The sequence below is a fragment of the Saccopteryx leptura genome, chromosome 4, assembly GCF_036850995.1.
Source record: "Saccopteryx leptura isolate mSacLep1 chromosome 4, mSacLep1_pri_phased_curated, whole genome shotgun sequence".
Taxonomy (NCBI): Eukaryota; Metazoa; Chordata; class Mammalia; order Chiroptera; family Emballonuridae; genus Saccopteryx; species Saccopteryx leptura.
Window position 1 is genome coordinate 8,659,753 of NC_089506.1, and position 72,089 is coordinate 8,731,841.

Genomic DNA, 72,089 nt, shown 5'->3' on the forward strand with positions numbered 1-72,089 from the left:
TAGGAAAAATGGGGAGATCTTGGGGGGGGGGAGCACTTCCCAGAAGAGGACTGGTAAATTCCAACGACAAGGAAAAGGTGCACTGCCTAGTTAGCAGGAAAATGTCAAAGACAACAACTAACAATGATATCTCAATGCAGAAATTAATTTTCTAAAGTCAGTAAACACCAATTTGAGGTGAGAACATGAAGTAACTGGAACTCTGACACACTGCTGACAGGGGTGAACATTTGGAGAATTGATTGACAGTGTTCAGAGAAGCCGGAGACACACAAGCTCCTGCCTCCGCGCCCTGAGCTGCGGGGGACTGTTGGCGTCATTCTGATGGCTGACTCTACCCTTGGGACCTCTTCCTTCCTCTCCGCTCCTATACTTACTTAGTATACTTTTGATTATTCCTTCAGAAACACTGTTCTAATATTCTCAACTGAAGTGTTTAAGACAGGGCTGAGGTCTTGGGCATTAATTATAAAAAACCTTCATATAAAAATAAATGAGAGAAAAAAGATACTATTTTAACATTGGAGATTTAACAGAAAAAGTGCACTAGATAAGAAGATAGGGAGAGCACGCACACTATTTGGGAGAAAAAAGCATCAGAGTCAGACCCTTTTGAGAACAAATCTTGATTCTAATATGTTCTGATTAAGCGTATTTGGGAAAATTATTTAATCTACCAGGGGGATCTTCATTGGTGCATGCAGGCAAGTCGGGAACACACTTAGAAGAGTAAGTTTTATGTTTTGATGTGAGTAATACACGTATATTTGTATTGTGAAATACATACATCTGCACAATTCTGCTTTTGTACTTCCTATAATAGACGTTTATGTGAAATAAAAAATAATTGTGTTTCTCGGCCTCAGGAGCTCATGGATTTTTATTATGTTCACTGCAATGAACTTCAGCTTTGTGGCATTTCTCCGTGTTCAGCCCAAGTTTAAACATCTAGGAAAGAGAATTTGATCAATTGTTCACAATTTGGAGTAATTCGGTTTTCAATTCCAATTTCCCAGTGTGAGGGGCAGGACCAATACCATTAGCTACACAACTAGAATCTTCTAATGGGTGCATGTAGAATAGTTCCCAAAGTTGTCTGGGATGGTAACGTCGCCAAGAATGAATGGTAAGCATGCTAGGTGCTTGAAAAACAAGATTCTCACAACCCTAAATGCTCATCAACAGACAATAGGTAAATCAATTGTTTTTTATACACAATCTAATTTATTATATTTAACACGTAGTATGTCTAGCACACCATGACAAACAAACTCACCAAAATCCAGGGAAGATGAAATATAAATTTTATGGGGATACTAACAGGCAGAAGGGTGAATGGGACTCATAACTCTCTTATGTCTCAGCCTTCCTTCAGAATAGTAAACAGATACCACGATGGAAAGTACTTCAAAAAGAAAAAAAAGGACATAACCTCCCTACTGCTGTAGAAATTTATAGGAAGCTTGGAAGCAAACAGTGGGACTCCCAATTGAGTAGTTGGTTATGTAACAAAGGTATATCCCTAGACAGAGATCTGTACTTGTTAATCCAGAGGTTATTAAAGAGGTCTGGGTTCTTCCACTGAGCTCATTCTGCAGATGTACTGAGTCAGAGATCTGTACTTGTTAATCCAGAGGTTATTAAAGAGGTCTGGGTTCTTCCACTGAGCTCGTTCTGCAGATGTACTGAGTCAGAGATCTGTACTTGTTAATCCAGAGGTTATTAAAGAGGTCTGGGTTCTTCCACTGAGCTCGTTCTGCAGATGTACTGAGTCAGAGATCTGTACTTGTTAATCCAGAGGTTATTAAAGAGGTCTGGGTTCTTCCACTGAGCTCGTTCTGCAGATGTACTGAGTTAGACAAGAGGAGAGAAAGCCAGTCTCTGGGAGTTTCCAGACTTCCATCCCCTCGAACCATTGCCTGTGCCTCAGAGACCCACAAGCAACAGAGACCTTGGAATAATGTTTTTCAACTTTTTTCTTATTCTTGGATATGCATTTTATACCTTTTTATTTAGTCATGAATTTTTCTTTATCTTTTTATATTTAATTCTAATTTAACATCAAAGTGCTATATATAATATTTGTATATATTTTATATATTGCATAATCTGTCTCATATGCCATCCAAAAAATGAGTAAAAGCTTTTACTGCATCTCAAATAGATTTAGCTTTTACCAAAAAATAAAAATAAAGAAGTGTTGTAATTACTTTTGAAGTATTGAAGAACTTTCTCTTTTGATATTTTTACAATAGTTTTCATGGCCAAAGTATATAACTCAGTATTGAAAATGTGTATGCAATGTATGTGTGTGTGTATGTATTACATACACATTTCTTCTGTATATAGATATGTATATATAGAATTTAAAAAATTTTTGCATTGCTTAAAAGCTCACTAAGTCTTACATGCGATTAACAAATGTGATATTTAAAATAGTGTATTTAAAATGCTTGAATCATCTACATTGTAATTTTCAGGTGCCTTTTAGCATTTCTGCTTAACATAAAATATAATAACCAATACTAAAAACAGAGCAGACAGAAACCGAATGTTTGTGTCTTCCCCAAATTCCTATGTTGAAATCTGATCCCGGATGTGAAGGTCTTTGAAGGCAGGGCCCTCAGGAGGTGATCTGGTCTTGAGGAGAAGCCTCCATTAATGCGATTGGTGCCCTTGTGAGACCCAGGAAGCTCCCTCACCTCTTCTGCCAGGTGAAGATGCTGTGAGAAGAGGATCCTACCCGGACCAGGAAGTGGACTCTCACCAGACACCCCATCTCCCACACCTTGATCCTGAGCTTCCTGCCTCCAGAACTGGGAGAACTCAATACTTCTTGTTTAAAGCCACTCACTCTATGGGTTACAATCTATTTTGTTACAGAAACCTGAACAGACGAAGACAAGGCCAAGTTTTGAGAATTTTAGTTGAACTTCTCATTTAATCTCCAAAATACTTACCTGAACATTATTATTTTGACAGTTTAAGGACGAACAAAGAACAGAAATACTAAGAGATCAATCTTTTTCAAGTTTATTCATCAGAATATATAGAACCAGAATTTGACCAAAAGATGCTTGAATCTTATGTATTGGTCCTTAAGTAATATGTACGCTAACTCCCTCATGATCTTAATCAGCACAGTTTTTTTCTGCTAAGAGGCCTCACTAAGACTTCATTGAGTCTGAGAAGGGGAGGAGTGAGCAGAGATGTGGGGTTCCCAGGGTAGAGGCTAAGCCGGCCAACGTGGGCCATTATAGAAACATCAAAGAGAAACAAGGAAAAGGGCTCATGAACCCGAGAAGTTCACTGCTTGGCAACTTCCTCTGTTCCGGAATTAGCCTCTGGGCTGGTCTGATTTTCACATCAATAGAAAAATGAGCAATAAAGAGAATTCTTTCTAACAGTTTAAAAAAAAAAAGACCAATAGGAATATTGTATTTTAGTAGAACTGGAATAAAGAGAGTTAAAAGAAAACAAGGCAAAGAAAATGCCAACTCTAAGAGTTGAAACGCGTCAGCGCCGGAGGGGAAACAGGGTCCCTGGAGACCAGCGGGCAGAATGCATGGCAAAGAGAGCGGAGAGAGGGCTGGGGGCAGGAGAGCTGGCCTCCCTTTGAAGACTAAAGAGAATAACAAACAGAGGAATTAGTGCCTGATGTGAATTAAAAAAGGTCAGCAAAGGAAAAGAAAAAACGGTATAACCAGAGTTCTGAACGATGACAGTAAGAGAGGGTGATGGATTTGAAGATCCAAATGAAAGCATCTTTAAGTAGTAAAAATAGAATCATAAGTAATTTGCTAACAAAATTTGAAATAATTTTACCAGCTAATTTAATGCTGTCGTCTTGTTTTGTTTTGTTTTCTGATGACCTTTATAAGGCGGAGGGCCAGCAGTCGCAGCCATGTGGCCACACACATGGAGGTTCTCCCTGGTTTCAGGCAGATGGTAAAGAAACAGTGGAGCCAAATCTGGGGGGCCATCCCTTTATTCAAGTCTCATAGCAGCTGGTGAGCAAACACACAGGGGAAACACTTCTTTCCGGTTCCACAACCAGGAGAATCTTCTCCAGTTTCTCCCAGAATCAAAGGCCCACCAGTGTCAGCAGAGCTCTCAAAGGCCCTCAGCTTTGGTTCCCCATCTGCACCCTTTCCCCTTCTCTGCCAACATGGCTTCTTCTTCAGCACTCTGCTTTCTCTCTACTCTCACTCTGCAAACATGACTTCTCTCTCCCTCTTCTCCTTTTCCTCCTTCTCTCTCTTTTCAAAACTTTCTGGCAGGAAAACCTCTCCTCCAGCAAACATTAGCAAAACAATGGCCCTACTCAAGCAGAAAAGTAATTTGCAATTTCACAGACCAGGTACACCTGGTGCTGCCCAGTCTCCAATGCAAACTGTGAGCTAGCAAACATAAAAATCACACTTTACAAACTTATTTGACCAACACCCATGCTTTAGAGAAATTTAAGATTCGCTATTATTTAAAATTAATATTTAAAAAAAATGAACAGCTTTGGTAAAAATTGCTTCTGGGCTATATCAAGACTTACCTGACACAACATTACATACATCTTTGTCAATCAGTGAATTATTTGAAATAGCCAAACAATAGTAGCAACAATGAAATTGCTGGAACATTTGGCCCCATCAAGTCTTTAGGAATTTTATGGGCATTATTGTGGAATTTAAATCCAATAGCATAAATATAAACAGCATAGTGATTTTCTCTATAAATGGGACTTTTCTGCCTATCAAAAGAACTAATCATTTCTAGAACTTTAGTAATGCTCACTTTCGCTCAGGATTACCTATACACTTAGAATAAGATTTAATGTTAACACTTCATGGTGCTTTTTAAAAAGTAAAATATGAAAATTCATCTGCATAAGCAGATATTTTTTGTTGATATTTATTCACCAGAAGAGTAACATTTAACTCTAGAAAATTATGTATTGATATATGGTATGAATGCTGCTTATTTACGATATCTTACATTATCGGTGAGAAGCAAACATAAACAGTAAACATCACAATCCTCATTGTTGTGTACTGTGCCAATTGTGTTAGGAAAATATAGGTAACAGAAATCACCTAACATTTCTCTCCTAAGAACTTGAATCTCTGTTCTCTCCTTAAATTTGTAAGTTTATAGAACTCCCTCAGTTTAACAATTCTACTTAGTGAAAGTACATTTAGAAGACATTTACATGTCTTGGAAAATAAAGCAGGATGAGAAATTATCATGTACCATGAGCATAAACAAGAAATTACAGTCAGAGTAAGAAGCTGTACTATTAAGTACAGCTTTATACTTTATAATTTGATATTATGTTATTTGATATTTTATATTATGTTAATATCAAAATTAATGCACTGTGTCTAAAAGGAAATGAGTGTCACTGCTAGCTCAGCAACATGTAAAAAGAAAGCAGGAAACATTTTTACAAAACAGAATATGGACATGTTATTTTCCACTTGTATAACTGATAAAGAACAGGGCTAACCTGTTACTAGTACAATGCAGAAGCAGATTCCAGATCAGTGCGAAGGGCTCGCTGTGTCAAGCCATGAGGATCTGTGAGTGCTCAGTTCTACCTGGGCAAACTGCAGCTATTCCTGCAAAGTCTTACAAGCTGCATTTTAAAATAAAATCTAAACATGCATTAAAAAACAGTATTTGGGGGATTTCCAGGGTTATGTGATGTTAACCGCTAAAGTTCAAAATGAGATATCGAACTTCTTGGTAGTTATACACAATTTTATAGCAAAAATTTTGAAAATAGGCACAAATATGTCAAATGTATGTTCTATAATTGTAAGAAAGGACAGACTTTACATGTATTTCATGCTTTTTATGACAGTATAATAGACGTCCAGGAAAGTGCACGAGTATATGTTCCTAAATAATTCTGGGTCTTAAAAATAACAAAATTCCTATGGTTCATAAAGTTTTGGAAAATGTTATGCTATACTCTGTGAATCTATTCATCCTTGTAAAAAATTATTTTCTTGAAAAATTTATCTGGATATAACATAAAAGCAGATGGAAGTAATACGATTTGAATTTTTCAGTTTTTTCCACACAAATTGATCCCCATTGTGCAGGCGAACTCACACCAGATGTTTTGTGTGTGTGTCTTTGCTTATGTGTGTGCGTATGTATCTGGGTGTGTCTGTGTAGATGATTGGCAGGATCCTTCCAAGTTTCTTTTGCTTTTTGAAAATTTTTTATTGCTTTTTACAGCTGTCAAGACACCTGTATCCTCCAGCACACAGTCTGGATTTATAAGTTCTGCGGCTACACAATTTCACTCTTACTTCAAATGGCATAATCATCATTAATACTCCTGTAAGAAGATATTCTAATTCACTATTCTTCCAGAAAACATATGTTCTCATGCATATTTTATAAAACAACTTACTTTATTGAACTTCAGTGTGGGTTTTACCAAGAAAATTTTAATTTAAAATTATGCTGTCACGCTGGAAAATCTTTGTGGGGTACAGCTGGTGTTCATGTAACAACTGCACTCTGACAAGTATTTGTAGTTCCTGTTAAATACAGAGTTGTGTATGTTTATTTAACACTGTACTACTAAACTATTTCTACAACACAATAGAAGAACATTTTAACATTTGCAAAAATGATACTTCTTTCAATCCATTTAAATATTACTATACATGACATTTTAAAGAATAAAGAAAACAGACATTTGAAACTCTTCTTTCTTATTATTTTTTTCTTATTCTTACAGTAGTTACAACTGAAGGTCACAAGAAAAATGTAAAAGCTCTTAATTAAAATGTTATCTCTCTAAAAGTATCAACTATTTATCTGGAATAAACTGGCATATGTGCATTTTTTATTATTGGATATACTCCATATATACTCCATTATATAAAAAGTTATGGCCAAAAAAAAATTCTGTGTAATAACTATACCTGATAAGATTAGGATACATTTCAAGTTTAAAAATTAGTATATATAATTGACATGATGAATATTATATCGAAAAATTAATGTTTTATTGTTTAAAATACATTTTGATTTTCAATCTTACTTTTCTTGTATACTTACTACCTTAAATATTAGTAATTAATATTATCCACTAGCACTTCTATAATAGAAATAGTATTAATATTATAATTTTAATTCAAACTTAATGTTATATCAATTATAAGGATGTGCTACAACCACCTAATATTTGTTTATAAACACAAAGAACATATGGTATATATCATTAATTTTAATATATCATTCTCATGCTTTGCACATGATCAATCCATGCATCATGTACATGTACTTTCAGTTTATTCTGACTTGTCACAGGACTCAGTAACTTAACTGTTTGCCTACAACTCACTATAATTAAAACCTGTGTCAATAAATAAAACAATGAATTGTGTGTAGAAAATTAAATGCATATAGTATTTTTCATTTATTCTTTCTACATACTGTTCGTCTTTGCTTTTGTTAATTTTTGACTAAACTGAAAGCTAATATGTCTGAATATATATTTGATGAATCTTAATTCATAAGGGGTTGATGAGCTATTAACTGTATGGAATAGTAAAAAGAATAAAATTTGTACTTATTGAATAACTACTATATCTTTGGTGCTATATTAGACAATTTATTCTCATTGTGTCAACTAGTATTCATTATAATACAATGAGTTTTGTATTACCATAGTAGGGAGCTGATATTCACAAAGACCATGTAACTTGCCAAGGCTTCTAAGTACCATTACACCTTACAGCCTGATCACAAGGAGTAGTAGTGAAATCTCCTACAAAACAATCTTAGAAGGTGGAACCAGTACATGCATATGGAGAGGTAATTTTGAGAAGAATAGACATTGTGAACAACCCCATACAGTGAGCTGAAGTAAATCCATTTCAAACAGAAACAATGTAACACCTTATGCAATGAGGCCAAACACTGCTTAAGTGAGAAATAAGTGTTCACACTATTGTGTAAGTGGCCATGAGAAATAAATTTTCTTATTTTGTGTAGAGGTTTAGGACTAAGCCTCAAGGGCAAAATGAAAAGTGAAGACAGGGGACCACTAATTTGCTATCATCCTTTGTATATAAAAAATTGATAGAATTTGACACACTACTTCGGCATTTCTATTTGAGTGTAAGTACTTACCAATAAATAAATTGCTATTTACCTATATAGAATTATAATTAGAAAGACTCTGTGTAAAAATATATATATATATACTTCTAGACATTGAAGAAATGATCACTCACTTGAATATAACTAGATTTTTTTTTAGTGATGACTGCAGTTTCATAAATTGAGAAATTCACCACATTATTATTTAAAACAACAGAGTAACCAAAATGCAGTTTATGCATATTTCTTACTGAGAAAGAACTTGAGTGAGAAAACACTCACAGGATAATCCTATAGATTTCTTTTAGGAAAACTGAATACATGGTAATATATTTTCTTTAAAAAGCTATTAGATATCTAAAATTGTGGTTAAACTAAAAAAAAAGATTAGTAAAAATGTTGATGGGAAATTCATATATTTTGGAAAAACAGCACTTTAAGGAGCATGACAGCTGGTCAAAAGACTAACTACTTATGAAGTTCATTATCCAATTTTACTAAACTAGAAATGGTGAATATGAGAATTAAGGTATTCAATTAATCAGGCATCGCTTCACCTTTTGCCATAATTTATACTCTAAAATGTATCCAGCACTTGAGCAAATTCATTTTGGAGTGCCTACCTATAAAATTCGATTCGGCTTTTTTTCTATATACTGAGACTGAACCATTGATTTATACATATTAAGATGATAAAATATCAAAATAAGTAAATATTATTTATAATATATATGACCTAGAGTCATCTATAAGACTAAACCTTACAATGAAATTTTCTTTACAAAAATTCATCAGGCAATAAATAATCACTGAAGACGCTGGAAATTTTTTTCTGGTAAGACTGGGGCAGGGGAAAAGCATTTGTATGTAAAGACAGAAGAAGAAAGGTGATTTTCAGGTAAGACAGTTAATTACATACAAAAATATTTTAAAAACTTGCCATCTTATTTGTATTATAAGGCACTGGCATGAAAAAAGGATCACTGTGCTATTAACTTGCAGAATTTAAGTGATTTTTTAATAAAGCAATATTAGAAATAGCTAAGAAATACTATCAGCCTTGTCAGTGTTGACGTTACTATTTTTTAACCTCAATTATGTCCATAGGTTGTATAGATAAAGTTTATACCATGTATACTTTTAAATATTTTATATTTTCTCTTGAACATATTGATTTCAATATACTCTGAACAATGTACTTTACTTGCACGCCAAGACTACTACTTAAAGATTTCATATTTGCCTTGTCCTGATGGCTTGGTTGGTTAGAACATGATTTTGAAGCACTGAGGTAACTAGTTCAATGCCCAGTCATGACACATACAGGAACAGATTGATGAACCTGTCTCTCTCTCTCTCTCTCTCTCTCTCACTTCCTCTCTTGCTAAAATTAATAAATAAAATATTTTAAAATAAAGACAATATTTTCTGCTTGTGTCTGTTAAATGCAGTGTATTTGTGCAAATATGAAAAATCTGATAATTTTGGGCACATGTTCCTAACAAAAGCTCATCTGTGTACTCATTTAACAATGTTTAATTGTAGAAAATAAGTTCAAAACCTTTATTTGAATTATTTCTAGAACTGTAAAAGAAAAAAATAGCTTTATTTAAAATTATGAGTGAGCTAAATTCTAAATTTTTTAGCATTTTTAGCTATTCTGTGATTAAATAATATTAACTACATTAGTTTCTAAGTATGTATAAATATCTTTAATGCTTTTATTTTTATATTGTTATATTTAGAAAATGTATTATTTTCATAAACAATGCTCAGTAAACAAATATTTATTGACCACCTATACTATATTAGATATTTTTCTGGGTAGAGAAGTTATAGCAATAAACAAGGTAAGTCTTGCTATCTTTATATGTTTTAAGAAATTTTTAATATTTAATACTTTGGTACATACCTTTATTGTTTGGTATAGCAATATCATCAAAAACCTCCAAATTAAACTAATGTCTTCATGCATAAATTTCTAATATTTTTATTTTAACATATTTGTTTCCCTTTAAGTAGATTATCTCTTATGACATATCTTTTAAAAACATACATAAAATAAACATAGTTTTTCACACCAAGAAAAGAAGACTCTCATTGCATACACCTACAAAAATTAATAGTGGTGCAAAATTTATGCACAGCTAGCAAAACTAGCAAAATTAATGTGCTGATTCTAACCAGATTTGCAAAAATGCAAATACTGCAGTTTTTATCTCACCCAGTTTAAAGAGCTAAATTTCAAGAGAAGAGTAATATGTTTTTCTTTATAAAAGTAACAGTAAGCTTAAATAGTTCTTGATGCCAAAATATTTATTACAGCAAAATATGAAGAAACTATTTGTTGGAGATTTTGTACTTCTTTGAAGAAGATATACATTTTCCAAATATCTCTGACATAAACATACATATTATATTGATCTATTTATAGGACTATTATTGTTCACATTATTTAAAAATACTACTGACTATAAATAGGAAGCATATAGTTCTCTACAACACATTTTACAATTTAATTACTTAATGTTTATTAATGTACTTTTGTTTGTGTAGGAGATGGGAAATCTGATGTTAGATTTGATAAAAAAAAAACAACAAAGGAAGGCTGGTAGAGGAAAGGGGATGAGAGGAGGGGATCAAAGAAAGGAAAGACATTAGTGAAAGTATATAAACATAACACTGAGAGAAAGAGGGCAGGATAGTAAATCATGGAGGGAAGGAAGAAGGCGGTGAGGGAGGGGGCAAAGGGGGTGCCACGGAGAACACCAGAGGAGGGAGATATATTCGGGGTATACTTATAACTATGTAAACACAACAAATTAAAATAAAACAAACAAAACATTTGGATACAACTCAGATTCTAAGGTAGTGATATATTAAACATACTATAAAGATATTTTAAAGGAAGCCTCTTCTATACAACAAAACAATAACTCACACATCAAGGTAAGGTTTCATGTTTGGTAATATAAGAAGAGGTGCTGGGTTATGATACAAAATGCAGATGTCATTTTAACTATAAGAAAAATGAAAAGAAATTATCTGCTTTAAAATTTATAGTCATCTGGGAAAGGTACTTGCTTTTATGTTTATAGTCTTAAAAAATGTTTTTTCTCAGCTACCTATGTAATGTTGTACATGAAGGAAAATTCAAAATATGAATGGTAAACTGGCAGAGATCAAAACAAGATTAATATTTTAAGAAAAAATTTTTAGAAGTGGAAGAGCAATAACATGAAATACCAAAAGGTAAATCTCTTTCCTGCTCTGCAAATATAATTTGTGAGATCCGTGATATAAAACGTATGACTTGAAAAGGGTCTATTCAAAAAGTAAAAGAAAACAAAATGACAGAATATCAAATAAAAGTAATACAATTCAAAAATCTTTAAGTAAATATAGGCTAAAATAAAATTCATTTTAACATATAGAAATTAAAAATTAAGAATAGAGATTATAAAAGTTTCTAGCAGGTGGGTAGTAGCTACATTTATACATGAAAGCCACAGAAAGATTTTCTGCCTAGAGTCATATCACATTGAGACTGTATAAATGTAGAGATTGTTTAACATATGACTATGTCTACATCTAGAACTACGTCTATGTATATATCTAAATCTGGACGGATGGATGAATGGATGGGTGGATGAATAGATGGACAGATTAGGTAGATAGATAGATAGATAGATAGATAGATAGATAGATAGATAGATAGATAGATAGATAGATAGATGATAGATAGATAGGTAGATAGATAGATGTAAAAGAAAACAAACATATGTGAGTAATAAGATATGATGGCATGATAAGAACCAATTATTTGTGGTCCAATTAGAGGCATTAGGACAGAGTCAAAAGATTAGGCTGATAAATAATAAGAAACATTCTCTAGAATAAAAAAGAAAGTGTGGAGTAAAAATAAAGATACCTCAGGATAAAAATTAAAAAATAATAATTTACAGTCAGTGGGTTTTTCTCTTTCATTGAGCTAGATCATCTATTGCAAATAAGATGTACAGCAATGAGGAACTAAAGTTGAGCAGAGTTGTAAAGCTTCCGAGAAAAATTTAAAATTTGTGACTAAAGCAAGACTGATGTTTATTTTGTAGTTGGCACTTGAAATATTTTCTTTCATAAGAACATGGTAATGGCTATAAATATTACATAGAATTAGGAGACTTTTGCCCTGGCTGGATAGCTCTGTTGGTTACAGCATTATCCGGAAGTATACAGTTCGATTCCCTGGTCAGGGCACATACAGAAACAGTTTGATGTTTCTTTCTCTCTCTTCCTCTCTCTCTCTCTCTCTCTCTCTCTCTTTCTTTCTCTCATCCTCCCTCACTTCCTCTCTTTCTAAAACTAATTAATCAATCAAAAAAAAAGAATGAGGAGACTTTTTAAATATTTAATATCAAGAACTATTATATACAAGCAGGATTTTTTTTAATACTGTGGTTTAGAAATAATATCAGTTCAAATGTTCAAATTAGATTTTTTTTTCTTCTTAAAGAAATAGTCAAACTAGACATTCTTATTCTGGAATGCACACCGAAACTCCTCACTCGCTGAGTGCACCTATAAAATCTCAATAAAATATGTTAAACAATGATTGTAGGTATCTCTAACATAAATATCAATAGGCAGGTCAGATAAAAGCATCAAAATCCAAAGGACAAAAGAAATAGCAGTAAATTTTACATTTTTTCCCCTCAAGTATTCACTTCTCTGACACTGAAAATTGCCAAAATAAGTCCTCGAGAAACAGTCTAGTTCTACCATGAGTAATGGAAAAGGAAACCCCTAAGCTCAGAGGAGTAGAACACATCCCCTATATCCCTCCTCTGTGTATCCACTTGCATCCCGTCATGGTGGGAGTGACCGGGGCAGAAAGCAGCTAGCTGCAGGGGCAGAAACTCCAGCAGAGTTGAACTTCTTCCTAGTTAAATGGCGCCATGGCTTTAGGAAAGTGGAATCAAACACACTGCTCTTCTTCCTTCCCTGCGTCTTCCAGGCTCTGCAGTGCTCCTCCAGAAGGAGAGTGAGAGGCTGGGGGATCTCACGCGGAGGGCCCACCAAACCACAGTCCTGAGGAGAGAGCAGAGAGAAGGCCTGTGGAAAGTAGGTCTGTTTATGAGTCCCTGAGCTGCACACAGCCTGCCCATGTGTGGACATGTCCCTAGTCAAGATGTGAAAGACTGAAAACGGAGCTCACGGATAGACCTCCATGCAGGGGTGTGGCTGAGCACTGGGCGGCACTTCCGGCGGGGTAGGATCAACGGCACTGCCTGCACACTGAACACACACTGGAACCATGTTTCATGGACTAGAGGTTGGACCTTGCTGCCAGAAACAAATAAGGTCAAGTGATTAAAAAAACAGACCAATATTCTTTATAAAACTGAAAAAGATACAGCCTCATGAGGTAATATTCCAAATGCTCAGATCCAATTAAAAATTTTATGCATACAAAGGGCCATGAAAATCTCAAATTGTAGATACAGATGTTGGCATTATCTAACACATACTGTAAAGCAGCTTTTACAAAAAATGTTCAATCAAGCAACTGTGAGAACAAATGTTATAAAATACCAGTATGAAAATAAAGTATAAAAGATCAAAGAAATGGAAGTTTTGAAACTGAAAAAAATACAAGAACAGTTTAAATCCCAAAAATGTGCATGCTGACACATCACAATCAAATTGGTGAAAACTTGAAACAAAACAAAACAAGAAAAGCCCCCTAAAATCCAGCCAGATGGCAACGGGATATTGGCCATGTGGGATCAACGATAAATTGCTGTGGACCGCTGTGGACTGGTCATTAGACAGTATGTTGGCCAGGAGAATGGGTATTTTTTTTTTTTTTTTTTTGGCAGAGACAGAGAGTCAGAGAGAGGGACAGATAAGGACAGAAAGACAGGAAGGGAGAGAGATGAGAAGCATCAATTCTTTGTTGCGGCACCTTAGTTGTTCGTAGATTGATTTCTCATATGTGCCTTGACCAGGGGGCTACAGCAGACCGAGTAACCCCTTGCTCAAGCCAGAGACCTTGGGTCCAAGCTGGTGAGCCTTGCTCAAACCAGATGAACCCGCACTCAAGCCGGCGACCTCGGGGTTGTGAACCTGGGTCCTCTGTGTCCCAGTCCGATGCTCTATCCACTGTGCCATCGCCTAGTCAGGCGAGAATGGGTATTTTTTAAAGTCCTGAAAGAACAGAACTCTTAAACCATAGTTCTAATATCCAGAAAAAAATTCTTTAAGGGATAAAGATTAGTTACAACATTCACCACAGAAAGAAAACAATTGCCTAGGAAGTTCTCCAGAGAGAAGTTACACAACTCCTGAAGGAATCCTGAGCATTAGGAATAAAAGAAGAACAGCAACAAATAATAAAAATCACAGCAAATATAATTGGCTATTATTCTTGAGTATTTTAAGTATGTTTTTGCAGTTGATACTAAAAAAATGTAACATTATTTGAGAAAATTTTTCATGTGTATAGATGCACTATATAATGTTTCTATGTAATATATAGATAACATAAAGGTCAGAGACTTAGAAAACCTATATGATAGTAAGGCTTCATAAGTTTTACTAAAGTGATAAAATATTGGCTCTAAATAGATTGATAGAAAGTGAATGTATATTTTATAATGCTTTAGGGCAGTCATAAATATAAAAAGAGATATAGCCAAAATTATAGTAGATCATTTGTGGTAAACTGCTAAAATATGTTTAAATTAACCAAAAGAAAACAGGCAAAAGAAAACAGAGAAGAAAAATACAAAGGGGATATACAGAAAACAGTGAGTTGGCACAATTATGTTGGACTGGCTTATTTACTTAGCATGTTGTCCTCAAGGCTCATCCATACTGTAGCACGTTAGACTTCTCTTCCTTTTTAAGGCCGAATAAAATTATATTCCATTGTATGAAAAAAAATAATAGAAATCAAATACTAAAAGGGTAGAACTAAACCAAAACATATCAATGATAGTGCAAACATTACATTAATTGCATTAATTATAAATGGTAAAATGTACATAAATATATAAATATATGTATAGTCAAAATAATAAATACTAATGGCCTAAACACATCAATGAAAAATATGGAAACTAACAGAATAGATTTAGATAGACTACAATGACCCAACAATATGCTTTTAATTTTATAAAAATTTCACTTCAAATAAAATGAATAGAAAACAACATGACAATATCCTTCATCAACTTAGATTAAAAGTAAAAGTTAGAACTTTTTACCGGGCACATGCCATTCAAGAGAAAGGTGAAATGGTTATATTGATATTATATAAAGTAAATTTCTGAGAAAGTGAATTATCAGGGGCACAGATGAACATTGCACATCGATAAAATGAGCAACTCCCCAAGAGGACATAGAAATAATGAGGCACTAAAACTACATAACTTCAAAATATATGAAGCCAGAATAAGAGAACTGAAAGAAAAAAGTACAAAATCTAAAAGTACCGATAGATATTTCAACAGGTTCTTAATAGTAGAATTAGTTGAGAAAAGTAGCAAATATATTGAAGTGAGCACCATCAACCAAGTGGATCTAACTGACATTTATAGAATCTGCACTTAACAAATAACCATTTTTTTCAAGTGCACATGGGATAGTAACTAAGATAGATCAAATTCCAGGTTTTACATCAAAACACAGATGAATTAGAAAAAAAGACAATCATAGAAACTATGTTCACAGATCATATATAACTAAACTAGAAATCAATACAAAGAATGAATATTCACCAGGTACATAAAATTAAACAACATATCTCTAAGCAATGTGTGTGTCAGGGTAAGATTCTCAAACATATTTAGAAAATACCTTGAACTCAACAAAAATTTAGCATATTTAGCTCTGAACTATATAGCTAAAATAATTTCTTAGAAGGAATTTGTGTGTGTATGTGTTTGTGTGACAGAGACAGCGAGAGACAGAGAGAGGGACAGATAGGGACAGACAGACAAGAAGGGAGAGAGATAAGAAACATCAATTCTTCATTGCAGCAACTTAGTTGTTTGTTGATTGCTTTCTCATATGTACCTTGACCGGGGGAGGGGGCTACAGTAGACCGAGTCAGTGACCCCTTCGGCTCAAGCTGGTGAGCCTTGTTCAAACCAGATGAACCTTTGCTCAAGCTGGCAACCTCGGGGTCTTGAACCTGGGTCCTCTGCATTGCAGCTCAACACTCTATCCACTACGCTACTGCCTGGTCAGGCTTAGAAGGAAATTTATATTTTATATTTATAATAGAAAGAAAAGGTCTCAAAATAATGTACTTTCCACTTAACAAACTTGAAAAGAGCAATGTTACCCCAAATGCAGCCAAATAATTCAATAAAAATTAAAATGTCAATGACATTGATTAGAGAATAGAAAAATAAAAATTTTTATTAAAAAGATTAATAAAATTTATAAACTATTTAGGAAAACTGATAAAGTATAAAACCCCCACAAATTATGAAAATCAGGAATAAAAAAGTAGTCTCATTAGAGACCCTGCAACTATTAAATAAATATTAATGTGATGCTAATTTACATCTATAAATAACAACACACTATCAAAATCAAAATGCAGTCAAATGAAATAGTTATTAGAAAATAAATATTAGTTAAACCAAATTTATAGTTTAAAAACATACAAAAGAATCTCTTGGCAATATTTGGATTAGAATATCATCAATTATTTTAAGAACATATTGATATATTCAAATTCTACACAATCTCTTCTAGAAAGATAAAAAGAATACCTCAATTCATTTAATCCTAAAACTTTATAAAGATGAAACCAAGGGGGCAAACTACACATCAATATCTCTCATAAATTTAGACACACAAAATGTCCTTAACAAGTATTTTAAAAAGTCAAATTCATAATATATAAAAGGACAAATACAGCATAACCTAGTGGGATTTATGCTTGAAAGTCAAGACCTGTTCATTATTTAGGCATTAATCAGTGTAACCCACCATAGTAACAGTTTAAAGAAGAAAGAAACCCATAGTCATCTGTACATCTAACATCAAACTTATTGGGGAAATGAATTAAAATTTTTTCACTAATATAAATAAAGAAAAAGGCAAAGATATTCACTCTTGACACTCCTACTCAACCTAGTGAGGAAAATCCTAGCAAGTGTAATAAGGCAATGAAAGGTAAGATAAGCATTCAGATTGTACAGGAAGAAATAAAACAGTTTCTATTACAGACAACATGATTGCCTATGTTGAAAATCCAAAGGAAGCTATAGAAAAGCTCCTACAGCTAATGAATGAGTTTAACAAGCTTGCAACATATAAAATTAACACACAAAAATGAATTCTATTTCTCTATGACACCAATGTACAATTGGAAATATGAACTTTAAGAAATTGTATTTATATTAACCCCAGCAAAAATTTAACACTTTGGCATGGGTCTATAACACATAATGTGCAAATTTGTATAGCGAAAAAGAAAATCAAAGATCTAAATAAAGAGACACGCTACGTTCCTATATTGTAAGACTCATCGTTGCAGAGATGTTAATTCTCCTCAAAGGGATGTACAGATTTAATATAACACAAAATTCTAATAAAATATTCAGCATTTCTTTATTTTGTCCTTTTTTTGCTAATTCCTCCACCTCTCACTTCCACCCCTCCCCCACCTCTGGACCGTGGTCAGCTTGCTCTCTATAAAGTTTGTCTTTATTTTGCTAGCTAGTTCATTTTGTTCATTAGATTCCACATAGGAGTGAAATCATACGGTACTTGTCTTTTTTTGGGGGGGGGGCTTATTTAAAAGAAAGAGAGAGTAGACAAATCATGGACACAGACAACAGTGTAGTAATTGCCAAGGGACGGGGTCTATAGAGGTGATAATTAGTGATGGATGGAGCTTTGACTCGGTGGGAGTGAACACACAATACAGTGTACGGAAGATGTGTTGTAGAAAGGTGTATCTGAAGCCTGTATAATTTTGTTAACCAGTTTCACCCAAATAAATTTAATTTTTAAAAAAGCATATATAGAGGGGAAAAATATAGTAAAAAATATTTGAAAAAAAATAGATATTTAGGCAAAGTTGACCTACAACAATCAAGGCACTGTGGTACTGGGGAAGAGATAGACACATAGATCAATGAAGCAGAATTAAGAGTTCAAAAATAAGTCATGTAGGTATGTCATGTGGTTTTTAATGAAGATATAAAGAGAATGTAACAGAAGAATAGCCCTTTTATTAAGTGGTATTAAAGCAATTGGTAAAGAGAAAATCATCATCAGCCTCATACCTTAGTCATATATTAACTCAAAATGAATCAAAGATCTAAATTTTAAAAGTAAAGTTATAAAACTGGTAGAGAAAAGAAATCAGAGAAAATCCTTATAACTAAAGTTATTTGAAAAGTTTTAAAATGATGCCAAGAGAACTTCCATTTTGGTAAAGCACAAGGTAATTTTACTCCATCAAAATACTACTAAAAGCAACAACTTTTGGTCTCTCAAAGTCACTGTTAAAAGATGAAAAGACCAGCTCCCCACTGGGACAAAATATTTGCTAATAGTATGTCTGACAAAGGACTTGAACACAGAATACACAGAGCTTGGCACTGTTATTGAATGTCCTTTAGTAAAGGAATGGAGATAATCACTATGATTAGATTTACAAATTTACATAATTTGCTTATGCTATGCAAATGAATCTGCAGACAATTCCAAATGCCATAGTAACTCAAGAAAATATTATTTCAGAAAAGATATAATTTAATATGTCTTGAGACCTCTCCTGAGATATTTCTAAAATTAAATTTTAAAATAGGACATGCATTAAAATGCATTCACAAAATGGCAAATAATTTTATACAGTTTATTTACCAATCTTATTTGACAACTCTCTTTTCTCCTTACTTCTCGTGGAGGACAACCCTAGATTTAGGCAAGATTGAGCACTAGGATACTTGTAAAATATACAGTTTTTTTTTCTTAGAAATGAAGACACTCTTTCCTTTCACCCAGCACCTGCTTTGTTCCTTTACTGCGATCTTTGTTCTTTCTTTAGTCTGAGACTGTGGGTTCTTTTCTTGTGCTGAAAGGAGAGGTTAATCACACTCCTACCCTCTGATTAGGAGTGTCAATGACATCTTGAGAAATTCCACTTATGAGAGGTGTTTCTATGGCTATACAATAATTCCCTAAAGATGTTAGAAAAAAATCATGCAAAAATCATGTCTTTATCCTCTAATTTTTTTTAAAGAGATGAATCAAAGCCATAGTTTTGTTGTTGTTGTTGTTTTGTTTTGTTTTTCGGGGAAAAGAATCTCATGGATGTGGAAAATCCTGCTATTTTACAGTGCAATAAGTAATTTGTTCTAAATGCAGAGATTTTTACTTTTTTTTCCGGAAGGTCAACATGCTAGGGCAGATTTAACAACATACATTTTATTAAAAATAATGTTTTGGCCATTATTTTTGCCAGAATCATTTTTTCCTTTAACAACTGCTATATAATTTTTATTTTTGTTTTGAAATAATACTTGTAACAGGATCTGTAGTCATTAGATATTGGGGAGAAAAATGTTATTACTCCCAATATTTTCAAAGTGTTACTCAATTTTATGACATTTGCCTTTTATATATGCACTATTTCTCCATGTTATTAAAGCAAAAACCCCATCCTTACTTCCTAGCTACATGAAACATTGATTTAGTGTCTTGTAAATAATATATAACTAGTGCAGATAAGGTTGTAGGATGACTAATGATATTGCTATAACATTATCTTGTTTTTACTGGCAAAATTTTTTCACTTCACACATTCAGAGGCAGCTAGCCAATGTTTCTTTGTTGTTTCTTGTACAGTCTTGACAGTTAAAAACATTGATAACATTATTGTATTTTGTATTCTTCACTGCTTTTGAGAACTAAGGTACTTATGAACACTTTCCATGTATGTGATCAGAAAGCAGAAACACTGTTGTGTTTGAGGTAGCATGTAGGGCAACATAGTCTGTGGATGTTTTTATAATACTTTTCTTGGAGATTTGATTTGCCATAATTACATTTTTTTCTGAAGTAGTTAAACTCTGTGTACGTGTTTGTAAAATTAAATATTTTTAAGAAATTAATATGAATTTTTATTATTCTATTTATACACTGAGTATTTTTAAGGCTGTTCTGAGGTGAAATGGGCTGTCAATGTTACCATGTGAGTCAGCATTTTCAACTTTCAAAAGAAAAAGTAAATCCTTCTTTTCCAGTGCTACAGTTATATTTGGGCCTAAGACCTTTACATGAAAATAGGTAGGTTTTCAGTAGATTATGACACAGTGTAGTTTTAAACTTTAAATGAACTTACTTATCAACCGCGATATGGCTAGGGGCGAATGTATGAACTCCCGATAATTTGAGAATGGAGCAAAGTGTCACAGAACCACGACAATGAAAGAAAAAAGATCTTTCATGAAACCTATGCTAAGATATTACTTAGTTCCTAGAGGGAAGCAATTGTGAAAAGCCTTTGTGAGAAATAAACAAACAAAAACCAGTTATTTTTTATGCTATTTTATAAAGAGATAATAAGATGCCGGAAGAGCTATAAGTAAATCTAAAATTGTGTGACAAGCACAACACGTACCCTGTGTACACGTAAACTCTTCAAAAGCAATCATTATTTCCCGTCATCATGCAACATAAAATTGACTGGCATTGTGGATATGTAATTCTAACTCAATGGTTAGACATCTAAATAATCATGAATTCCCCGTTTTTTATTCATTTGTATCCTTCTTCTGCTGTCAAACTCCATAATATCATTGATACGGATTTATACAACAGGATTATTTCAGAGTCAGCGCTAGCATCCAGTAGATGAGCAAAATACTTCTACCATTAGGGGACTTGGATAAAAATCCATTCAACTTATCTTTTATATTTTTCAAACTCAGCTGAGTCTATTCCCATGATAACTTATTCAGAGATAATAAGCCTGAATCTCCAATTCTTACCATCTTTTCATAGAAGAAATCAAGTAGAAATTGAAGAGTGTAATGCAGTTATATTTGCATTTTCTACATAATTCAGGTTAGCATTATCCTAAATGATGCTCTTATGAGACAAGTTCTTGTACCTTGAGCTATAAAAATGAATCATACATAGTAATAAACGCTATAATCCTGGTCAAGTTCTTTATGGTGTTCAAATCCTGTGTATCTTTGAGTTCACCTTGGCATACTCTAGCACGTAAACAACAGAATTCTTGCTTTTCTTTGGTCACTAACACACACATACATACACACACACACATGGAGATAACTGTATTTATATTTAGTTTTGATTAAGCATTTTATATGGCCTTTCATAGTTATCATGATCATAATCAGTAAGAAAAATAATATTTTTAATATGTGATAAATGTATTAATAAAAATATTACATTCACAACTTTCTTTGCTATTGAATGCTCACTCCTTAAAGCTCTCTCTATATTTTTAATTTATCAGTTTTTTCCTGTTTTCCCTTCCTAATCAACTCAGGATCTGACTCAATTTCATCCATACTTCAATCCTCATACCTCATGGTAGGACAATCCCATGATGTATACAATCTCTTACTGAATCAAGCCAATCATTTCACTCTATGCTTGTATGTCCATAATACTCAAAGCTGTGAAAGAAAAAACAAAAACACAGCAGCACAGATTTTTATGCCCGGGCACACAGTTCTTCAAAATCAATTATAATCTAAAAGGTAGTTACAAATCAATTCGTTGAATCACCACTTTGTTCCAAGGGTCACTCTTCAGGACTACACAATATTACCACCACTTTCTTCTCAAAAAAATACCCACAGTGTCTGCTCTCCTGAGCCATTCACAGCCAGTTCCTACACATCCCACGGCATCCATCCACACAGCTAAAAGTGGATTTAAAGGGTCATTAATTCTATCCACTTTTTCTTTTAGTTTTCTAGAAAAATATTTAGCTCTCTTCCTTTATGTCAAAATTTCATGACACAGCTGTCTGTATTAGATCTCTCCACTCCCCAGTTTTTATGTTCTCATTTTGGAAGTGACCTGACCTGATGAACTCATCAACTCTATCGCGGATGTTAGAGCATTCTGCCCAGCTCCCTGCAGAACCAAAGAACTAATTCTCCCTGCTGTCGCCTGACTCCTGCTGACTCCTCACAGTTGAGTGCCTTCTTGAGACTAGCCCTCTGACAGCGGTCCTGCCTTTCCTATTGTTAAACCCTGCTGGAAGAGGCTTATTATCCAACTGACTAATTGTTGCAACTACTCATGCTACTGACTTTCTTGCATCAGCTTAAGACAACTGTGAAGGACCATCTCAGCTGTAAAGTGGCTCGTGGTTTGAGGTCTTTGATGATGATATGTTAAGCAAGTGGATCTGAGCATCCGAAGGAACGAGCTGTGAGAAATTCCATAGCTCTCCTTGGAGATCTCCATCCCGACATCGCTTGTTAAAGAAAGAGGCTCTCATTCCCCAGCCAGAAACTATTGGTTAACTATTTCTCTTATAGGTTCTCTGAGCTTTTAGTACATTTCATAACTTCTGCCTCCTCACGGTGCTAATGTTAGCATTTTTTTTCACATTTCCCCCACTAGATTCATGTTTCTCAAATGCACTATGTGTATTAACTGTGTGTGCACTGTGCCTTCAACACACTCCTTCAGATATCAAAGAGAATCAGCACCTAGCAGATGAATGAATCAGAAATAAAAACTTTATCACATGCGTACTGCTAATCCGTGTGATTTATTTTGTGTTAATTCACTTCAAAGGCATGTATATAAAATAGGCAGTATGCTCTGGTCCCTGTATTAGAACTTAGGGATACAAAGAAAAATAATTTGCTTTCTGTGCTTCAAATGAGTTTCTATTTATATTGTGATAGTAAATCTAATCTATTTTTTTAATTAATTTTAATGGGGTGACATTGATAAATCAGGGTACATAGGTTCAGAGAAAACATCTCCAGGTTATTTTGACATTTGATTATGTTGCATACCCATCACCCAAAGTCAAATTGTCTTCCCTCACCTTCTGTCTGGTTTTCTTTGTGCCCTTTTCTGCCCTCACTCTTTCCCTCCCCCCTCCCCGGTAACCCTACACTCTTGTCCCTGTCCCTGAGTCTCATTTCTATGTCCCACCTATGTATGGAATCATACAGTTCTTATTTTCAATGTATTAAGTACTATTAGGATGCAAGCATGCATCTGGTAAATAGTCACACTTGGGAGAGAAATGACTGGATAATGATTTAGAAAATTATTTCTGTGTCAGTATAGAGTAATTGTAAGATTCAGGGAAGAAAGTGTATTGTAAAATATGTGGCTGCAGTTCAGTCAAGAAAAGTTGATAGCTGCAATAAAATACTGGTTATAAAGATGGAGATCACGGGGGTGAGTTAGATGGGAAAAAATGAAGATTGGATAAATAATATTTGGAACAATGAAAACAGAGGTAAAGCAAAATGGGGAAACGAGGGTGAGCTTCAGGAAGTGATTGCAGCTTTAGAAAAGTGAAAAGATAATTGGTGGTGTTGTTTCCTGTATCTTAAAGAGGGAATTGGTCTTTGAGTAAAATACAAATACTGTTATAACTATTAATTGGCATAAATAACCTTTACGCCCTGGTCAGATAACTCCATTTGTTAGAGCATTGGCCCAAAGAACAGAGGTTGCCAGTTCGATCCCCGATCAGGGTACAATACAGGAATGGATTGATGTTTCTGACTTTCTCTCTCTCTCTTCCTTTCTGGCTAAAATCAATAAATAAAAATTTAAAAAAAATAACATTTATAATTGATTAGCAATTAAATAAGTATAAGTTCACCAACTATATGTACAGGGTTTGGCAAAAGGATGTTTAGGGTTGTGAGTATTCCGAACAGATGCTTCTTGTATTATTATTTAGTCATTGTATTACTTACCTGTATTTACACCTGTAAACCTACTTTTGCCCACCGCGGCAACAGTCATTTAGTCATTGTCATACATTCACCAAGAAATTATTAAAACACAAATACATGAATGTCATATATTGGGTTAAGTGCAATGAAGCAGATATGAGTAAAAACATAGTTTTTATGCCAAATATGCCTGACAATGAGAAAGGGAGAAAATACTGATAGAATGTAAGAAAGGAACGACATCCAAACGGAATGCTGAGAGATGAATAGTAGGTAGTATTATGAAGTAATGTAATATATAAAAAGCTGCTTAATCAATGCTGTGGGGAATATTTCTAAATAACTGCTTTTTGAAAAGTGCCTTTTGGGGCAAGAATTCTATTTCTAACTCACAGCATGCATCAAGTACTGTTCAGATGGATTGGATTATCATATTTATAAAGAGTAAATAAAAATAATTAAAGAAGTAATACAAAATATTTGTGGTGTATCTAAATAGGAATAGACTTTTCCATTATCAGAATTGTATTGTCACCAAAAAAAGGACAAACACATGTGACTACCTTAAAAAATAAAAGAAATGTCTGTACCTCAAATAAGAAGATAATAATGTGATGTTAAGATTATAGTCTCTATTGCCCTGGCCGGTTGGCTCAGCGGTAGAGCGTCGGCCTAGCGTGCGGAGGACCTGGGTTCGATTCCCGGCCAGGGCACACAGGAGAAGCGCCCATTTGCTTCTCCATCCCTCCGCCGCACTTTCCTCTCTGTCTCTCTCTTCCCCTCCCGCAGCCAAGGCTCCATTGGAGCAAAGATGGCCCGGGCGCTGGGGATGGCTCTGTGGCCTCTGCCCCAGGCGCTAGAGTGGCTCTGGTCGCAATATGGCGACGCCCAGGATGGGCAGAGCATCGCCCCCTGGTGGGCAGAGCGTCGCCCCAGGGTGGGCGTGCCGGGTGGATCCCGGTCGGGCGCATGCGGGAGTCTGTCTGACTGTCTCTCCCCGTTTCCAGCTTCAGAAAAATGAAAAAAAAAAAAAAAGATTATAGTCTCTATTTAAAGCTCTGTATTACATAAATACTTGTGACAAAACACCAAGTCTCTTTTCAAATTTTATAAGATTGCTTAAAGGGAAGACAATTTAAAAATAAATAAATAAAAGACAAATAAGAGGTATAAAAATATTTAGCCTCATATTTACTAGATTTAAAACACATGCAAAGAAAGCTTTGTGAAGAGCTGGCCACAGGCTGTTTACCTGGATAAACTCTCAGAATTCCACAGGGAAGGAAATAGTCATTTTCCATGTTTAAATGTAGTTTTCAGTCTAGTGGGCAAAGCAACGTAGAGAAATAATGACAAGAATCTATATGGCATAATTTCATATATTTGTGCAATTCTATTCAGTTGTACTCAGTTGTTTATACATACAAGAAGAAAATAGGTTTTTATCAAAATGGTGATATTTCTCTAAAGATGTTATGGAAATCACTAAAGGGCCATAACAATGATAAACCTGGAATCCCACATTAAATAATAATAATAATAAAAGCAAAGAACAAGAGAAAAGGGGAAATGACCAGCAGAAATCGATTTGCTTATACTGTTTGGGTGGTTTAGTGAAGTGGCAAAGTGTGTAGGTGAAAACTAAGCAATGGAATTAGAAATGCAAAAACAGAATGGTACATTCATGGAATAAATATTAGAAAGTAAAGAATTTAACAACCGAAAACAAAAAAAAGAAGAAAAAATTTTGAAGGGATGAATATGTTTAGTATTAGTGTCATGGCGATAGTGATGTTTTTGCAGGTATCTGCATAATCCAAACTCATAAAGAGCTATTCAGCAAATATGTGAAATATTTTATAAATTAATTATTTTTCAAAGTCAATATTTTTTTATAGAGAATTAATTTAGTTTGTAGTAATTCTGGTCAATGTGATAAGAGTGAGTATAGCCACAGGTCCAGAAGAATTCTAAAGACAGAAAGAAGTGAAAATAGAAAAGAAAAATAGCATTGGAATAAAGCAATTTATATTTATTTTAATTAAATGTGTGTAAAAACAATGAACATTATTGGTTAAATCTATCTAAGTTTGATTTAAAACCTTTCTACCCAAGTTTTTTATGAATACAACCAATCCAGAGTTAAATTCTTGATCTTTTCTTCATTAATTGTATGGATATGATACTTCAAAAAAATAAGTTGAAAAACAAATTTCAAATTGTAGCTGTTAAAATTAAAAATAAATTATTCATGTGAAAATGGTATCTATTTGCTAGTATAGTCATCAGATCTCATTAAGTAAGTGAAAATTGTATTTTCCATTTTCCACTTTCCACTATGAAGTGGAGCAAACTGAACAGACCTATAATAACAAGTAAGCAGACTAAATTGGTAATCCCAAAATACTCATAAAGACAAGACCCAGAGTTTTTACTGCTAAATTCTGTAAAAAATTTAAAGAATTAATGCCAACTTTTCACAAACTACTGAAAAAGATACAAGAGAGACTACTGTCCAAATCATTTTATGAAGTCATTGTTACTCTGATTCTAAATTCAGACAAACACATCAAAATAAAATAAACATAAAGCCTAATATTTTTTATGAGTATGAATATAAAAATCTTGAGCAAACCACTAGCAAGCTACAGTCAGGAAAAAAACATATGCTAGAACCATGGGAGATATCCCAGGAATATTAGTTTAACCCAAACATTAATTAATGTAACATATCAATAGAATAAAAAAAAAATCCTGACCATTTTTATAATTTCAGAAAAAGAATTTAAGAAAATTCAATTGCGCTTTAATAATAAAGAACCTCAAAAACTAGGAATGGAAAAGAATTTCCTCAACCAGAAAAGTGCATCTTTGGAAACCACAGAACTAACATTGCACCTCTAGTGAAAGCCTGGACACTTTCTTCCTAAAACAGGACACACAAATAAAAGGAGGTCAGCTGTACTCAATTTTATTCAATATTGTTCTGAATGTTTTAAGTAGAGCAATTAGTTCAGCCATAGAAATTAAAGACATTCATATTGGAAAAATGGAATTAGTACTATTTTTAGTCACAGGTTATATAATTTTTATATAAAAAATTGTAAGGATTCCATTCAAAACTACAGTAAATCCTCACTTAACATTATCACAAGTTCATGCAACTTAAAACAAAACCACATATAACAAAACCAATATTCCCATCGACCAATTGGTAAGTAAGAGTTACTTTCTACAGGAAATTATCAACATTATAACAAAACAACATCGAACAAGGACTTGCTATATTAGCATGAATAAACAAATTCAGCAGATTTGCAGGAGACAAAATCAATATGCAAAAATCAATTGCATTTATATATACTTCAACTTTATTTGCAATAATATAAAAAATAATAAAATAGGAATACACTCATCAACATAGCAAAACTTGTTTTCTGCAAACTACAAAACCTTGTGGAAATAAAAAAAAATTCTAAGCGATTGGGAAAACATTCCATGTTCATGAACTTAACATCGTTAACGTGGCAATATTCCTCAACACGATCTCAGATCCAACCTCATCTCAGAGTCCCAGCTGTTGTTTTTCTTTTTTCCAGAAATTGACAAGTTGATTTTAAAATTCATTGGAATTACAAGGGACTGAGAATAGCCTAAACAATCATGAAAAAGCAAAAAAATAAAATAAAATAGGAAGACTCACACTTCCTAATTCCAAAACTTACTACAAAACAATGATAGAATAATACTCCTTTATGCACAGTTTTACTTTCCACAGTTTTAAGTTACCTGCAGCAAAATCTGGTCAGAAAATACAAAATGGAAAATTCCAGCCTGACCCGGCAGTGGTGCAGTTGATAGAGCGTCGGACTGGGATGCGGAAGACCCAGGTTCAAGACCCCGAGGTCGCCAGCTTGAGCGTGGGCTCATCTGGTTTGAGCCAAGCTCACCAGCTTTGACCCAAGGTATCTGGCTCAAGTAAGGGGTTACTCGGTCTGCTGAAGGCCCCCGGTCAAGGCACATATGAAAAAGCAATCAGTGAACAACTAAGGTGTCGCAATGCGCAACGAAAAACTAATGATTGATGCTTCTCATCTCTCCGTTCCTGTCTGTTTGTCCCTGTTTATCCCTCTCTCTGACTCTGACTCTCTCTCTGTCTCTGTTAAAAAAAAAAAAGAAAAGAAAAGAAAATTCCAGAAACAAGCAATTCATAAGTTTTAAACTGCACTCCATTCTGAGGGGCATGATTAAATCTCACCCTGTCCCATTTCGGGCTGTCCTGCCCAGGACATGAACGTCCCTTTATCCAGCACCCACCCATTACTGACGTAGCCACCTTGGTATGCAGATCGGCTATCATGGTACCGCACTGCTTGAGCTCAACTCATTCTTTTTTACTTACTACTGACCCTAAAGTGTAAGAGTAGAGGTGCTGGCAGATCAGGTATGCTAAGACAAGCCAGGAAGTTCTCCTTGTCAGCGAAACGGTGAAAGGTCGTGACTTAATAAGGAAAAAGAAAATGTCGTATACTGAGTTTACTAAGATCCATTGTAAGAACAAAATCCATGAAATAAGATATTCCGAAACAAAGTTCACAAGACCTTTATTACAGTATATTGTTATAATTATTTTATTTATTACTAGTGTTGTTAATCTCTTATACTTCTTAAATTATAAATTAAATTTTATCATATATATGTTTGTTATATGTCATAGAATATATAGGGTTTGGTACTATCTAGGGATTGGGACTCAATTAGCAGTCTGAGAACATATTCCCAGTAGATAAAGGGGCTACTGTAATTAAGACATTTGATACTGGCACAAGCACAGACATTTAATGCAACAAAATAGAATTGATAATACATGAATAAATCTAAGTATCTACTGTCTACTGCCGTTTGATAAGGGTGGCAAGAACATTCAGTGGTGAAAGAACTGCCTTTTCAGCACATGCTGCCAACTAGATATGTATCATTAAGACCTTCACCTCCAACTTAATCACCTAATCACACTGCATTCTGCCTTAGGGGTTGGGAGTATCATGGGTGTTTTTTTGTTTTGTTTTGTTTTTTGGTGGAAGGGTTGACTACTTTCATGAATGATTCACTAAGCTTTCTTAAATTTATCAAATGTGTATGAAAAACATATTTTCTACTAATGCTGAATTTAGGAGTCTATATTGTCTCATGAAATCCATTGTGTAATTGTTTTCTTCAATGCTACAAGGTGTTTGTGACAGTTTTTGTACGCATGTTAATATATATGTTTAAAGGGTTAATTAGGTATGAAAGTTATCCTCCCATCTCTCACTATATTTATGTATTTCTTAATTTCCTCATGTATTTCTATCATTTTAATTTATATCTTTTAAATGTATGTTATTGACTGCATAAAGAATCAGGAATACAAATTTTCATTTTGTTGGTGTCTGTGACATATTTTGTTCATACTTTTAATGGCATTTTTTTTTTATTTTTTTTTAAATTTAGTTTTAGAGAGGAGAGAGAGAGACAGAGAGAGAGAAGGGGGGAGGAGCTGGAAGCATCAACTCCCATATGTGCCTTGACCAGGCAAGCCCAGGGTTTCGAACCAGCGACCTCAGTATTTCCAGGTCGACACTTTATCCACTGCGCCACCACAGGTCAGGCTTAATGGCATTTTTATTTATATTGAGTTATATTTTTTGTAAGTAGCATATAGCTGAATTTATTTTTTTAAATCTATTCTTTCCATGTAAATTTAGTAAATCTAGAATTCTGTATATTTACCATTATTGTTACTAGTATTATAGTTAGGCTTTTTTTATACACACCAATTCTGAACTTCTTATTTGTACTATGTCTCTTATATTTCCTTTCTCTTTTCTTTTCAATGGAGCAGTTTTTCTCATTTTGTTGTTCACATTCATTGCCACAAAACCCATGCATTCTGCTTATATTCTGCAGCTGATGCATTTGTAATGTCAACATGCATACTTTAACCAGATGTCTGGGTTCAGTGCCTGAACATAAACCATTCAAAGAATATAGTAAGGAGTGAGAGATGTTTAACACAAGAACTCAATGTGTATAGAATTATTGAAAGTACTGCAGGAAATTGTCCAGAGGCTGTCCCTGGAACACCTGAGAAAACAGTTCGTACCTCTGTGTGGTTCCTCCCCAGCCCCTGCACTACTGCAGTTGCCCCTGGACATGCCTGAATACGGAATAGGAATCCAGCCACCAGCCAGCAGATAGAGAAAAAAGCAATAGGAAATGGACATTTCCATCTTTTCAAAATTAGTTACTGTGTCTTAGTGATAAAACCCAAGTTGTGTCAAATATTCCAGTTGCAAGGAATTCAAGATACAGTTTTCAGATTGTCATCCTCTGTGCCATGGGGAGTTTAATAGAAGTAGGATGAGAAGGGGACAGAGTAAAATAAACAATCATGTCCACTATAGCCAATTTATTTATCAGCAACTCAGTGTTCAAAAAATACAACAATTTCATCCTGCATAGTATAACTTAAATCTTGCCATTGCAAAAGAAAACATACTCAATCTCTCTCCAAAAAGATAGGTTTAAGCCTCATCAGTTACCCTGTCTGTCTTGTTGAACATCAGTCACATTCTAAACTTGAAATACTGATGGGTTCTCTGCCACGTTGGGATTTGGTGTTCCATGACACCAATTATTCTTGGATCCAATAACATACCAAAAATAGATTCTCAATGTTTATCCTCTGCCTAAGAGGTCAGAGCTGTCTTTGAACATCTCTTGTCTTTCACTGAGGTTCTTCATAGGGCTGATGTCTGACATTTCTCCAGGAAAGGGATACTACCTAGATATTCCTCATAGGAAAGTGTTGAATAAGATATTGGGACTAGAAATCAGCCTGACTTCTTTCTATCATGCAAAATTAACTACTGGTGACATTTGCATTTCAGAGCAAATTGCTTAATATGTCAAAAAGCCATTCCTTTGAATTATAGCTCATTATTTTTTTGTTTTATATGTCACTTTAATTTGTATTGAAATCCATGTTTTCGATGTTGAAGATAAGAGTTGGTGAAATCAACACTCTCCCTGATACTGATCTCTGCTGTGATGACTGTGGCCACTTGCCACATCAGTATTTATGGTCCATGTGACTCACTCTGGTTACATGTATCTTTCTCTTTCTCTCTCTCTCTCTTTTTTGTAACCCTATAACCAGGGCAGAAATAGATGGTCCTTTCTTCTTTTCTCTATCTGTCTTGAAAATGACTGTATTTTTTGGAGCAAAAGCAGTTGTCTTGGAAACAAAAAGTAGCAAGCACAGGAAATGAGGCCATCACACTGTGGGAAAGGATACAGTGAGACCGAGGCTGGCATCTTTGATCAGCTGAATTCATTCAAGCTACATTTACTTCTAGATTTGGTGTTAGATGAGGAAAAGTAATACTGTAGAGAAGTTAGATTTTTCTGTTACTTGAATCAGAACACATTCTTCATGGAACCAAAGCCTAAACAAACTGGCTTACTAGATCTGCAATTGTAAATGTTTATTTGTACCTTTTAAAAGTTTTAACATAAAAGCCAAGTGTGATTGTGTTTTAGAATCAACATCCAGTTTTAATAAACTATGAATATATTCATGTTCACTATTCCTCCATTTATTATGGATTGACAGGCATTGATACAAGATGCATCTACATGTAAGTTATTGATTGAAATTAATGACCAAGAGGCCATCAGTAGATGAGTGAATAAAAAGCCCTGGTGCATTTACACAATGGAATACTACTTGGCCATAAAAAGAAGGAAACATTAATCTTTGTGAGAGCATGGATGGACCTGGACAGCATTATACTAAGTGAAATAAGTCAGTCAGGAAAAAACAAGTACCTCAAGATTTTATTCCTATGTGGAATCTAATGAACAAAATGAACCTACAAGCAAAATAGAGACAGACTCACAGATAGAGAACAGGTTGACAGCAGTCAGGGAGTGGGAGCTGGGTTTGGGGTGTGGAAGAATTGAACAAAAAGAGAAAACACTCAAAGACATGGACAATAGTGTGGTGACTGCCAGGCAGGTAGAGTGTGGGGGTGGAGGAGGAGGGAAAAGGGGGGTAAGTGGTAATGGACAAAGACTCGAGATTGTGAACACAATACAATGTACAGGTAATATATGATAGAATTGTACACCTGAAACTAGTATAATTTTGCTAATCCATTTCACTTCAATAAGGTCAATAAAAAGGAAAAAAAACCCATATTGTGTGAAGATCTGTACAGAAATCATAAGTATGAAACCATAATGGGATGGGAAATCTGTACTTTATGGGTAGAATGTCTTAATTTCTAGTACTCAGAATGTTACCTTATTTGGAAGAGGGTATTATTATATATGAAATTAGGAAAGGTGAGGTCATATTGGAATAGAGTGAGCCCTTAATCCAGTATGATTGGTATCTTTTACTTATTTATTTATTTTAGATAGAAAGAGAGAGACAAATAGGGACAGTCCAGAATGGAGACGAGAAACGTCATCTCATAGCTGCAGCACCTTAGCTGTTCACTGATTGCTTTCTCATATATGTCTTGACCCGGAGGCTCCAGCTGAGCCAGTGACCCGTTGCTAAATCCAATGACCTTTGGGTTCAAGCCAAACACCATGGGGTCATTTCTATGATCTCACACTCAAGCCAGCAACCCCATGCTCAAGCCGATAACCCTGTGCTCAAGCTGGATGAGTCCATGCTCAAGCCAGAAATCCTGGGATTGTGAACATTAGTCCTCAGCATCCCAGGCCAGTGCTCTATCCACTTTGCCACTGCCTGGTCAGGCCAAAAAAATCGAACTGTTTTAAATTATTTAGTTTATAATTTGTTATAGCTGCAGTAGAAATCTAAAGCATAGTTCAAAGAAATGTTATATTTTTAAGTAAACACATATTTAGTAACATATATACCCCTTCATAGAAAATGTTTTAAAGCAAAAATCTGTGTAACTTCAAACCACATGGTATAAAGATATGAAAACCCCCCACTAATTTAAAGGTCCTCGTAAGCTCCTTGCCAATGAACACTCCTGTGCCCCAGCTTAGAGGCAACAATTGCACTGAAATTCAGAGGAATTGCTTTAACATTTTTCTTTACAGCTTTATGATCCATAAATCCATATTTTAAAACATAGTTCCAATTTCTGCTTGAACACTACATAAACAGAAGCAGCAGGTTACAACATTGTGTCTGACTTACTGCACTTAATATTTAAAATATACGTATGTTCTTGATAGTAGAAAAATCATAAATTTTTACTGATATCTGAGATTCCACTGTGTAAATATGCCACAATTATGTGTCGATAAACATTTACCTATTTCCTGGTTCTTGCAATTAAAATTAATGCAGTTATAGATTTCTGCAGGTGAAATTCTAAGAAAACAATCTATGAGTCATAGGCTACAATGATGTTTACCTTTATTAGAAAATATAAAACACAAATACTCTTGAAATACAATGTGATCAACAGGGTATTAAAGTTCTCCTTGCTCTACATTCTTACCATCCCTTGGTATTACCAAACACGCTAGTGTTTGTCCATCTTTCTGACAAGAGACTTGTTCATTTCTTAGGATATAGTCTCTGTCACTTTTTGCATTCCCTTGATTCCTAATAAAGTGAGAACCAACATTTATTTTCTGTGTGTGTGTATTATATTTCATTAGTTTATTTTTCTTCTTCGCATTTTGTAGATTTTTAAGTTTCCTAGACACAAACAAGTCTTCCTCCTGACCTTCAATGACATTTTGTAACCCTCCAAAATCCAGATTTGAAGCCAGGACTAGTGTAAAAGACAGTGATAACCCAGAGGTAGTGCATTCAAGGGGCATTGGAACCAGACACCAGGATGCACGGAATCCTGAGGTGCAGAGTTAAAAGTGGGTCGTATCACCCGGGAACATGAGCTTGAAATCTGGAGGATTTTAGGTAGGAGGGGAAAATCCTGCGATCAGTACAATGAGGAGCAAAGATCCCACCTAGTCCTGCCCACACCCAGGGCGTCACAGGGAACCGGAGTGAAGCCAACATAACCTGAGATAACTGCAAATTCAAAAAAAATATCCTTAAGGAAGGGTCAGTGTGTGGTTTTTAGAAAATATAGAAGGAATAACAATAAAAATAGTGATAGTCTTGCTCATAATGAGGTGTGAGCTCTGGAAAGTTTAGTGGAAAGGTTTCCACATCTAGAGAGAGCTAGAAGCAGGGTTTGTGTCAGGTTGGCGATGAGCTCTGGGAAGGCGTGAGAGCTGAGATTTCAGAGAAAGCCTGGGGTTTGGGGCTTACCTGTGGTAACCAGTTTCAACATGAAAAAAAAAAAAGCATGCTAGGATTACTCCTGATCTCTTGAAAGTGTTTTGAATATTAGGGTGTGCTGACAGGAAAGACTAAAACTTCCAAGAAAAAGGAGGATGCTATTAATTCTTCTTTCCCTGCTTGAAGCAGCATGAAATCCAGGAGGGATGGCATTATGAGGAAAACAAGATCTTATTCTTCATTTCTCGTGATTTTGAGTGAGGGAGTTAAAAAAACTAGACCTGAAAAACTAGATCTTCACGAAGAACACAATGATAGCAAAGAATGTTTGCTATCAATCTCAGTGGTACAAAGAAGACTTTTCTATAAATGACAGCAGTGGAAAAGATATAGAAAATACGCTCAATTGTGTGCCAGATAGCGAAGGTCTGGGAACCAGCCCCAGAGACACCGCCTCAGGTTTGTTCATTTTGAGGCACAACCAGTCCAAATGGCTTCCACCCAGTCACTGCCGGTCACTGCAAGTCAAGCTTGGGCAGAGGAGTGTTGTCTGCTGTTAATTTTTCAGTGAAATAACAACTTGCAGGCACGGACCAAATCATACTGATTTTCTCAGGATTAATAAAATGTATAGTAGTATGTCTTGCTTTGTTACTTTGGGTATGTGTGGTCTGATATGAAAAAAAAAAAAGATGATCATAATAAGAATACAGGTAATAATTTTAAAAGGTTTGTTTGTATCTAAACAGAAATATTGATGGGATTTTTTTTTTAATGCACACATACAAAACTGTGATAGACTAAAATTTTGCTTTGGGTGGAACTTATCAAAACCAATGCATGCTGTAAAGCCAGAAGCCACGGCCAGGGCCACTATCACAGCAGCCTTCTGGCCTATGCAGGTTCACATTGGATTCGGACAGTCGGTAAAGAAACAGCGGAGCCAAAAACTGATGGGCCATAGTCTTTAATTCTAGCTTGCACCCGGCGGGCAAGTAAAAATACACACTGGGCTCCAAAACCCAGTCACATTCAGTGCTCACAAAGCTACTGACTTATCCGAGTTTCCTAGAATCAAAGGTTTCTAGCTCACCAGACTTATTCACCTCTGTTCCCCATCTCCTTCCTTATCCCAGATACAAACTCTACACAAACTGGCATCTCACTCAGCACTCCGCCATCTTGGCTGCTTCTCCTGGCCTACTCCACGTGGCCTCCTTCTGCTTGCTGCTGGCTCTACTCTCTCCTCTAATCATCCCAGGAACCAAGAGCGCAAGCTCCCGCTCCTATTTCATAGTGTAGAAATCCAAACTCTTAATCCAATATACAAAATAGGGAAGTCTCTAATACAAAGTCACTTCTCTGAGGCATGATTGGATTGTACCACCCCACATCAAAAAGGGTGGGAAAGGCTTAATCCCAAAACCAAGCCCCAGGCTACAAGGATTCTCAACACACATTAATATCACCTGGGCGACGGCCTCCATCTTTAACAAAGTGAGCATAGTACATTTTATCTGCCCAACACATGCCATCAAAGATATCTCTGGCCTTCCCCGACTTTCAGGGAAGTAATAAAATTCCACAATTACATAGAGGAACAATGTCATTTAGAGCAAAGGCAAAAAGCCCAACAGTCAGTCGACTCTCCTTACCTGAAAAGGCAGGTAGCTGAGGCACAACTATGTGTGGTCCCACAGAATAAGACAGGACAACATTAATTCCTGACAGCTGTTGAGTGCAGAATTCACAAATGCATTTTGTTCTGATTATTTCCTTCTTTTCTCTTTCTTCTATGTCTCATTATCCACCCCCTACCCGTCTATACTGACCTCATCCACACTTCACACAGACGCAAACTCACCACACTTTTTGTTAGCCATTCCAACACAAATGCTCTGTAGAGTTCAGCGCTGCACTACATAATGTTGTATAAGTCTGTTTGACCAAGGACCCAAGGAAGGAAGCCAGTGTGGAAGGTTACAGCACAAGTGTGCTTGGTTTCCGAAACTTCACAGAAAGCAATTGTTTTTAATTTTTCTCTCCTTTTTTAAAATTTGCATAAAGTTTCAGCAAGTTTATTTTAAGCTTTACTCTTGTTAGTGAGCTATGAATCCCTCATTAGAATCTACTGTGTGTCAAACTGGTAGTCAATGGCCAAGAGAGTTAATAGAAAAAAATTGACCAAAATAATTAAACTCTCTCTTTTAATTTAATGTGTTTATTTTAAAAACTTATTTTTAAACATATTGGGTTGACATGGTTCACTAAAGTATACAATTTTCAAGTGAACTTCTCAGTATAACACCATCTATACCCCACATCATGCCTGCCTGCCTGAAATATTTAAACTCTTAAACAGAACCTAATCTAGTCAAATTTTATAAATCAAATAGGGTATTTACTATAAGCCTTTATAAAACTTGAAATTAAAATGTTAAAACCACCCTCCTATAATCCAGATTATGATCAGGTGTAATAATGAGAGGTGCTGAACCTGACCAGGAGGTGGCTCAGTGGATAGAGTGGCCATCTGGACACTGATGACCCAGGGTTCAAACCCGGAGGTTGCTAACTTGAGCACATGCTCCTATGACCACAAGGTTGCTGGATTGAGCCCAAGGTCGCCACTTTGAGCAAGGCATCACTGGCTCAGCTGGAGTCCCCTGAGGCAGGTATGAGAAGCAATTGATGAACAACTAAGAGTCCCACAACTATGAATTGATACTTCTCATCTCTCTCCCTTCCTGTCTGTCTGTCTGTCTATCTTCCTGTCTTCCTCTCTCTCTCTCTCTCTCTCTCACTAAAGAAAAAAAGTAATAATGAGATGTGCCAAATGTCACCTTTCCCCCTTGAATGCTGTATGATTTTGTGTGGTTTACGTACCAGAAGCATCAGCATTACCTGGAAGCTACCAAAACAGGTTTCAAAGATATAACAGCAGAAGGAGAACCCAGAAAGCTGCTCAAGATGCAGTCTTGGGTTCCAACTCCATTCCACGGAGTCCGATTTGCATTTTAATAAGATACCCAAGTGATTTGCTTTCACATTTAAGTTTGAGGAAAGCTGTCATGGAAGAGCACCTGAGTCACATCGGAAGAAAATGAGTGGAGTATTTGAGTGATATTTTCTAAGTATCTTCATTGTTCCTTGAATTTTTAATGAACATGAGCAGTTGCTTTTATTCTGTCAAGATCATGTTCCCGAGAAACTATGATCCTATTGACCTCGCGGTACAAAATAATTTACGAAACTGTCTAAGCAAAATGTGACTCAATCTGTTCTTGTGACCATTCAGCCATATGAATGTTAATCAAACTGCCTTCCTCCTTATGAATAGAAAATGACAATCAGGATAAACTGTCACTGCCTCAGAATGAAGAGCACAAAGTTTCTGAAAAGTCTGATACTTGGAAGAAGACTATATTTTCTAGTTCCTCAAAATTTTACTTGTAGTTATAACTCGCCACATTCTATTCAACATAGACAGAAAGATTTAATTCAATTCCCTAAATACTTTGTGTACAACTTGAGAGCACTCACAGTCCAGATAAAAATATGTAGAATTGCTATGGATTTGAAGGCTTAGAAATAATGATTTTCATGGTCATGTGTAAAAATAAACAACAATATATACAACTGTAAAATAGTAAACATTTATTTTACTTATATTATGACCTATTAGGTAGAATACTGAATTACATATTTTCCTAACTAGAAGAAAATTGGGGTTCTATTTTTAACTACCAATTGTATACATTGATAATGAATATTAAATGCAAATATCAATACAGGGAAAGGCAAAAGTAGGTTTATAGTTTTGAATACACAAAGCACAGAATTTTTTCTTGTGTTATGAATTATTGTATTATTCATTTGTATTACAACTGTAAACCTTCTTTTGCCCACGTGTATATCTATCACAGGTTCTCTATAATTTGGATGGTCTTTCTCTAATTACTCATTTGTATCATATCTTTTTTATTCATAAATGCAAATCTTTAATTTGTGAGAGTTCTGATACGTTTATGTAACTACCTAATGATTTTTTATCATGCTTTCCTAAACATTTACGGTGTTTAACTTAATAGCACTGCTTAATTTTAAGAGACAGCCAGAAGTCATCACTTAAATAATAATGACATGTTGTTTTATACCTCAAATAAAATATCAGACCAATAGAGCTTTGCCATATATAGAGAAAAAAATAGTCATTTAAAATTTAGATGGTAGTATAAACTAAGGTCGAGTTTGGCAAGATCATAGCATTGAAGGCTATTTATCATAATAATTGGTCAAGTTAGGGGGGATACTATTATCTGTAGCATTAACAAACACACACTACCAGCAACTGCAATGAATTTATTGATATTTTCATCTAACCTTTTCTGAAAACTTTGTTTCATATTTCCTTAAATAAGTTTTAACATTCTCTGTCAGTCTAACATTCTTAATTATGTACTCTTAGGACTTGTATCTGGTAGAATCTAGAAAATTGGCATCTTATTTATAATAATAATACTTTAAAATAATTATTTGAAAAATATTTCTGATAAGAGAAATACATAGAGCTGGTTTTGTTCTTGTGCCATTAAATCATGAGCTCAAAATCTTATTAGAATTGTTACAATGTTTAGAAATAGTAAAACAATGAATTAGCATTATGTAGTAGACATCATTTTTTTTCTAAAATTCAAGTACATTAATTTATTATGGGCCTTTACTTACTCATGGTCAAGCTTCCATTGCTGAAGAATGGAAAATGTAATTTAAAAAGTCTATTAAGCCCTGGCTGGTTGGCTCAGTGGTAGAGCGTCGGCCTGGCGTGCGGGAGTCCCGGGTTCGATTCCTGGCCAAGGCACACAAGAGAAGCGCCCATCTGCTTCTCCACCCCCCTCCTTCCTCTCTGTCTCTCTCTTCCCTTCCTGCAGCCAAGGCTCCATTGGAGCAAAATTGGCCCCGGCGCTGAGGATGGCTCTGTGGCCTCTGCCTCAGGTGCTAGGATGGCTCTGGTTGCAACAGAGCAATGCCCCAGATGGGCAGAGCATTGCCCCCTGGTGGGCCTGCCGGGTGGATCCTGGTCAGGCACATGCAGGAGTCTGTCTGACTGCCTCTCTGTTTCCAACTTCAGAAAAATAAAAAGAAAGAAAGAAAGAAAGAAAGAAAGAAAGAAAGAAAGAAAGAAAGAAAGAAAGAAAGAAAGAAAGAAAGAAAGAAAAAGTCTGATAGAATCCTGCAAATGAATTAAGCTTCAGTTTACAAAATCATCTAAATTTAATGTTAAATGATGTTAGGTTAAAAATGTTAAAATTATTTTAAAGATGTTGTTAGATGGCAGCTGTTAAAAAAAACAACAACAACTTCATGTGCTATCAGTAGAATAGTTTAAAGCTGTTCACATTTTCGAAATCATAGCCAATGAATAAATATGGGCTTAGATGTAGAGAGGCAAAGTTTATACATAGAAAGTAAATATGGGTCAAATCATTTATTCTTACAAACTTATGTGAGTTAATTTATCTATGTGGTGTTAATTATTTTTATAAGCTAAGACTAGATTATTGATCCACTGAAACTGTCTGACTAGACAACAGTCACAAACACAGATATCACAGCAGCGTGATTTTTTCTTCCTATCAGCGGGTACCCACATGGTCTGGAAGCAAGCATCTTGACTGAATCAATGGAGAAGTGCCTTTCTGAGGAAGAACAGCATCAATGAACCTCTGTTAACAGAAGCATCCTGCTCGTCTCAGCTACCCAATCTGTAGCTACCAGTTTCTGCATTGATACACAGTGGCTACTCTAATTTTTTTTTAAAGAAGTGCTCTCTCTAAATAACAGAAAAAAATAAATAATAAATAAAAAAGATAACAAGCATCAATATTGCAGGATATCCTCTGTACAAACTCTCTGGTAAGAAACATAATGACATCGAGCTTCTCTGGAGTTCAGTGTTTGTGCGGAATGAGTTCAGGATGAAACAGTCAATACCGTGACTCTATTTGCTCGATCTGTGCAATTTTCCAGAGTATGCTTTTAAATATATGGTTTCCTTCATTCCTGGCACTTACAGTTTATGTAAGATCTGAGCATAGCCTTCAATAGGTTTCATCTTATCTTTTCTTCTACAGGGACAGGTGTAATACAAAATATGCCAAGGCTGTGTACATTTAAAATGATTTATAATTCAGTTAATAGAGAAAACAGTATCAAGTAGAAAATATTTGCAGATATTTCTAAAGTGACAGAGGAGCATACATATCAATTCTGATCCTGGTTTGCCACAGTATTCCTATCACAGAATAAATATTTATGTAGCCACTATTAGAAGACAACACGTAAAAAGGCATCTCTAACTACCTCTCTGTTTCTACTTGAAAGCCCTGATCATTCTATCTTATTACTCTGCTGGGACTATGAAGGCTGTACTTGCTCATCCAGCTGTACTTGAAATGCCTCTTATCTATTGCCAAGAATAGCTCTGATTTTTTGCACACTTTCCTATTTGGGCAAGACATTAAAGGTTCTTATCATTTCCATTTCAAAGTGATCTTAGGAAAGAAGAAGAACTCCAAGTTCCACTCTTAGCTCTTAATAGGATGATACCTTTTGAAATAATGATTCTGATATCGTCCTTGAAGTAACATATGTAGCCAACGGAAACAGTTTTCTTTTCTTAGTTCTGCTGTGGCTTTTCCACCTGCTGAATTATATAGACAATAAATGTTTCTTTTTCCAGGAATACCCCTGTTAACCTCATTGAAGAATTGTCTTAATATTGCCTGCAGGCAGGCATAAATGATATATAAAACCTATCACTAATATTTGCAAACGGTACCGAAAGAGATCAAGCCAGGCCAAGTTCTCTGCAGTCATGCATTTGCTTCATTTGATTTTTTTTTATTATCATCACAATGAAATGTATTTTACAAGTTTGCATTATCTTCTTCTTCAATACTAAATCCACAAATGTGAATTCATGGAGACCATCCACTAGAACGTATCTTTTTGTTGATTGTTGTTCTTTACAATGTCAAAGAGCATTATGTGCTAAAAGATCACTATATTTTACTTGAAAAATTAAGCTTTGGTTAATATACAATGAACATGAAACAAATTTTTAGCAATTCTATTATAACCCAACAAAACACTGAATCTTACATTTTTGAATAAATAAGTCTAGATTCTTCCTTCAATTTAGCTTCGGATTAATAATAGAGCATACAATTTAAAACCTAGTCTTTAAGATAAGAATCTTTCACCTTAGCAGGTGGTGTCACAGTGGATAGGGCATCAGACTGCGATGCAGAGGACCCAGGTTTGAAATCCTGAGGTCTCCGGCTTCAACATGGGCTCACTAACTTGACTGCATGAATCCTGACTTAAGCGTGGGATCATTGACATGACCTCATGGTCACTGGCTTGAAACCTACTGTCGCTGGTTTGAGCCCAATGTCACTGGCTTGAGCAAGGGGTCACTTGCTCTGCTGTAGCCTCCCGAGTAAGGTACATATGAGAAAGCAATCAATGAACAACTAACGTGCCACAACAAAGACTTGATGCTTCTCCTCTCTCTCCCTTCTAGTGTGTCTGTCCCTATATGTTCCTCTCTCTGTCCCTTTCTCTGCCTCTCTCTCTCTGTCTCTGTCACAAAAATAAATAAATAAATAAATAAATAAATAAATAAATAAATAAATAAATAAATAAGACTCTTTCAAAAAGAATTTATTCAGATATTTCTTGGTGAGTTATCTTTTTCTAGGTGATAAAGAAAATAAATTTTAAAATAAAAAACAAATATATTATTTCAACTGAAGAAAGTCACTGCAGCAAAGATGCTTGTCATTAAATGCCACATCTCCATTTCTTAGAGGTAATCCCTGGTATTTAGTGTGACACCCAGACATGGGTGGAAGAATGATTGTCACCAGCTTGGGTGGAGGAAACAATAAAAACAATAAAAGCACTAGAAATCTTTTCTAAAATCTTCAAATTTTGAAATAAAATGATTAACTTATAAAAGCATTTCTTTCAAATAGCAATGGTTGACTAGTAAAAGGAAAGAAAAACAAGACATTATCAGCAACATAGCAGTTGAAAAGAGGCCCCAAACTGCTAGAAAGACTGGAGACTTTCTAGCTCCAGTCAAGAGTGGCTACAGCCAAGATCCTGTCCTATGTGTCCAGTGCCATTGAGGTATTATAGAAGTCAATGCTCCACAAACTAACCTACAAATAAATGCAACATCAATAACAATAGCCCAGCAACTTTGTTGAACAATTTACTAGATACTGTAACATTTATCTGGACTACAAAAAAATCTCTAAACGGATAGATAAATGGTAGTAAATTTTCACCGTGGAATATTATTAGAAGAGCAAATAGGGGTAATATATTAATGTGAATAGAATTATCAGAATGAATTGAAAAACCTTTTAATACTTAATGAAAAAGAGCTAGGAGAAATACAACATATTATTATATAGTAAAATGTTTATGTGCCCAGAAAATAACATTTTATTAAGTAAAGATGTTCAGTAATAAGACAGGGACTGCAAAGACCAACAGTGATAATGTTGCTGAGTGGAGGACTATGGGTAATTCAGCTGTATGTCACTACACTACAAATTATTAAAATTATCTCAGAAAATTACATCATACAGTAACAGTTTTGGTCCCAATGATGCTAAATTAAAAGCCAATAATAAAAACAATTAGATAACCTATATACAGTGTGTCTGTAAAGTCATGGTGCACTTTTGACTGATCACAAGAAAGCAATAAAAGACAATAGAAATGTGAAATCTGCACCAAATAAAAGGAAAACCCTCCCAGTTTCTGTAGGATGATGTGGCAGCATGTGCGCATGCGCAGATGATGACGTAACACCGTGTATACAGCGGAGCAGTCCACGGCATGCCAGTCGAGATGTGGTTGGTACACAGGAAAGTTCAGTGTGTTCTGTGGCTCACTAAATTCGAATCCGTGACCAAAGTGCAACATGAATATCAGCGCGTTTATAACGAAGCGCCACCACATAGGAATAACATTACTCGGTGGGATAAGCAGTTGAAGGAAACTGGCAGTTTGGTGGAGAAACCCCGTTCTGGTAGGCCATCAGTCAGTGACGAGTCTGTAGAGGCTATACGGGATAGCTACCTAAGGAGCCCTAAAAAATCTGTGTGTGAACCCACATCGAACTGCACTGAATAGGTATGAAACTGGGAGAGCTTTCCTTTTATTTGGTGCAGATTTCACATTTCTATTGTCTTTTGTTGCTTTCCTGTGACCGGTCAAAAGTGCACCATGACTTTATGGACACACTGTATTTAGATATTTTATATATATATATATATATATATATATATATATATATATATTAACACACTTAGATTTAATAGGTATGAGAAAACTATAATGGAAATCCAAAATATTGAACACTAAATTCTAGATCATGCTATTTGGGGGGAAAGGAGACATGAAGGAAGGGTGAGAATTCTTTGTGTCTCCTGCAGTTGGTTGTTGGTACATGCTGCTTATATTTCATTTTTTATATTCTGTACATACAAATAATTTTTGCATTTAATATTTAATTAAAAGTTTTAATTTACAAATTTATTTTTAAAAGAGAAAAATTTGTGGTGAGTCTCTAAGATAATGGGGATAGAGCAGGGATCTCAAACTTGCGGCCCGCGGGCCACATGCGGCCCGCCGAATAATTTTGTGCGGCCCGCAGACTAATCCACGAAGTTCAAAATATTTTGGATAAAATTAAGTAAGCCTAGAGGCCTACTTGTATTTTTCATTTCTCTAGCATCCTAGCTAGATATTAGCTTAGTTAACAGCAGTTGTGATGCGAACTACAGTTTCTGGTCGTTTTGTGACACTGAGTAAACTGCATGTACGATTGTGCTTGTTGTACTGATTTTTTTTTTGTTTTCAACTGCAGTGAGACAAGTGTTGCATAACAGTTGCCTTTTGTAGACCTAGTGCGGCCGCTGGATGGCTGTGATCTTGCTCTGCGGCCCACATGCTGAGTTGAGTTTGAGACCCCTGGGATAGAGTGATAATTTTAGTCAGAGACTTAACGTAGAAAAAAAATAAACAGGAACCAAGAATCTTTCCCAGTTGAGTCTGTCCACTGGAACCATCAGAGCGAGCACATCACAACTTTTAGCACCAGGAAGGCAGGGAAAGACTTACATCCATTTCTGAGCTTCTGAGAAAGGCCAGGCACTGGTGGAAAAATCCCACACACTATCCGATGGGCAAGGCTATGCTTCTGGTCTAATGACACCCATGGGAAGATTTCTACTTAGGCCTCAGCAGTAGAAAACTGAGGCACAAATTAGCTCTACAAGCAAATCTCTAAAACACTAAGTACTTGAATTAAGTTGGAATCTCCCATATTTCTATTTTTATCCAGATATCAGTTTAGTCTGTGCGTATATTGAGTAAGATTGTCACACGACCCCTGACATTATCCTGCTCATATTAGCCTTGCAGGAAAACTGAATTTCACTTTGACATTCTCTGTGTGTGTGTGTTTGTGTGTGTGTGTCTCTCGGCACGCACGTTTAATAACACATCTTGTATATAACTTATGTTAAATGTTAAATATCTCCTCGGGAAAAAGATACCTTAAGGTGGAGAAAAATTAAGTTACACTTACCAATTATTCATTCTGCAAAGTATTTTAGGTTGAATAAATAGTATGCTACAAGGTTGTCTTAAGGGAATTAAGTTTGTCTGTTTAAAGTGCCACATATTTTTTATTATAAATTATATATATATATATTTTTAACTTGATACATAATTTAAAATATATGTAAAATAGAGAAACATGGGGAATTCCTACATAATTCAGTATGTATGTGTCCATATATATATATATATATATATATATATATATATATCTGTCTGAAAAGTTGATGTCATGTGTTATGAGCCAAGAGAAGTAAAAAAGCCTGACAGAAGTCTGCAACTTCAAATATCATGGTCAGGAAAGACTGCATTGAGAAGGTAACATCTGAGAAGGTGGGGGACAAGCCACGTGGATATTTGGAATATGGAATAAAGAGATAACGCCTTTAAAATTCTGCCCGTATCAGCACGTAAGTAGAAAGTGAGATGGAAGTACCTGGTGTATGTGGAATGGGGTGAGAGCAGAACGAGGAGCCTCGTAGTAGGTGGCACGTGCTGGGAGACACGATGCTGTGCGGGGCGAGGTGGTGCATACAGTGTTTTGGATCAAAGTCCTTGTATGAACTTTAAACTGTGAATCTGAGTGAGAAGGGAAGGCACTGGGTTATTGGACAGCTCTATGCTGAAAGAGCAGTTGTTTTAATAACTAACTGCTTGACTGGAATAGATTAAGGGGAAACCAGTAATTAATCATAGCAATAACCCGATTAGAGGGGATGGGAGCTTGGAACAAGGGGGTTGCCGTGGGAATAGATGGATGGGGGTGGGATCCAGAATATATTTTGAAGGCAGAGCAGACAGTGCTTTTCCACGGGTTGAATATGGGCTAGAGAACGAAGATCTTTTACTATTAATCAGGAGACATGGTAGATTGTAAAAATGGCCACCATCATTCCTGATGAATATTGAAAGCTAGGCTTCAAGAGTCCTTTAGGTTTTCTTCTCTTGTGCTGCTGTTGGGATCCCTGCAATAGCATCACATGGAGTAGCTGGGTAAGCCTTCCAGATTAAAACAAACAAACAAACAAACAACATATATGTCTCAGTAGCTCCTGTCTCCCTGACAACCAGCCCCCAGAGGTTGTCTATCTCACCAACAGAGTAGCAAGAAAATTGCCCAATGAGCTCAGACTCTCTTGCCAATTGACAGAATTTTGAAGTAAATGAATGTATATTTTCTTAAATTACAAGTTTTGAAGTGACTTGTCATGTGCAATAGATAACTGTTACAATGGATGATCTTTAAATTCTTTGCTGAATTTTGGAGCAGAATATCACTGTCTCTCATTGATTGTTGTATAAAGTGAAATTGGCTATTATTTTAAAGTAAAAACAAACACAAAACATTTTTTCCCTTATGCTGGATCCCTGAAGACCAGAGGCATGTGGGACAAAATCTCTATAGCACGAACTCAGTCAGGCACTAAATTATAAGTAATTCTCACTATAAATGTATAAAACTTACTTCTGAGCTTACTGCTCTCTGACTAGCCAAGAAGGCTTTTCTATATCCTCCCTTCTTATAAGTCCAACATCTCTTTCCCAGTCTTTACTCTCAGTTGATGACATCCTTCCAGTCTTATTTGGGGGAAGGATGAGTGCCAAAGAGAACTTCCACTGCAAGCAAACAAGTCATCTATTCTAGTGGTTCCCAACCCCCGGGCCACGGACCGGTTCTGGTCCGTGGGCCATTTGGTACCAGTCCGCAGAGAAAGAATAAATAACTTACATTATTTCCGTTTTATTTATATTTAAGTCTGATCGATGTTTTATTTTTAAAAAATGACCAGATTCCCTCTGTTACATCCATCTAAGACTCACTCGTGATGCTTGTCTCGGTCACGTGATACATTTATCCATCCCACCCTAAAGGCTGGTCCGTGAAAATATTTTCTGACATTAAACCGGTCTGTGGCCCAAGAAAGGTTGGGGACCACTGCTCTACTCAACTGGCTCAGTCTTCAATTATGTACCATTTTTTAACTTTCATTCTCTTTTTATAACTGATCTAACCTTGGTCTTCATGTAAGGCAGGGACTACCTACCTATTTCTACACAAGATCTTATCCACTGTCGTCTTTTTAAACGCTAGCCTCTACACCGTATCTTCCCCTCACTTCTGCTTTATGTTTCCTCTGTTTATTTGCTCTTTCTCACCCTTGAATCTCCACTTTTTAACCCACATTCTCAAATTAAAATAGTAAGCATAGTAAATTTAAATGACTATCTATGATTTAATTTTTTTAACTGAAGACTGACTTGGATGAGTATACCAACAGACAGATAAGATTATTTTAACATTTACAAATGTGTATTGCGGAAAGTTATTCTCATTACACAGATTCATCATCACAGTACATACCATTTAGAGAAATTATTAGCATTTTTAGTAAAAAATACATTGTTGTTCAAGATGATCTTATGATATATCAAAAAGAAACAGTAATCATAATTTTCATCTTCTCATATTTTGCTTACATTATATTGATTAAATTTAAAGGCATATTATTTTGTTTCTTGTCCTTCAAAAAAGATTTCAAATTGTTTGCAAATGCATATAATGAGAACTCGGGGAATTATATGGTATATTTAGCAAAAAAAAAAAAAAAAAAAACGTAACGGATGCCAGCTGCAAGGTCTTAAACTTTTGAATTTGGAATTTAAGATTCCTGCAATGATAACACGACCCATTGCTGGCATTGCAGAAACAGTACATATGTGTCACAGGCTATGTAATAAACATGGTTCTCTCACAGACATTTCGCTCAAGGTTTCATGAAAATATTTTCATTAAATGTTTTGGAAATTTTTATGGCTTACCTTTTCTTATAAAAATAATTAATTTTGAAATTAAACTTCTCCTTTGCTTTTTACATAATCTCTTTATTAGGCTGTTTCATGTTTCAAAACATGTTAGAAAAGTATTTTCGAAGATGACCTTCCCTTTTTCCTCGGGCAGGATTTTGTAGCGCACTAGAGAATGATAATAGAGAGTGATAATGTTATTGCTTGAAGTGAGATTTTAGCTGTGCTTAGTAGGCAGGAGAATCTCAGTCTAGACACCCTTGTCAAGTTTGGGTGCACGTTCAGCCTTACAGAAGTTGGATGTTGTGTCCCTGAGAAGGCTGGGAAGGATCAAAAGTTCAGGAACATGATCAGTGCTGGCTTTGCTGGGACAGTTCTAAATTTAAAAATATTTTTCTATTTCCATTTGGGAAGAATTCATCTTACCAAATTATGTATTTTGGCAGTTGGTTTAGGAAAAAAAAGAAATAAACTCTATCTCCTATATTCAAGAACATTGTTCCTTAGGCAACAACATCACAACCATATTGCAAAAAAGAGTGGAGAGATATGCTATGCTTTCTCCAGGCAAAACTGGATATTTACATTTGCTTCTTAAATCCACTTTCTGAGAATAGTTAGAAGTCAGATTGCCACCCAACAAATGGTGGAAATGTGGGTATTTTGAAGAGTATGAAAAAAAAAAGGTTTTAAAACCGCTACTATATAGAAAAATACAACAGAGAGGCAAGAGAAAAATAAATGAAATTCAAATTACAAATAAAAAATTTGAGATAAATTTCAGTGGCAGGGATTTAAAATAGAATCATCCCATATTTTTCATAACCTCATACACATTTCTTAACCTGGAAGAGAAACAGAATAATCAAAGAAGTGAAGAAATGTGTTTGGCAGAAGCTGACCAGAGCAATAGGAAAACAAATGTGCCACAGCATAAATATACAAATGTAGTGTCTGCCTACAATAAGAAAATAGTTATTGTAGATAACCAAGATAGCTTCATTGGCTAGAGCATCGTGCTGAAGCACAGAGGTTGCCAGTTCAATCCCCGGTCAGGGCACATACAGGAACAGATCAATGTTCCTGTCATCTCTATCTCCCTCTCTCTCTCTCTCTTTTACCCTCTCTCTAAAATTAATAAAATAAAAATTTAAAATATTTTAAAAATGGTTAAGGTAACCAAGTGAATCCAGAAGTAGTCATGGGTGAGATATTTGATGTGTTTCAAAGAAATGAGTTTAAAATGAAGATTAACAGAAGTAGAAAGAGAAAATGAGAGAAGGTGGGAAAAAAATTGTCAAAAGCTTTTCTGCATCTATCAATTTGACCATATGTTTTTATCTTTCATTTTTTATGTGGTGTATCATGTTACTGTAATTGATTTGTGGATATTGAACCAACCTTGCATCCCTGGAATTAGTCTCATTTAATCACGGTGAGTGATCTTTTTTAATGTATTGTTGGATTCAATGTGCTAATATTTTGTTGAGGATTTTTGCATCTATTTTCATCAAGATATTAGTCAACTTTATAAATTTACTACTTATTCAGCCATTTCTCATGTTAGACTATAGCTGTTCATTAGGCAAAAACAAAAAGATACTTTTATTGATTTAATAAAAGCTTTGAAAACACTTTATTGCCAGGTTACTGTTGAAAAATATGTACTTCAGAGAATTTCCTTAATGTGATTCTGAACTAGGTATACCACAACTCTTAATATTTATAACACTAAGAGAGAAAATAAATAGCTCAAATTACTTTTTCAAGTATTAAAGTCAGCCACTGTATTTGGATCCACTGTATTATACAAGGATCCTTTAGTCAATATACCTTAATATTCACCCTCATTTAGATAACTCACACACTGAACTTGACAGAGTTAACAATTGGCACTGTTTTACTACATTTGGATCACTGAGCTCCAAATAAGAATTAGAAAATAATGTCATGTTTCCAATGGAATTGAGCTCAAGATCTTACTTGAAAAGCTTAGGCATTCTAAAATTAATCAGAAAGACAAAAAAATGATATTTTTTGAAAGATAATATTTCATAGTGGATCTATAACACCTAGTTTGAATTTCTCTGGGAAGCTTTGATATTCAGGGAACATACCTGGACTTCTAAATACTGAAATACAGAAAACTTCACAGAAGGAAGAGATGAATATGGAAGCAGTGAAATAAAGATGTCTTGATTTCTTCCTTTACTGATAACGTTTTTTATTTTTTGAGCATTTGAATAAAGAAAAAAATGGCTTTCTAATTTATCTGCTTCAAAAGCAATTTATCTAGAGACACTGAGTACAAACCAAGGGGTTTTTCATGATTATATTTAATATGACATCCGTCTACCTTGTCCAAACCTGTTCATTAGAATCTGCGAACTGCTACAAACAAGGTCTTCGGTCAAGGTTTCTCTGCATTTCCCCTTTGGTTTCAGATTTTAAATTGATTTAACCAAAAAGAATGTAATATCTACCTGGTAACAGGAAGCCATCCAAGTTCCATATTAGCTCTTTTATCTCTGGTGGCTGCCTGGTAATATAGAATACTAACAAACAAAACGGAAGGACCTCTGTGCCTGGATAAGAAGGGAAAGGCGATCTTCATTTCTGGAAGGCTGTACTACTAGACCACATGGCTCCGTGCAATTTTCCCTAGTGTGGTCTCAAACGTATAGTTAAGTAGCCTTCCAATATATTGAATTCTTTAGGTTAGAGTGTTACACTGCCAGGCATTAGAGTGATGCAGCTGGATCTAAAATTTCGGGCTTTTCGGTTAAAGCTGAACAGTGTCCACAGATTTTTCTGAGCCACTTCCAACATACAGCAGCAGCTGCTGTGTTTATGTACAATACCACTGTGCAGTGGCAATTAAACTACAAAATTCTCGAGACGTAGTTGTGAAACAGTAGGCAGGCAGCACCAAACTGGCACTGAGCTGAAACAGAAAAGATTCCTACTTTTGAAATGTAAGTCAAACTGTAAAAAAGCTCATGCTGCTGTGTACATAAAATGGTAGGTAAAAATCAACACTGTTTGATTGAACGGGACTGCAATGTTTAGGATAAAGTATAAAGGGTTTCTTTTTTCTTTATTTTTTTTTTCATAGGTGGCTTTAAAAACAGAAACATAAACTCTTTGGATACATTAAAAAACAATTGATATTTAAGATCCATATCATTCAATAAAGTATTATTTCAGATCCTGTCCTATGTGTGCAAAGTCCTAATACTAACCTTCTAGGTAAAATTATTTTGACATAATTATAGGTCCTGGTTTTGACATGCGGGCCAGGTGAATTAGAATGCCAAAATGTCGCTGATGAAAATAAAAGGCAATTATAGTCACAGGCATTGCACTTACTGAATTTTTTCTCTCTTTAAAGTTCCAGACATAATGTATTTTTTTTTCAAAATGACCAGACTTAAATTCAATGGACAACACTTTTCAGCATGTTATTAACTCCAAAAGGGAAACTTTATATGTGAATGATTACCTTCTGGGATATTAATAGAGACCAATGTAACTCCAGTATGTTTTTTTTCTCTTAATTAACATATTGTCAAGTGCTATAATTTTTTTGTATGTTGTCAAATGAATCTTCCCATGGTGTCAGAGAATTATACTGTCTTATCTAGCACATCTAGGAGAAATAGTTTATTTTTATTGTGTAGTTGTTTTAAATACTACAAAATATATTTTATTTGTTTCATACCTGTTCAATCACCTAATGAAAAAAAACCCACATGAAATACAGCTGGAAGCTGTGTATGAGATTGGCTTACATCCTGGTGGGACCATGTGACCAGTAGGCGACATTGTCAAGCCACAGAAATGCCCATGGACATCCCTTCCCACTTTGATGACTGTCCAATTAGAACCCAGATGGGACCCTAAGATGGTGAGGGAATTAAAAGCAGGATGGAGACCATCTGCATCTCTCAGTGACCACAGGGAAGAGAACCATCAGAATACCTATACAAACAAGAACACTTGCATTTGATGGAGCAGGACATAAAGCTTTGTTGTATTAAAGAAGCCAGGTGCCACATAGGATGTTAGGTCAATGATGGACCTCGTACATTATGGCGCTCCCATAAGATTACAACGGAGCAGAGAGATTCCTATTACCTGGTGATGCCATGGCCACTGTAAGGTTGCAACACAATGAGGCATCTGTGGTGATGCTGGTGTAAGCAAACCAACTGCTCTGCCAGTTGTATTAAATAAAGTACATAGCCCATTCAATGCTGTGCACTGCCTACTGCTTAATGATAGTGAATGACTATGTTGCTGGTTTATATATTTACTATACGATGCTTACTATTATTATATTAGAGTATACTCTTTCTACTAATAAAAAAATGCTATAAAACAGGATACCTTGCTATATCAACTGAAACCACAGACATCTTCTGTTCCCTTGTGCTTGATTCTATCTTCTGTCATTTTATAAATTTAGGGTCGCATAAGTGTCTGGTGTTTATAAAGTCTATGGCATGGTAAAGTAATGTCCCAGGCTTTCACATTCATTCACCTATAGCTTGCATCGGGCTCTGTCTTGCTTCAATGAAAATAACAGAATTTTCTAGCCCATAAAGCTTTGCTCTATTCTTGATGCGGAGAAACTAGAGCTAGCGTAATGTTTTCTACTATGACAGGAGTCAATTTCTACTTGTAATTCTGTAAAGTGAGTATGCTATTAGGTGAATTCTATTTAAAAAAAAATTTAAATCTTCCTGCTGAACTTTGTCTTGTCATTTTGTAGTGATCATTTTTGTCCTATTAACAATTTTTAAATTTAAGTTCTTTCATTTTCTGTGTAAATAAAAGAATACAAACTTTGTTCTCATTTTAATTTCAGTGTTTTTATGTTCTTAGAAATGGGATGTACCTGGATTTGGGGAAAATATCCAAACATACAATCTGCTTTTTAACTAGTGACTCGCCATCACTACTGACATATTTGGATATGTTGTTTCCATTGTTGTTTATGCTTTTCTTTCACTCCAGTTTTTTTTTTTCCTTATTATTTGTCTTCTTTCTGACCTTGATCAAAACCGGTTCATCTTTAGGCTTCCTTCACCTTTTCCTCTACTCTTAATTTAGACATTTGATGTTATAGCTATATTCTTCATTGACTATCTTTAAAACTTATTTCAATTTAACATTAAAAGTTAATTTTACCATTATTCTCTTTGAGACTATAATGTGGACTTAGACTCCTTTAATTTTCATCACAGCTCCTATGGCACAAGCTTCCTTCTTCATTCAGCATTATAATCCCACCTCATTGCATAGTCATCATTATTGGTATTTTTGCCACACAGCCAATATTTCTTCTCAAATTTTCTTATAGGATCAATCCATTTTTTCCCAAAATTTTTCTTACTATTTTCAATCTTTGTTCTATTAGAAGTAATTCCCTTAGTCTTTTTATAAAGCAATATTTAATTTCATTCATTCTTATCAAATCATAGTTTCATTTCAAAAGTGTGCACTATACAGTTAAACAAAAGAGTATATATCTAAATACTCAACATCAAACCTTAAAGATTTCAACTTTATTGTAACACTTTTTGAAGTAAAAATTTCAGGTTTATTGTCTGTAATTTGGTGACATAATCCTACTAAATATTTGTTTTCGCATATTTAAATGAAGTTTAAACATAATGTTTTCTTATGACGAATAGTATGGTTAACCTTCTCAAGTTCAAGAGGATTTTCAATTAAAATAAGAACAAACTATATGAAGAATGGGATGATCAGGGTAAGATGTGGGCCTCCTGAGTATTCATAAGATACACTTTTAGTAGATAAGCAAGAAAAAAAACAAATATTTTTTTCCATCATGTATATAAGAATGCTAGAGATATTATCTGTGAGAATTTTTCTTGTACAATGTATCCAATAGCCTTCAAATTCTTGAATACCATAAGGAGATAAAAAGTATTAAATAGATATAAGAAATTCCCCACACTTTTTCATTATTTTGCCACCCTTTTTCTTAATATTTCTGTACAAGATTATCTCATGACTTTGAGGATTTATTTCCTGCTTTTCTCTGCTTTCCTCTTCCACATCAGCCGGAGTGCCTACAATTGCCCTGAGTATGTATTTGAGACATGTATAGGTTGATTTTTCTTTAAAAAAACAAAGTGTCTCAATATAGGAAGCTATTTCTACAGGAATGAAATAGCCTTTTGCTTTCTGTTTCATGGTCAACTCAAAGGAATGACAAAGTGTTCCATTAAATCTCTTTTTAATAGTATAAGTGCCCTGATGAAATTGTCTCACTATGCAGACCCATTATGTTAGACACAAATTAAGGCATACACAAGACATTACAATGGTATTTAAAGTGAAATATTTATGAGGTGATTTAAATACTAATGACACAGCATCCCTAAAGGAGCCACAAAATTAAAGGATAAGAACATTCCACACCAGCACCGCAGTCCTTGAGTCTGTTGCATGTTGCATATTTTGCTTCTCATTACTCAATTCTTAGAAGTGTAGCCAGAATGGGTGAGAATAAGGACGTGTGGGAATGAAGGACTGTATCTGAAGGACGCATCCTGTTTACCCTTGAATATTAGTACCAAATCAACAGCACATGGTGTGTCAAGAACCCACTTAACATAGTAATTTCCACTCTCTCAGATGTAATCTTGCCCTCCTCATGGAGCATACTGTTAACTGCTACAAGATAACTATAAATAGACTTCAGCTCAATCCTGCCATCATGAATTCAACTTATTTACAATGCCCGGGCCACTTACAGCATATAGGTGATCTCTTTCTTTCTTTCTTTCTTTCTTTCTTTCTTTCTTTCTTTCTTTCTTTCTTTCTTTCTTTCTTTCTTTTTTTATTGGCAAGATAGTAATGTAGGTCTGGTTGTCACACGGTGAGACTACAGTAAATGATATTTTCTTCTATATGTACTTATTTTATCAATAACAATTTTTTCCCCAGATGTCCTCCTGCTGAACTTTCCTGATTCTCACTGGCCATGTTTGGGTGAACTTGATCAGTACTGATCTATCTTTTGTGGCATAAAAATTTTCCTGAGCAAAAGAATCTGCAGACAACACATAATCAAACGAAACTGGAGCTACTGCCGGTAAGGAAGAAGAGGCTGAGTTGCTTTTAACTAGAAAATTGATTGTATTTGTCATAAGGATGGAGCATTTTTCAAAAAATTAAATAATTATAAAGAAGAAATTAGAAAAAATCATAAAATTGAATTCACACATTTTAAATCTTTGGTTAGTGTTTAAATCTTTGGTTACCTAAACAATATACTTAAATTTATAAGAAAGTTTCAATACTCATCTCTTAAAATAGGAACATCCCATATTTCAGAGTTCCTATATTTTAGGGACTACATATGTATATATAATTATGTAAATTGACTTAAGTGCTGCCTTGGTATTTAAAATAATAATTACCTAACGGCATAATAGGTTGTAATATACCCAGGATAACAAAATTATTATATTAATAACTGACTATAAAAGTGGTTTAATATCTGTACTATATAAGTGGAAGGTTTCATTAAGTAAATTTTATAACATTATTCAAATTAAATCAGAGTATAAATATATTGAATCTATGTAGAGTAAAGCTCTGTTATAATACTGCATGAATACATCCTAACTTAAGCCTACACATGAAGGTGATTTAAATTCTCCTAAAGAATTATTTAAGTGGTTAACATAAAAACATTTCTCAATAATACTCTAATAATCTAACATCAGTTATCACTGACAGAACTTTATAATTTTACTTGGTTAATATTTGAAATTTATCCCTCTTATCATAGAATATTACTACAGAAGCACCAGGAACTGAGTCAAGAGCCCAAGGTCTATTTCTGGTACTGACATTAAATACTGCATGGTTTTGGCCAAGATATTCACTCTCCATTTTTGGATCTCAAATTTTTATCTGATGATGAATATTAGGTACTTGAGCTAATTGATTTCTAAGATACAATATAGCTCAAGGATTCAATGAGACTCTGAGACAAAGGTTTTAACTATACTTACATCACACAGAAAATTTTTGTCTTTTATACTTATTTGGTATTGAACTAAAGTTTATAACTTTATTTTCCATATCACTTATCAGTCCTTTGGATTCCATATAAGTACCTAACTAAATTCATTTAATAATTAATTAATAAAAAGTAGGAGTGTTTTAGGCCCTGGCCGGTTGGCTCAGTGGTGGAGCATCGGCCTGGCGTGCAGAGGTCCCGGGTTTGATTCCCCGCCAGGGCACATAGGAGAGGCGCCCATCTGCCTCTCCACCCTTACCCCTCTCCTTCCTCTCTGTCTCTCTCTTCCCCTCCGGCAGCGAGGCTCCATTGGAGCAAAGATGGCCCGGGCGCTGGGGATGGCTCCTTGGCCTCTGCCCCAGGCGCTAGAGTGGCTCTGGTCACGGCAGAGCGACGCCCCGGAGGGGCAGAGCATCGCCCCCTGGTGGGTGTGCCGGGTGGATCCCGGTCGGGCGCATGCGGGAGTCTGTCTGACTGTCTCTTCCCGTTTCCAGCTTCAGAAAAAAAAAAAAAAAAAAAAGTAGGAGTGTTTTGAATACTTGTCCCTCAACTCTGAAAAAAATAGAAGAAAGTATGATGATACCCTTTCAAAGGTGGTATTTATGAACACATTTTAAATCTAGATGCTTTGATTATGAAAATGTATTAAAATCACAATATCATATATTTCAATCACCCTATGTATCATTAGTCTAAGCAATACCTCATCATTTGTTGAATTTAAATATATATATTTTAAATACACCATTTCTTTAGACACCCACTATAAGCCTTAATAAAGTTAATAATTCTTTTATTCATTTCAAGAAGAAAACTAAAAACAGACTCAAGTCATCTAAATGTCTTAGCCAGTGTGAAGTTGCCTCTTTAGTTTATAGTATTTCTGATTAGAAGTTGTATCTGTGCAACTTGAGGTTAAACCCAATCATTGAGTACACACTATAATTCTTTGAGCAGAGAATGGAAAGCAAAAAAACTGTACATTGTTCTCTGTTTTACCTGAAAAATTATTACATATTAAAATAACACACTTTTATTGAGAGTTTCTGTTATGCAAGAGCCTGGGTTAAATGCTCTATGTTGATAACCTAATTGATTATAACAAACCCTTGAAAATAGACATTATTATCTTCCTCATTTTAAAGATGAGACATTGAACATTCCCAGAGGTCTAGTAATCTTCCTAAGTTTACACAGTAAGTCAGACAGATATGAGAGGGAGTTTTTACTGTTTCAAAGTGGCTAATTTATTACTGTAATTCTATAGTTTGATTTGGGGAATTGCAATGTATACTTTGGGAGACCACAAAAGTGCATTTCTAAGGAGTCAGAGCTATTTGTTAAGTCGTCATGCTTATGGAGATGGTAGTTGAAGACCACTTACTAGTAAACAGTTCTGAAGAAAATAGATGCTATAGATGCAGACTGATAGATCCAGTATAGATAGGGACGTTGATAAGCTGAGGGAGAGAGGAAAACGGGGAATGGAGGGGGAGAGAGGAGAAAGCCATAGAGCAGAGAGAAGTCACTGGAGAGGAAGGGGAGGTTTAGGGGAGAGGAAAGGAAGAGAGGTGAAGAGAGCAAGGAGCCTGGGAGGGCGGGTGGGAAGGGGAGGGGAGGAGAGCAGAGAGCCCACGTGGAATTTTCACATGTGGGAGGTGAGAGGGCAGTCACCCAGTTAGTAAAACGGGGACGATTTAGAACCAGAAAATCTGTGTCACTGAAGCCGAGAGAGGAGTCCAATTCCAAAAAGGAAACAGTCTTTAAATTGTTGCATTTATTTCCTAAATAAGGTTTTCGTCTTACGTGTTTCTTTCTAATTCCCCTATTCTCTTGCATAATTGAAACAATGAGAATTTCCTAAGGTTTTGCTTTTTGTTTCCCCCTGTGAGTCTTTAGAACCTTCAAAGCATTCCTGGAGATCATAGAACAAATTTCAAACACATTACTTTGTGTTGGAGGGCCGTCAAAATCTCCCCACCATTTTCTAACCTTAGGTCCCTTACTGTCCATCACTACAACTGACTGAATAGAACACCTCTACACAGCCTAAAAGTTAGCAAGCTTTGAAAATTTCAGAAATAATTCGTATTTTACAGAACTATTCTTAGTTTGGTGATTTTTTTATTTAAAAAAAAATACTTATTTTAATGCTCAAATGTTATCTTGGGAATTTAATGTCATATTTTAAATACATTGACAGGCCATATAATCCGGATAAAGATATTTGTCTCCTTGATAATTTTAGGGATAAGTTCAAAGGTTTATGGTATGTTCAGTAACTAAAGAACTTGGTTTTTTCCTGTTTATTCTTGATTATTTCAGTAATGGTAGAAAACAAAATTTTATGGTTCCATCTCTTGTGTTTCAAATTGTTATTTAAACTATTTTGTGCATCTTAGTAGGTCAGAGACTGCTGATAAAATAAAATAAACCTACAGCTCTTCACACTCTGCCTACAAAATGTTCTTCCAACCGCTGCAGAATACCGATGCTTATTTGGGTCAGTCCAGTGCAGCAAAGTCAGGGCACTAGTATTTAATAACTCTACTAAAAATCAGCCAGCGTAATGAAATGTAAACCAGAAACCCTGTCTCTCAAACCCTGACCACAGAGTGCCTCATTCTCTCTCCTTCAATAGAAAAAAACGAGAAAGTGTCAACCACCGAGGGCTTCTACTGGCCGTAGGACAGCCCCGGTGCGCGGGCACTGACTCTTCCGCCAACCATCCATCTTTGCTGGAACATAGCTGTGTGAATTGACAGAGATTGTGAACAAAGACTTTCAGAGAATCTATATTAAGCCCCAGTAAAATCTGTCTATTGCCAGGTGTGATAATAAAAATGTTTCTGTAAAATTCATTAATTAAATAATGAGACAAATCATATTTTATTTGAAAAAAAAATGTCTCTTTCATGTAAACATGTTGATGTCATGGAAAATATTGTAGGCTGAAGTTCTGCTTCTCAGGATAGTTCTTTCTCATGCTAAAAAAACCCCAAAAACTAAAAAGTCAATAAAATATCAGTAAAAATTAAATTTTTTCCCGAGGAATAACAACATGGAAGGGCATCAGCTGCTCATGGGTTTGAGAACACAGAAAAAAAAACTCTCTCGGGGAATCTATACATTGCTGCAAAGACCTGGAAATCACGCAAGAAAGAAAGGGAGTAAAGAAATGGAATTATAATCCCTCCTTATTGGTTGATGGGAAGTTACACAGCATCATCTGACAAACCCTTGAAGACTCTTTCACATTCTGTGTAGCAGACTACCCTGATGTTGGGGACAAAAAGAGAGAAAATGCACAGTTTTGTCCTCAGAGAATTTACCATCATAATAAAGAAACCAGTTTCCTCATTTAAAAATTCATTTATTTATATTTAAGAATAAAAGTATAGTCGTGCACTGCTTCATGATGAGGATATACTCCAAGAAATGAGTCGTTAGGCGATTTTGTTGTGCAAACATCAAAGAGGGAACTTACACACAGCCAGATGATACAGCCTACTACACACCTAGGTTGTATGATACAGTCTGTTGCTCCTGGGCTACGAACCTGTACAGCATGTTAGTGTGCAAAACAACATGAGATTCAATCTGACACAAGAGAAAAGAATACAATCGCTGGACAAGACAAACATGAGCTGTGAGCTGTGAGAGACTACAGCCGGGTAACACTTTATCTTGTTTTAACACAAAAGTTTATAAATGGAAAGGGTAAACTCTAAAATAACGATAAAGAGTATGCTAAACACATAAACTGGTAACATAGTCATTTATTATCATGACCAATTATCACGTACTACACTTAATTGCTTGCCCTATACTTTCTGATGATGGTGACGCAGAAAGTTTGCTTCAACGAGCGTCTCCACACATGTGTGAGTGATGTGGTGTGTTAATCTGTTAGGATGGCCACAAGATCGGGAGGCAATGGGATATTTTGTAACCCCATTATAATCTTATCAGACAACCAACATGCACTGGCCCAAAATGAACCAAAGTGTCATTATGTGGCACGTGACTGTAACAGTAAATGATACTCCCCTAGCATATAATAAAAATTATACCTTATAATTATATATACAAATAACAGCCTAGTTCAAAACAGATTACTCAAGGAGCTGAATCTTGAACGTAACTATGAACTGGATTTGGAGCAAGTAAGGGGAATATTGACAGAGATGATCAAGGGAGACCCTTAAGGTTGTTTTGAGTTGAATTGAAGGGGCCAACTTTTCTGAGTTTATTTACTACTCCTGCCCCCTTACTCCTCATGATCCAGCCATCCCTGCTGGCCTGTGGGTGCTGCTGCTGAGCACAAGCTCTGGCAAAGGCCCTGAAGTCATCAGACTTGCAGGGAGGGGGCACAGCTCAGTGGCTGTTGGTGCATCTCAAAGGGCAGAACAAAGCAGGATCTGGGAGCTCAGCAGAGCCTAGAATTCTGAAACCAACAGCTGCTCTCATGAATCTTAGCGCTATTTCCATGTGGTGTCAGGAAATCAAAGCACAGAGAGGTTAAGCAACTTGCCTAGAAGTGTGTAGCCAGGGTTCAAATCAGGCAGGCTGTTAATTCTGGAGCCCACGCTCAACCTTACTTTGCTGCATTGCCTCTCAAGACACACATAAAAGGTTTCTCCTATTACAACATCTGAGACAGCTACAGGTATCTGGGATGTTAGGTGTTATCTTGGGATAAGAGGGGAATGAGTGCAGGGATTGTTCCTAACATACTTCATTACAGCCTTTTAGCATCTATTACAAGATAGCTGTTAATGACCATTGGACTGCAGAATCAAGTACCACCTGAATTCTGGTTTAATGCAGTGCTTAAAGCTTTACTTAAGACTATCTGGTCACAAAGGTGTCATTTGTCAAATTATCACTATAGTGATCCAGTTCAGAAGAGAATCTAATTTACTTGCAACAAGAGGCTGAAGTCACATTTGAGAAGCCGGCATTGCTCTCTTCCCGCTTTGGCAAACCATTTCTTTAGGAAGCGGAAGGAAAAATTCACAAATCAGCAACTATATTGCAGTTTCGAGACAGACTGTAGAAATGTGGCACTGTTATGAAGAATAAAGATATTCTTTATTACTCATTAAAAATACCATGTTACACACAAGTCTACATTTCAAAATATCAGAGTATTGAAATTATGTGCCCTTGAGATAAATAAGTAAATAATAGCAACTCAAACTGACGAATCTGTTCCTTATATTGTTAATGCTTTCTTGGGCGTGTTGTTGAAGAAGGATGCTATTTTTGTCTCAAATTTAAGTAGCACTGAAACTGAGATTTATTGTTCACATTTCATTTTATATATACATTCATAAAAGGTATAGAAGACTTAAGTTCTGCCTCTATCTCTTCTATTTTGATCTTTAGTTATCTCTACTGGGTAGCATGCTTCCACATTAGATGACTGAATACTTAATAATAGCTTATAGGTCTGTCATTGTGAACTTGTAGCATGCACTTTGTAAACTACCTCAACATTGAAACAATAAAGCATATTTCATTTCTGATAAACAATTAAAGGATGCTGTACATAAAACAGGTAATAGAGTATTTAAATTATTGATAAATAGGAGATATACAGATTTATACATAAATAAAATCATTCCATCATATTAATCATTTCTTCCACTGTTAGGTTTCTTTGTCTCAGTTTAATAAAATGTCTCACCCTGGCCAGTTGCCTCAGTGGTAGAGTGTCGGCCTGGTGTGCGAAAGTCCCAGGTTTGATTCCCGGCCAGGGCACACAGGAGAGGCGCCCATCTGCTTCTCCATCCCTCCCCCTCTCTTTCCTCTCTGTCTCTCTCTTCCCCTCCCGCAGCCGAGGCTCCATTGGAGCAAAAGATGGCCCAGGCGCTGGGGATGGCTCCTTGGCCTCTGCCCCAGGCACTGGTCGCGACAGAGAGATGCCCCGGATGGGCAGAGCATCGCCCCCTGGTGGGCGTACCGGGTAGATCCCGGTCAGGTGCATGCGGGAGTCTGTCTGACTGCCTCCCCGTTTCCAGCTTCAGAAAAATACAAAATAAATAAATAAAATAAAATGTCTCAATGATGATAAATCTGTATGTGCATGCAAAAAGTTAGTTATATAAATTAAATTACTTAATATAAAATATAAATACATGTAAAAGATTTTTAAATTATTGTATAAAAATCTGTCAGTAAGTTGGTGTATAAATAAGAGATGGAGGGACTTTAAATGCATACTTGCTTAGTGAAAGAAGCCATTTGAAAAGACTACAAACCATATAATTCTAAGACAGGACATTTTAGAATAAGTAACACTCTGGAGACAGTTAAAAGATTAGTAATTGATGGGGTTGAGAGTGGGGAATGAGAGCTATTAATAGACCACAGAGGATTTTTAAGAGAGTGGAAATTTTCTGAATGATACAATAGATGTATGTCATTATATATATGTCCAAACTCAAAGAATGTACACCAAGAGTGAACCTGAACAAAAATTATAAATTGGGGAGGATTATGAATTGTCTATGTAGGTTAATCAGTGGTAACAAATGCACCACTCTAGTAGGAAATGTGGATGATGTGGAAGATTATGCATGTGTTATGGTAACAGTTGGGTGGAAAATCTCCATATGGTCCTCTCAATTTTTCTGTGAATCAAAAATGGCAATAAAAAATAAAGTCCAAAAAATAAAGAAGCTGTATAATGCTCAAAACACACCCTACTGCAGAGTAAATAAAGTAAATATTTTGTACTACTAATTTGTTTGTTTTGCCCTGGTTGAGTACGTAAGTTCTTTAGAGCGTCACCTCAAGGTTGCAAGTTCAATCCCTGGTTAGGGCACATATAAGAAGCAACCAATGAATGTAGAAATAAGTGGAACAAAACAGTATTTCTCTCTCTCTCCTCCTTCCTTTCTCTCTAAAAATCAATCAATAAAAAAATGTTAAATGTGCATAGTATTTTTTGAAAGGTTACTAAATTTTTAGAATATAAATATTTATTAAGTTATTAGAATATATATATTTACTAAAAGGAACTATTAGGATTTTTAAATTTAATTTTTTCTTTCTTTATTATACTGTAAGAAAAAAATACATGCAGAATAAACACCATGAAATTAGAATATACCTAGCAACCCTTCTCTATCTAAAAACAGTTAACAACTCATAATAGCATGTTCATGAATTTCTCTATGACGTCAATACACATGGGTGCCACCCTATAATCAAAGTCTGTATAAATCTTTTCCCCACTATAGTACCCCAGACAAAATCTTTCAACATATTGGCCCTCCAACCCATTATTACTACCATCCTTCACTTTCCTCATCCCAAAGAAATCTTCTCCCCATCTGTGGTATTTTTTTTTTTTTGAGAGGATCACATCCTTGGGTATAACCACTCTACCCACACTCTTACAGTTAAGTGTGGCTGCAGAAAAACAACACCTGAGATATTCCACAGTATACAGTCATCAATCAGAATCCTCAAGCAGGCTCTTAAGATGGTCCAGATACGACATATCTCACTCTCCTACCGAGTGGACATGTGCTGGCTTCTCCTCTCATCTTAACCCCAAGCGTGTTTACCCCTACTGCATTTTTAGCTGATTATATATTTTTCTGTTTCACAATAAAAAGACTAAAAAGGCTTCTCTGGTCAGCTCTAAAACCACATACCATAATGTTCTGTCAGTTTACTTGGGTGAGTAGTATATGTTCCTAAAGTATACATAACTTATATTGTATGAAATTACCAACTCATATATACTATTGTTAAAATATAGTTATATATAGTGTGTACTATATACAAAGTATATTATATATGGTATTTATGTTGTTATATATATAATATCTGATATATTTATGTAATTTTATAGACACTAAAAAACGATAATAAAATTAGGATATTTTTTTTTCCTAGACATATTATAAAATAAAGGCCAGGAAGCTTTAACGGTTTAATTACTATGGTAGATTAGCAATTTAATTCAAGCAACAAAAGATGAATGTTTGGCAAGGAAACAAATTGCGTGCTGAGATAAAACACCGAACATGTTGGGTTGGAACCTAAAACAAAGCGTGGAAAGTGCATTGTTCCTTCCCACCAGCTCAGCTCTCACTCTGAAATGTCGGTGGTGTTCCCTTCTGCTGGCGGGGCTGAGGCACTAGCAAGTTTCTGCTGGGGATGCCACCCTGCCCCTTGCCATGAGGGAAGGCTGAGGGCGCAACCGAAGAAGCTGGTGGCAGTGTTTGTTAAAGCAAAATATGTAATTTATGTTGGCCTTTTGAAAAGATATGAGGATGAAAGCAAAATGACAGGAAAGTTTGGATTTCGGACTAACATACTTCAAAAGGTGAGAGCTTTGACGTAGGTGTGTGGCATTTTAGGTGAGCTTTATTTTAAATATTCTGCTTTACCTATTTTGAAAAATCCCAGCCTTATTAGTTTATCTCACTATGTCTACCCCTTGATGGCATACATGATAATCCATTTGATGTAAATAACATCCATCATTGAAACAATTGCCACTGAATTTAAGAAATAGATGCAATAAAACTATTGGATAGTAAAAAGAATAACTGATGGTTGATGATATCATAGCTGCATTAATTTAAGTGTGTTCATATCCCATGGGGAAAACTTTGGATATCTATTACTATATTTTTATACTTTCCAAAACAATGCTCTCAAAACATAAAGCTGTTAGTTTTATCAGTCTTACATACACAAATGGCATTAACTTTTGCAACAACATCTTTAAATATAAAGGACAGTGACGTATTTTACAGAAAAGCAGTTGAGGGTGTAACAGTTTAAAATGCAGAACGGAAACCATTATGAGAAGATGGATTTTTTTGCCAAATAGCCCAGTGAATTGAATTCAGGAGTTATTAATAATGACATTGGTAAAATAGTGAATTGGAGATGTTATTACACAATTTAATTTTAGAAGAGTGGTCAAATTTTGTCTGGTTTCATAAATAAGACAATTCAACCGTGAAAGTAAGTGCTGAAACTCTAAGCTGAAAGTACTTAGGGTGTGGCTAATGGAAATAAGTCAACACTGTCAATAAGAGTGGTCTGAAAGAAAATATCAGTGTGTTTTGCTTATTCTTTCTATTTTTTTTTTTTTTTTTTTTTTTTTTTAGTTTAGGGGCCATGACAATCACTGTAAGTGCAGAGAAGCAGAACATATTTTATATAAATAAGCTGTGTTACTATTAGTCTTTCACAACTGCTCGTGGTGTCAAAGCCACACGCCACATCATGAATTGTCATCATTTCAGACTTTGAATAACTTTCTCCATTACACTTATACTATGACCTTCACTGCAGTTAATCAAAGCTGTCTACCACTTTCTTTATCTCTTCTTATCCTTCAATCAACGATTTTTCTAATTGTTGTATTTTTTCACACCCTTTTCATCTAATTCAAGCCTTAAATGAAAAGTCAGCTATAATTTTTTTTCTCATTTTTTTTAGAATACATAAAGAAGGTGTGGCTAGTGGGATAGTTCCTCCCTTCCAGCCAACTGCCCAGCCTGAACATGACAAAGCAAGGGGACACAAAGAGAAGTGGAAGGTAAGAGGGACGCAGGAAGGAAACACGCTTTGAATTTTTCATGGGGGAGGGGAACAATAGGCATCTGGGCACAGAAGTCTGCAAAAAAAAAAAAAAAGTGGAGCAAAAGAACTGATATTTCGAATTGGTTAATCAAAGAGAAATGAGAAAACTAAGTAACAGGAGAAAATGCACAAAAAATTTTTAACAAAAACGAGAATGATCCTTCTTACATCTGTGAAATAAACAATAAAGGGTAAACCAGGTTCAGAGCAGGCACTCACGGTGGCTGACCGCCCCGTGGTCAAGGCAGGCTCAAGGCTGAAAGAGGAGAAAGCGAACCCAGCGGAGTCTGCATCTCAAAAGCCTAAAAAAGCAGGACGCTTTGAGAAAGATATGCAAAGACAAAAGGAAAAATAAAAAAAAGTAAAAAAGGAGGAAAGAAATAAAACAAAACAGCCTGACCAGGCAGTGGCGCAGTGAATAGAGCATCGGAATGGGATGCGGAGGACCAGGTTTGAGACCCCAAGGTCGCCAGCTTGAGCGCAGGCTCATCTGGTTTGAGCAAAAGCTCACCAGCTTGGACCCAAGGTCGCTGGCTCGAGCAAGGGGTCACTCGATCTGCTGAAGTCCCACGGTCAAGGCACATAGGAGAAAGCAATCAATGAACAACTAAGGTGTCAAAACAAAAAACCAAAGATTGAAGCTTCTCATCTCTCTCCATTCCTGTCTGTCTGTCCCTATCTGTCCTTCTCTTTGACTCTCTCAGTCTCTGTAAACAACAACAACAACAACAAAAAAAAAACCCAATGTTCTCAGTTAGGTAAATATTGACTGAGGATAATAAAATATAGAAGGGAATATAATGTACTTTAATACTAATAACTATGAAATGTGCAGATAAGAGAATTTTGAAAAGAAAAAGAAAAACAGCCACTATCAATATACAGTGTGTCTGTAAAGTCATGGTGCACTTTTGACTGGTCACAGGAAAGCAACAAAAGACGATAGAAATCTGCACCAAATAAAAGGAAAACCCTCCCAGTTTCTGTAGGATGATGTGGCAGCATGTGCGCATGTGCAAATGATGATGTAACACCGTGTATACAGTGGAGCAGCCCACAGCCATGCCAGGCGAGATGTGGCCATACAGAGGAAAGTTCAGTGTGTTCTGTGGCTCACTAAATTCAAATCCGTGACCAAAGTGCAACGTGAATATCGGTGCATTTAGAACGAAGTGCCACGACATTAATCACTTAAAACAGAGAATCACAGACGTTATTCACTCTGTTACACCAGACATCCTTACCTGTGTGTGGCAAGAACTTCACTATGGTTTGGATGTGTGTAGGGCAACAAATGGAGCCCATATCGAACTGCACTGAGTAGGTATGAAACTGGGAGAGTTTTCCTTTTATTTGGTGCAGATTTCACTTTTCTATCGTTTTTTGTTGCTTTCCTGTGACTGGTCAAAAGTGCATCATGACTTTATGGACACACTGTAGATGAGATTCAAAAGCAAGAATTTGATTATCTAATTAGTTGTAGAGGCACTGCCTTTGTGAGTGTAACTGCAGTGGAAAAACAAGAAGACCCGCTAACGCCAGTTCCTGAGGCGACAGAAGGAACCCAGACTGCACACTGGTTACCAGATGAGCTCATTTTTTTGTCTCGTAGTCAGAAAAATAAGTACTACTTGAATTATGTCATACACAGTCAATAGAGAAAGTTTATCAAGACAATTAACATTATCAATAATGTTTAACCAAAAAATTTTAAAAGACATAGGTTTGTTTGTATCTTAAAATTCATACTTATATGAAAGGTAAAACAAAAGTAAGTGAGAAGACTTTGAGCCCTACATATATCAGACTATGCAGGATAGATAAGCAATGACTGGCAAGGGTATGAATTGAAGCTTTATGTATAAGGAAGGCATTCATATTTCAGTGTATGTGTGTGTGTATTTGTGTTTCAATCTTTAAAAAATGCTCAGAAAAATAATATATCAGAATATAAAGAGTAATGAAGCACTTAAAAATGTTCCAGGAACTAGTGTCTATTAAATTTTGAGTGTAAATAGATAAATACAGAGAAGATTGTTTATAGAATTCTATATAATACACAAAGAGCAGAGAAATGACAAAGTCCATGATGTATAAGAAGTTATCCTTTATTTAACATAAGAGGCACATATCCAAAATATGCTACTTTCCAAAGGTATTGATGTTATTCTATAAAATGATTGTGTATTTTAAAAATTAATCAAAATATATTTAATCATATTTTTGGTGAGTATAACTATGTAATTCACCCAAATAGGTATCAATCTTGTAAAGAAATCATTTTGTAAAGATTCTATGACATGCTGATCCTTCTACAACGGAATCTTTAATGTAATAAACCTAGAATTTCACTAATGTATCATTATGTTTTTTAATCTTTAAGTATACATAGACTCAGTCCAAAAGTAATCTATAATAACTGACTTTATCTTAAGGCAAATATATTTATATACACAATATATTCATTAAATCTAGAATAAAAGTCTATTGTGTGCTAGAACACATTGTGGACATGGAGAAAAGTTAAATTTATGTTCTTTAATGGAACAACATGAAATAAACTTGTGTTAACTTCCGCAGAGTCATTATATAAGTTACTATAAATAATATCCAGTAAGGTTCTGAAGTTAATTTTAACTTTATCCACATTAAAGATCTAGAGAAACTTAAGTTGTGCATCAAGCAATTTTCTGTTGTTTAAGTCTGTTTCTCTGTCTTTTTTGTGGTTAAGGTCGAGTTAACCTTAAGTTTTAAATTTTTAAAATTTACCTAAAGGAAAATTGAATGAGTTGTGGCAAAAACAGAGTCCTTTGTTCACCATCCCAATCCTGACAGAGAGTACTTTTCTTATCAAATACATTCCCTCCTGTCTAGCCCCAGCCCAAAGTCTGAAATCTACTAACCCACTTTGTGTTCCAGTATGAATATCTTTTTTGGAATGTCATATAAATGAGTTCATAGTCTCACAGTACTTGTAGCATTTTGGGTTGGCCATCTTTCACTCAGCAAAATAAATTTTAGTTATGTCTGTGTTATTTAGAGTATCAATAATTTTTATCGTTTGGATTTTTTTTTCAGAGTTGTATTCCATTGCACAGAAATAACCATTTGTTTATATCTTAACCACTTGCAGGTAGTTGGGTTGTTTCCAGTTTGGGACAACTATGAATAGAGCTGCTAAAAATTAATAAGCAGTTTTATTTTGAATTAGCATAATTATTTCTCCACAAGAAACCAACTTTAAATATAAATATATAGTTATGTTAAAAATAAGAAAACATCAAGCAATTTATACCATGGAAATACAAAAGAAAATAAATCTGAAAGAGCTGTAATAGTTTTAAATAAGGCCCTGGCCGGTTGGCTCAGTGGTAGAGCATCGGCCTGGCATGCAGGAGTCCCAGGTTCGATTCCTGGCCAGGGCACACAGGAGAGGCACCCATCTGCTTCTCCACCCCTTCCCCTCTCCTTCCTCTCTGTCTCTCCCTTCCTTTTCCGCAGCCAAGGCTCCATTGGAGCAAAGTTGGCCCGGGCACTGAGGATGGCTCCATGGCCTCTTCCTCAGGCACTAGAATGGCTCTGGTTGCAACAGAGCAATGCCCCAGATGGGCAGAGCATCGCCCCCTGGTGGGCATGCCGGGTGGATCCCGGTCGGGCTCATGCGGGACTCTGTCTGACTGCCTCCCCATTTCCAACTTCAGAAAAATACAAAAAAAATAGTTTTAAATAAAACAAATTAAGAACAAAGATTATTCTAAGCAATATAGAGGGCCAGAATATAATAAAAAACCCAGTAAATTCTCCCAGAAGGCATATTAAATAAAATGTATAAATTATATATCACCCTACAAATTCAGCTTCCAAATATAGGAGCCATAATCTGAAATATGGAATGTTGTATTATAACACAAGATTATTGTTAGATGTATTAATACTGTTTCCTTAGAAATTGATACAATAAGTGTAGTGTGTGAATAGTGCCCCCCAAATTCATGCCTACTCAGAATCTCAGAATGGCTTTATTTGAAAAAAAAGGGCATATATATATATATATATATATATATATATATATAATATATATATATATATATATATATAATATATATATATATATATATTATATATATATATTATATATAATGATTAAGGACTCCAAATAAATATCTGTATTTTGGGTAGGCTCTAAAACCAATGGCGGGTGTCTTTGGAGGAAAGAAGAGAATGCTAGGAAACACACAGGCCAGAAGGCTGTGAAGATAGAGGCAGAGGTTGGAGTGATGGGAAGGAATACCAAGGGTTACTGAGAGTCACCAGGAGGAGAGAGCCTGGGGACAGTTTCTCCCTCAAACCCTCCCAACGAATGCTGTCAAGACATTGATTATGGACCTCTGTCTTTCTGAACTGTGAAATTTTTGTTGTTTCAATTTGATTTCCCTTCTAGAAATGAATACAAGTAAAGAGAATATTAGTAAAATATATTACACATATATTAAAAATGATTAGAAAATTTATATAACCTGAACATTGTCAACCAACCTGACCTAATGAACATTTATCTAACACTACCCCAGCAACAGAATACACATTCTTCTGAAGGGCGCATTGAACATTCACTAAGAAGAATCAAATTCTGAGCATACAGCAAAGCCTAAAGAAATTTACTAAATAAAATCATACACAGTATGCTCTTTCACCAAAATGTTTTAAGCTAGAATTCAATAACAGAAAAATACTTGGAAAGTTCCCTATATTTAGAAATTAAACAACGTACTTTTAAATAACTCATGAATAAAGTTTAAGAGGGTAAAGAGATGAAATATATGGTGATGGGAAAAGACTAAACTGTGGATGGTGAGTACACAAGGCAAAATACTGATGATGTATTATAGCTGTACACTTGGACTTATATAATCTTATTAACAAATGTCACTCCCATAATTAAAAAAAATAAAAAAAACAAAGAAAGCCTGAAGTATAATTAAAAATATGTTGAACTAAATGGTACAGAAATATAGGAAATTTGGAAGTTTCTTATAAAGTTATAAAGTACTTATCACACAAAAATCATTTTGCAAAATCTCATTGCAGTTTTATTCATAACCTGGAATCAAGATGTCTCGAAGTGCTGCAGGGTTAAACGAACTAAGCCACCCATGCAGTCGATTACTGGGGAATAATAATAGTAAAAAAGGAAGGAGCCATTGATGTACTGCAACACTGATGAATCTTAAATGCACTTTGCTAACTAAAATGTCAGACAAAAAAACTATATCTAGTATGGATATGTGACTCTATTTTTATGACATTAGAAAAAAGACAAATTTTTTAGGAATTAAAAAAAAACGGTAAGAAGTCAACTTGGTTTGGATATCCAGGTTTCTCTTGTCCTTCGTACATAGAAACAAGCAGGCGTAGGGATGTAGGTTACAATTTCCATTACTCTGATTTTTTATTGATCCCTGATGATGATGGCCTATCAGGGACAAGTCTTTCCACCTTGGACTAGAGTAAAATTTTTCTACTCTTCCAGAGTGAGGCTAGTTTGCACCCTGTCCACAGCTGCCTGCCTTCTTGATCCTCGTTGAGAGGACTGAGCATCTCAAGGAAATCAAGATGTACTTTCGATGTTGAGACCTTCATTGTTGTGATGGTTCTTTTTCTTCCTTTTTTAAATTTTTACTTATTTATTTAACCTTAATGAAGGAACAGGAAAGGCTAAAAAAGAAGTGGTCCTACTCCTACTGCCCCCTGTGAGTCTCCTCCCGAATATCTTGGATGTAGGCGGACATCCTAGAATTTGTGTTCTTAGCCTGAGGCTAAATTTACTCTTGACTGTGAGAATCATGAATTAACCAAGTGTCCTCACTCGCTCTTGACTCCACAGAGAGAGGAAATACTAATTGAATGATGGAAAAAAATCAAATTATTACTGGAATAACCTAGTAATAATTTAGACTTAAAATAGAAAAAAAATTACTAACTTTCTCACTCATAAAATAAGCATGATTTTAAGGTCTCAAAATTCATAGTGATAATAAAAATTTATACTTTCTGCACATTAAAAAAAAACTGACATAAAAAAACTATATTTGCCCTGGCCGGTTGGCTCAGCGGTAGAGCGTCGGCCTAGCGTGCGGAGGACCCGGGTTCGATTCCCGGCCAGGGCACACAGGAGAAGCGCCCATTTGCTTCTCCACCCCTCCGCCGCGCTTTCCTCTCTGTCTCTCTCTTCCCCTCCCGCAGCCAAGGCTCCATTGGAGCAAAGATGGCCCGGGCGCTGGGGATGGCTCCTTGGCCTCTGCCTCAGGCGCTAGAGTGGCTCTGGTCGCAATATGGCGACGCCCAGGATGGGCAGAGCATCGCCCCCTGGTGGGCAGAGCGTCGCCCCTGGTGGGCGTGCCGGGTGGATCCCGGTGGGGCGCATGCGGGAGTCTGTCTGACTGTCTCTCCCCGTTTCCAGCTTCAGAAATGAAAAAAAAAAACAAAAAAAAAAAAACAAAAACAAAAAAAAACAAAACTATATTTATTGTTG